Source organism: Aegilops tauschii, chromosome 6 (assembly GCF_002575655.3).
Source record: "Aegilops tauschii subsp. strangulata cultivar AL8/78 chromosome 6, Aet v6.0, whole genome shotgun sequence".
NCBI classification, from domain to species: Eukaryota; Viridiplantae; Streptophyta; class Magnoliopsida; order Poales; family Poaceae; genus Aegilops; species Aegilops tauschii.
The window spans coordinates 188,324,479-188,396,284 of record NC_053040.3 but is presented as its reverse complement, the minus strand read 5'-3'; the positions used below and the strand labels follow the sequence as shown (position 1 = coordinate 188,396,284).

The 71,806-nt window shown below is 46.6% G+C and overlaps 3 protein-coding genes and 2 long non-coding RNA genes across 10 annotated transcripts; 2 read left to right on the top strand and 3 right to left on the bottom strand.

Annotated features, from left to right (window-relative positions):
- Positions 1 to 32,377: 32,377 nt before the first annotated feature.
- Positions 32,378 to 32,791, bottom strand: LOC109757046 (uncharacterized). Its single transcript, XM_020315864.1, has one exon. The coding sequence runs from the start codon at positions 32,789 to 32,791 to the stop codon at positions 32,378 to 32,380; it is 414 nt and encodes a 137-aa protein (XP_020171453.1).
- Positions 32,792 to 44,877: 12,086 nt separating this feature from the next.
- Positions 44,878 to 55,855, top strand: LOC109740081 (uncharacterized). 5 transcript variants are annotated; one of them, XR_012187523.1, is made up of 6 exons: positions 44,878 to 45,075; positions 54,334 to 54,427; positions 54,505 to 54,982; positions 55,090 to 55,148; positions 55,257 to 55,429; positions 55,533 to 55,855. It is a non-coding gene; the product is annotated as an uncharacterized lncRNA (long non-coding RNA). The 5 variants fall into 5 exon arrangements; XR_005759866.3 differs by lacking the exon at positions 55,090 to 55,148 and having other exon boundaries at positions 44,891 to 45,075; positions 54,241 to 54,427; XR_012187524.1 differs by lacking the exon at positions 55,090 to 55,148 and having other exon boundaries at positions 44,893 to 45,075; positions 54,343 to 54,427.
- On the bottom strand, positions 46,615 to 51,153 carry LOC123494349 (uncharacterized). Its single transcript, XM_045229839.2, has 2 exons — positions 47,742 to 51,153; positions 46,615 to 47,661 (listed from the first exon to the last, which is right to left on the bottom strand). Exons 1-2 carry the CDS (start codon positions 50,434 to 50,436, stop codon positions 47,291 to 47,293), a joined length of 3,066 nt encoding a protein of 1,021 aa, XP_045085774.1. The 5' UTR covers positions 50,437 to 51,153; the 3' UTR covers positions 46,615 to 47,290.
- On the bottom strand, positions 51,334 to 55,109 carry LOC109740080 (cysteine synthase). 2 transcript variants are annotated; one of them, XM_020299115.4, is made up of 6 exons: positions 54,933 to 55,109; positions 54,717 to 54,844; positions 54,403 to 54,605; positions 54,208 to 54,336; positions 52,258 to 52,451; positions 51,695 to 52,145 (listed from the first exon to the last, which is right to left on the bottom strand). In XM_020299115.4, the coding sequence occupies exons 1-6, from the start codon at positions 55,011 to 55,013 to the stop codon at positions 52,014 to 52,016; spliced, it is 867 nt and encodes a 288-aa protein (XP_020154704.1). In that variant the 5' UTR covers positions 55,014 to 55,109; the 3' UTR covers positions 51,695 to 52,013. The 2 variants fall into 2 exon arrangements, with proteins under 2 accessions (XP_040248276.1, XP_020154704.1); XM_040392342.3 differs by having other exon boundaries at positions 51,334 to 52,145; positions 54,208 to 54,605.
- A 1,335-nt stretch (positions 55,856 to 57,190) lies between the features above and the next one.
- Positions 57,191 to 59,690, top strand: LOC141025593 (uncharacterized). Its single transcript, XR_012187525.1, has 2 exons — positions 57,191 to 58,703; positions 58,785 to 59,690. It is a non-coding gene; the product is annotated as an uncharacterized lncRNA (long non-coding RNA).
- The last annotated feature ends 12,116 nt before the right edge of the window (positions 59,691 to 71,806 follow it).

Genomic DNA, 71,806 nt, shown 5'->3' with positions numbered 1-71,806 from the left:
CCTCCCAAAAAAATCACCAACCATCTCAAGCACGAGTTCTAGCTCATCTTGCTGCGATTTTCGATCTCCTTGCTCAAAGCTCCACTCACAAAACTGCTCTGGGGGATTGTTCTTCGGTATGTGACTCCTCCAATGGTCCAATTAGTTTTTGTTCTAGTGCTTCATTCATTGCAAATTTCTGCTGCCTAGGTGACCCTGTTCTTGAGCTTGCATGTCAAATTTATATGGTCCCAAGTAGTTCTATTGCATGATATAGTCTCTAGACACTTGTGGGAGTAGTTGCTATCAATTTTGTTGAGTTTTGTTCACTTTTATTTTAAGTTACTAAAAATTTCAGAAATTTTCAAAAAATGATGAAGAGATTATTGAGGGGCTCTTCGAGCCGAAGCTCGAAGGACAAGCCAAGTGAAGAGGATAAGAAGCCCAAATATAATCTCCCTCGCACCATGGAGGTTCGGCCGTGTGAATGGCCCTGTGATGATTTCTTGAGGGCAGCCGGGATTCATGATGATTTTTATTATTTAGCTGAGAATGCAGGCCTCACCGACTTCCTCCGTGACTAGTGCGAACAGTATCTCCTGCTCACTAATATTTTTGTGCAAAATTTTCATTTCCATGCTAGGAGATCACCACCTTCGGTGGATTTTTATTTATATGATGAGTATAAGGAGATGTCCCTTTATGATTTTTGTGAGGTTTGCAAGTTACCCTTTGCGGGCAGCATAGAGGAACCACATCATAACGATGTGGAAGGGTTTATTGATATGATCGCTGTAGGGGAGACGAGGAAGGTTTCCGATGCAAGAATTACTAGCATACACTTTCTTGTTCTACATTACTTTGCAATATTTGCTAGTAGATGTTTAATTGGTCGCGGGAACTGTGGAAACCTTAGTGCCCCTGATATTGTTATTTTGTGCCATGCCTTGTTTCGTGATAACACCTTTAGTCTAGGCGCTATTGTTGCCAAGCGGTTAAATCTGAACCGTACGAAGGGTCCCATCTTGGGAGGTATCTTTGCCTCGCGCCTCGCTACACACTTTAACATACCTATTAGGCATTATGAGACAGAAGAAAAGTTGCTGCCACCTGTTTTTCTAGACTATAAGAGTATGGTAGCACATGATTTTATTTTTAAGAATAAGAAAAAGATGCTCAACTATAGACTGATATTTGATAAAAATTACTTTGAGACTATTACTTTGCCTGCTCCTTCTTTGTTCAACTTATCTTCAGGAAAGTAACTTGTTCTACCGGAGGCCATTCATGCCTACCGGAACCTAACACCAGCTCCAGAGCCCGAGCCCGAGCCACCACTTGATCCTCACCATTAGTCTGTTTATCGGTGGGATCCGGAGGAGATCGCCAAGCAGTGGCACCCCGAGGATTCTTCTCAGTACACCGGAGAGAGTAGCTTTGATCCATGGGCATAAACCAACTTAGGCCAAAAGCCTAAGCTTGGGGGAGTACGTATTTCTCACCGACATTACATTCATGTTCACACACTCATGCTAGTTGTCGGTGCTCATACTTTTTCATTGTAATATCCATGCTAGTTTATTTTCTTTTTCTCGCTTTCTTCTTGTGTGTTTGAATAACCTTAAGAAAAACCAAAAAAATTAGTTGTAGCTTTTATCTAGTTTACTTTCCGTGCCTGTAGTAGTAATAATTAAAAGAAAACCCAAAAAGATCTCTTGTTCTTCTTTTGCTTGTTGGGAGCTTTCCCGTGTAAATAGTTTTATTTCTTTTTTCTTTTCTTTGGGGGTTGAGAGGAGAAGACCATGATGAAAATGTTGAAGTGGCTCTTATATGCATTATTGTTGATTTAACAAAGAGCCCATGCTATCTTGTCTTCTCCTGTGTATTGAATGCTTACAGATTCTAGCTTAGTCCAATGCACGTGCACTATTATTATTATCCACACCGTTCGGTCGTGCAATTGAAAGGCAATAATGGCGATATATGATGGACTGATTGAGATGAGAAAAGCTGGTATGAACTCGACCTCTCTTGTTTTTGTAAATATGATGAGTTCATCATTCCTGATTCAGCCTATTATGAATGAAACATGTTTGCAATGACAATTAGAGGTTATAGTTTCTTATGCCATGCTTAATTAGCTAGGAGTTTATAATGGTTTACCTTGCGTGCCAACATGCTATTAAAATGGTTGTGATGAGGTATGATAGGGTGGTATCCTCCTTTGAATGATTCGAGTGACTTGACTTGGCACATGTTCACGCATGTAGTTGAAACAAAATCAACATAGCCTCCACAATATTTATGTTCCTGGTGGATTATATCCTACTCATGCTTGCACTCAATGTTTATTAATTTTAATGCATGTTCATGACTGCTGTCGCTCTCTAGTTGGTCGCTTCCCAGTCTTTTTCTAGCCTTCACTTATACTAAGCGGGAATACTGCTTGTGCATCCACTTCCATAAACCCCAAAGTTATTCCATATGAGTCCACCATACCTTCCTATTTACGCGGTATCTACCTGCCGTTCCAAGTAAATTTGTATGTGCCAAACTTTAAACCTTCAAATGAAATTCTGTTTTGTATGCTCGAATAGCTCATGTATCAACTAGGGTTGTCTGTATCTTCCATGCTAGGCGGGTTATTCTCAAGAGGAGTGGACTCTGCTTAGGGATGTCAATGGGTACCCATTACCCACGTACCCTGCGGGTAAAAACCCTATTAGGGTAAGGGTATGAAACAAAACGTTACCCATGGGTATATAAATAGGAAAATCTCAAACCCATCGGGTAGAGCAGGTATGGGTACGGGATCACATAACCCATACCCGCGTACCCATGTACCCTTATAAGATCTAACAAATATGGATAAATTACCTCTACACTTTGTCGTGAGTTTGTCAACTTAAAACTTATGACTGTGTGCTACTATTTATGACTATGTGTTGATGTTTTGACGTGTCGTTGTTTACAAGAAAGTGTTGTTGTTTAGGATGTGTTGTTGTTTATAAGTATGTATTGATGTCATTATGTGTTGTTATTTATAAAATAAGATTGTATGTTGTTGTTTATAATAATGTAATGCTCAAATTAATGTTATTCAAACATGGGTATTTTTATCCGCGGGTACCCATTTACCCTGTCGGGTGACGGGTATGGGAAAAAAATTATACCCACTAATGGGTATGGGTACGGATGATGGGTAAGCTTAAATGAGATGGGTAAGGGTATGGAGTGGTTCCACCCGTACCCAAACCCTACGGGTGCCATCCCTAACTCCGCTCCTCACTCATGAGAAAATGGCAGGTCACCGGGATGCCCAGTCCCATGCTCAAATCAAATCAAAATAATTGCAAACAAAACTCCCCCAGGACTGTTGCTAGTTGGAGGCACCCGTTGTTTCGGGCCAGCCATGGATTGATGCTTGTTGGTGGTGGGGGAGTATAAACTTTACCATTCTGTTTGGGAACCGCCTATAATGTGTGTATCATGGAAGATATCAAGATTTCTCGGTTGTTATGTTGACAATGAAAGTATGCCGCTCAAAATATTATTTATCCCTATTTCAAAATCGAGCTCTGGCACCTCTACATATCCCTGCTTCCCTCTGCGAAGGGCTTACCTACTTACTTTCATGTTGAGTCATCATCCTCTTACTAAAAAGCACCAGTTGGAGAGCACAGCTGTCATTTGCATCCATTATTATTAATTTATATTGAGTATGACTATGATTGGATCTCTTTTACCATGAATTACAATGTTTAGTCAGTCCTTGATCTTCAGAGGTGCTCTGCATTTATGTTTTGCTGTCTCAGAATGAGCTAGCGAGATACCATCTTGTTATATCATATTATGATTGTTTAAAGAAAGTGTTGTCATCCGAGATTTACTATTATCGCTCGCTAGTTGTTCATGCCATTGATATGAGTAAACATGATACCTAAATGTTATTGTGGATATGGTTAGTTCATAATCTTTGCTGAAAACTTGAATGCTGGCTTTACATATTTACAACAACAAGAGCAAACAGAGTTTGTAAAAGTTTTTCTTTATCACTTTCAGTTTGTCAACTGAATTGCTTGAGGACAAGCAAAGGTTTAAGCTTGGGGGAGTTGATACGTCTCCATCATATCTACTTTTCCAAACACCTTTGCCCTTGTTTTGGACTCTAACTTGCATGATTTGAATGGAACTAACCCGGACTGACGCTGTTTTCAGCAGAATTGCCATGGTGTTATTTTTGTGCAGAAATAAAAGTTCTCGAAATGACCTGAAACTTCACGGAGAATATTTTTGGAATTAATAAAAAATACTGGTGAAAGAATCAAGGCCAGGGGGCCCACACCCTGTCCACGAGGGTGGGGGGTGCGCCTACCCCCCTGGGCGCGCCCCCTGCCTCATGGGCCCCCTGGTGCTCCACCGACCTCAACTCCAACTCTATATATTCACGTTCGGCGAGAAAAAAATCAGGGAGAAGGATTCATCGCGTTTTACGATACGGAGCCGCCGCCAAGCCCTAATCTCTCTCGGGAGGGCTGATCTGGAGTCCGTTCGGGGCTCCAGAGAGGGGAATCCGTCGCCATCGTCATCATCAACCTTCCTCCATCACCAATTTCATGATGCTCACTGCCGTGCGTGAGTAATTCCATCGTAGGGTTGCTGGACGGTGATGGGTTGGATGAGATTTACCATGTAATCGAGTTAGTTTTGTTAGGGTTTGATCCCTAGTATCCACTATGTTCTGAGATTGATGTTGCTATGACTTTGCTATGCTTAGTGCTTGTCACTAGGGCCCGAGTGCCATGATTTCAGATTTGAACCTATTATGTTTTCATGAATATATGTGAGTTCTTGATCCTATCTTGCAAGTCTATAGTCACCTATTATGTGTTATGACCCGTTAACCCCGAAGTGACAATAATCGGGATACTTACCGGTGATGACCGTAGTTTGAGGAGTTCATGTATTCACTAAGTGTTAATGCTTCGGTCCGATACTCTATTAAAAGGAGGCCTTAATATCCCTTAGTTTCCAATAGGACCCCGCTGCCACGGGAGGGTAGGACAAAAGATGTCATGCAAGTTCTTTTCCATAAGCACGTATGACTATATTCGGAATACATGCCTACATTACATTGATGAACTGGAGCTAGTTCTATGTCACCCTATGTTATAACTATTGCATGAGGAATCGCATCCGACATAATTCTCCATCACCGATCCAATGCCTATGAGATTTTCACATATTGCTCTTTGCTTAGTTACTTTTCCGTTGCCACTGTTACAATTACTACAAAACTGCTACCGTTACTTTTGCCACCGTTATCGTTACTTCCATACTACTTTGCTACTAAATACTTTGTTGCAGATATTAAGTTATCCAGGTGTGGTTGAATTGACAACTCAGCTACTAATACTTGAGAATATTCTTTGGCTCCCCTTGTGTCGAATCAATAAATTTGGGTTGAATACTCTACCCTCGAAAACTGTTGCGATCCCCTATACTTGTGGGTTATCAAGGGCTAGCGAGATACCACTATTGTCATATTATGTCATGGTTGTTTTGACAACGTGTTGGCATTTGAGATATCTTATTATTGCTCGCTAGCTGATTATGTCATTGATATGAGTTAATATAATCTTTAATGGTTATTGTCGGCATGGTTAGTTATAATGTTGGCTGAAAACCTGGGTGTTGTTTAAGCTTATTTATGCAAACAAGAGCAAAAGAGTTCGTAAAAGTTTTCTTTTTCACTTTCAGTTTATCAACTGAATTGCTTGAGGACAAGCAAAGGTTTAAGCTTGGGGATTTGATACGTCTCCAACGTATCTACTTTTCCTAACGCTTTTCCTCTTGTTTTGGACTCTAATTTGCATGATTTGAATGAAACTAACCCCGGACTGACGCTGTTTTCAGCAGAACTACCATGGTGTTGATTTTGTGCAGAAACAAAAGTTCTCAGAATGGAACGAAACTTTACGAGGATTTTTTATATAATAAATAAGAATTTCTGGAGCCAAGACCTACCGGAGAGGTGCCTCTGGGTGGGCACAACCCACCAGGGCGCGCCCCCCTCTCCTGGCGCGCCCAGGTGGGTTATCCCCACCTGGTGGCCCCGCGGACCCTGAAACCGACACTATAAAATCACATTATTCCAGAAAAAATTAGGGAGAAAGAATTATCGCGATCCACGAGACGGAGCTGCCGTCACCTCCTGTTCTTCATCGGGAGGCCAGATCCGGAGTCCGTTTGGGGCTCCGGAGATGGGGATCTTCGTTCTTCATCATCACCAACCCTTCTCCATCGCCAATTCCATGATGCTCCCCACCGGGAGTGAGTAATTCCTTCGTATGCTCGCTGGTCGGAGAGGAGTTGGATGAGATTCTTCATATAATTGAGTTAGTTTTGTTAGGGCTTGATCCCTACTATCCACTATGTTCTAAGAAGATGTTGCTATGACTTTGCCATGCTTAATGCTTGTCACTTTGGGCCCGGGTGCCATGATTTCAGACCTGAACCGTTTATGTTATCACCATTATATCCATGTTCTAGATCTTATCTTGCAAGTTGTAGTCACCTACTACATGTTATGCTCCAGCAACCCCGGAGTGACAGCAACCAGGACCACTCCCGGTGATGACCGTAGTTTGAGGAGTCCATGTATTCACTATGTGTTAGTGCTTTGTTCCGGTTCTCTATTAAAAGGAGGCCTTAATATCCCTTAGTTTCCAATAGGACCCCACTGCCACGGGAGGGTAGGACAAAAGATATCATGCAAGTTCTTTCCGTAAGCACGTATGACTATTTACGGAATACATGCCTACATTATATTGATGAACTAGAGCTAGTGCCGTATCGCCCTAGGTTATAACTGTCTCATGATGAATATCATCCAACAAGTCATCGATCCAATGCCTGCGAATTTATCCTATATTGTTCTTGCTAAGTTACTACTGCTGCTATCACTGTTACACTTGCTACAAAATTACTGCTATCACTGTTACTGTTACCGTTGTTGCTGCTACTATTGTCAAAACTATCATATTACTGTGCTACTGATCACTTTGCTGCAGATAAGTAATCTCCAGGTGTGGTTGAATTGACAACTCAGCTGCTAATACCTTCAAATATTCTTTGCCTCCCCTTGTGTCGAATCTATGAATTTGGGTTGAATAATCTACCCTCAAAAATTGTTGCGATCCCCTATACTTGTGGGTTATCAGCTTGCCGGAGGGAACGCCAAACACACACTTCTCTGGATTTAGCTTCAAGTTGATCAAGCACAGATTAGCAAATGTTTCCTCCAAATCTTGGATAAGGGTTGATCTGTCCTTGGTCTTGACCACAATATCATCCATATAAGCTTCAATGTTTCTGTGCAATTGTGGTTCAAAACCAATTTGGACTACTCTTGTAAAAGTGGACCCAACACTCTTTAACCCGAAAGGCATGCGCACAAAGCATGTAGCGATCCGACCTCAGACGGTCAAATCTCTATGTATAAGTGTCATCCCTGGATCGGTAATGCTGACACACACAGTACTCGAGGATTTATAACAGAGTTCAATCACACACTTATTACATCGAATGTCTCAAAAGAGAACCCATTACAATTATATGGCTGAAGGCCATCTAAATAAGATAATAGCGGAAGCTTCGAAGGTAAATGAGTCCATCAACTCCAACGGCATAGTTGAGTGCATGACAATGACCTAGCGCACCTTACTCCTCGTCTGGAAACTCTGCAACATAATACGTTGCAGCCTGTGTAGGTCAACACATGGAATATGCTGGCAAAATAACACTGTAGAGCAATGAACATGTAACAGCTATAACTATATGCATATTTGGCTGGTGGAGGCTCTATGGTTAACATTTGCAGAAAGCTAGTTTTTCCCTACAACAAAGGAATGTATTTTATTTAACTACAAAGTTGGTTGGTAAACATTGAGAATGGTAACCCCATCTCAATCCCAAAATAATAATTCATAACCAACAAATTAATTAGAGTAAAGCGATGAGATCAACATAATAATTCAAGCACCAGATATTCAAGATGTCCATAACCGGGGACACGACTAACCATGATTAGTTTGTACACTCTGCAGAGGTTTGCGCACTTTTCCCCGCAAGACTCGATCTCCTCCGTTTCATTTCTCGCACTGCATGATGTTTGAGAATCGGATGACCGACACACAGTCTTTCCGAAGAGGTCCCCTTAACCGATATATAGGCCGGTACACCTACAATCCCCTACATCTGCTAGCCCATCCTGGAAAGGTTTCCCACAACTTACTCAACTATGCCAGAGCCCATAATGGCTTGTGGCTGCACACAGAAGTTCTAGCATGAACAATCTTATGATCCCTTTGAGCCTGGGTGGCAAACCATAGGATAAATCACACGGATACCCCGGGATTATCCTTTGGACAGCACTGGATTCCCCAGGTGCCCACAAACCAATCCACCCAGATGTGTGTTAAAGTAGCCACCTTAAATAAACCCTTAGTTCATAATAATCCTCACAACTGTCATGAATCTCTCAAACCAAACTGAGGGAGTCCTGGATTAGGGGGTCCTCGGACAGCCGAACTATATACTTTAGCCGGACTATTGGACTATGAAGATACAAGATTGAAGACTTCGTCCCGTGTCCGGATGGGACTCTCCTTGGCGTGGAAGGCAAGCTTGGCAATATGGATATGTAGATCTCCTCCCTTGTAACCGACTCTGTGTAACCCTAGCCCCCTCCGGTGTCTATATAAACCGGAGGGTTTAGTCCGTAGGACAATAACAATCATACCATAGGCTAGCTTCTAGGGTTTAGCCTCTACGATCTCGTGGTAGATCAACTCTTGTAATACTCATATCATCAAGATCAATCAAGCAGGAAGTAGGGTATTACCTCCATCGAGAGGGCCCGAACCTAGGTAAACATCGTGTCCCCCTCCTCCTGTTACCATCCGCCTTAGACGCACAGTTCGGGACCCCCTACCCGAGATCCGCCGGTTTTGACACCGACATTGGTGCTTTCATTGAGAGTTCCACTGTGCCGTCACCATAAGGCTAGATGGCCCCTTCGATCATCGGCAACGATGCGATCCAGGGTGAGGTTTTCCTCCCCGGACAGATCTTCGTATTCAGCGGCTTCGTACTGCGGGCCAACTCGCTTGGCCATCTGGAGCAGATCGAAAGCTACGCCCCTGGCCATCAGGTCAGATTTGGAAACTTGAACTATACTGCCTACATCCGCGGAGACTTGATCTTTGACGGATTCGAGCCCATGTCAGGTGCGCCACATAGTCACGACGAGCACGACTTAGCTCTGCCGTCGGACAGTGCTCGGGAGATCACACCTGTGACTACTCCGGCCCTCAAACCGGAGCAGATCGCGTCATCCGAGGACGGGTGGATGGACCCCGCCTCGGAGGCCGCACACTCAGTGGCGATAGGGCCGAATACTGACTTCACCTCCTATGAGACCCGTGTTGCCGAACCGTTGGATTCGTCCCCGGCCACGGGCCCCGAGCCGCCTGCGTCCGTGCCTATCGAATCCGATTGGGCACCGATCATGGAGTTTACCTCCGCGGATATCTTTCAGCACTCGCCCTTTGGCGATGTGTTAAACTCGATGAGGTCTCTCTCCCTGTCAGGAGACCCTTGGCCGAACTATGTCCGGCTAGATTGGGATATGGACGACAAAGAAATTCGCTCCCCACCCACCACCCACTTGGTAGCCACTGTCGACGATTTAACCGACATGCTCGACTTTGGCTCCGAAGACATCGACGGAATGGACGACGATGCAGGAGACGAACAGGAGCCATCGCCCACAGGGCGCTGGACAGCCACTTCATCACATGATATATACATGGTGGATACACCCAAAGAAGACAGTGATGAGGAACGGGAGGAGGCAGCGAAGGATAACCCCCTCGAGAAGCAACCAAAGCGACGACACAGACGCCGCTCCAAATCCCGCCTCGGCAAAAACAGCGATAACAGCGCAAGAAAGAATGAGACCCCGGCCGATTCCAAGGCAACAGAGCAGGACGAGCTCGCGGACGGCGAACACAGTACGGAGCCACTGTCCGACCACAGCGACGCTGAGGGTAGAAATCATCAACCTGTCTCCGGAGAGGAGAATAGTCCGGATGACGATATACATATCATCCCAGAAAGGAACTTGGAACAAGAGAACCTCCACAGAAGGCTTATTGCCACCGCGAGGAGTCTCAAGAAGCAGAAACAAAGGCTTAAGGCCGCGCAAAATACACTCATCAGTAGATGGAACAAAGTGCTGGACACTGCTAAAAAGTACGGTGGCAGTCGCCACACAAAGAGTTACCCAAAGCGCAAGCTACTGCCTGAATTCGATGACGAGGCCTTAGAGCCTACACAACCGAAGAATAAAACGGCCGACCGGTCGGATCGACCACCTCGTGGCCTCGATAGAGCAGCTAACGAGGCCGCACATAAGTCAGCACACGATTCACGTGAGGACTTGCATAAAAAAGCCGGCATGACCAGATCCATCTACGGATCTAGGAAACGTGCTCCAGCGCAGAATCAAAACCAAACACTACAACCATCAGAATGCCACGACATATCCAAATACAGGGGTGCCGCACACCCCCTATGCTTCACCGATGAGGTACTGGATCATGAATTCCCAGAGGGATTCAAACCCGTGAACATAGAGGCGTACGATAGAACAACAGACCCTGGGGTCTGGATTGAGGACTTTATCCTTCACATCCATATGGCTCGTGGAGACGACCTCCACGCCATCAAATATTTGCCCCTCAAGTTGAAAGGACCAGCTCGGCACTGGCTGAAGAGCCTCCCCGAAAATTCAATTGGAAGTTGGGAGGAGCTTGAGGATGCTTTTAGGGCTAGCTTTCAAGGGACCTATGTCCGACCTCCGGACGCAGACGATTTAAGTCATATAATTCAACAGCCCGGAGAGTCAGCCCGAAAGCTTTGGAACAGATTTCTTACTAAGAATAATCAAATCATCGATTTCCCGGACGCTGAAGCCTTAGCAGCTTTCAAACACAGCATCCGAGACGAATGGCTCGCCAGACACCTCGGCCAAGAAAAGCCAAGGACAATGGCAGCCCTAACAAGCCTCATGACCCGCTTTTGCGCGGGCGAAGATAGATGGCTGGCCCGTAGTAGCACCAGCGACCCAGGCACATCTGAAGTCAGGGACAGCAATGGAAAACCACGACGCAGTAAAAGCAAGTGTCGAAATAACGAAGACAACCCAGACAACACGGCGGTAAACGCCGGATTTAGGGGCTCTCGACCCGGTCAGTGGAAAAAGCCTTTCAAAGGCAACAGAGATGGACCGTCCAGCCTAAACAAGATTCTAGACAAATTATGTCAGATTCATCGCACCTCCGATAAACCTGCAAATCACACCCACAAAGAATGTTGGGTCTTCAAGCAGGCCGGCAAGCTAAACGCCGAACACAAGGGGAGGGATACACCAAGTGAAGACGAGGATGAGCCTCGCCAGCAAAACACTGGGGGACAGAAAAAATTTCCCACCAGAGGTCAAAACAGTGAACATGATTCACGTAACAAAAAGAAGGAGCAAACATGCACTCCGAGACATATGCGCCATAGAGCCCGTCACCCCTAAGTTCAACCCTTGGTCGGCCTGCCCGATCACTTTTGATCGCATGGATGACCTGAGAAGTATCCGACATGGAGGATTGGTTGCCTTGGTGCTAGACCCAATTATCGACGGATACCATCTCACCCAAGTCCTCATGGACGGCGGCAGTGGTCTTAATCTGATATATCAGGACACGGTCCGCAAAATGGGGATAGACCCGACAAGAATCAGCCAAAGCAATACTACCTTTAAAGGAGTAATACCAGGCACAGAGGCCCGCTGTACGGGCTCTCTAGTACTAGAGGTTGTATTCGGTTCTCCCAACAACTTCCGAAGTGAAAAGTTAACCTTCGACATTGCTCCATTCCGAAGCGGCTATCAAGCACTACTCGGAAGAGCAGCGTTTGCTCGTTTTAACGCAGTACCGCATTACGCTTCTCTTAAGCTTAAGATGCCCGGTCCACATGGCATCATCACAGTTAGCGGAAATGTTGAGCGTTCCTTACGTGCGGAAGAACGTGTGGCGGCTTTAGCAGCCGAACACTAAACGACATCTCCAACTAGAATAAATGATCGGTCGTCAAGACCGCGGACACGGCTACACGAGTCCGGTGCATCACTAGCTGTAATAGCTTAGATAAACCTGAGATTGGTTCGATGGATATACCCCCATAGGCGGTACCAGGGGCTTCCCGCATGTAAAAAGGACTAGTTCGGCCCGACCTTACTTATCTTGAATTTTAATGGATTATTGAGAATAACCAATTTTTCGCACGACAACTTTCACCTAAGTTCTTCTCTTTTATAGATGATAATCGTGCTACACCCTTCCAGGATACGGCACAATGGAGACACAGACGCAGACGTGCAGCAGGGCCTCGCTCAAAGGTTTCTTTTTAGATTAAGACCCTGTGTAAACCTTTTTTACTGTCTTTTGTTGCTTCACATCCTCCGGATACTCACTATAACCGAGAAGGATGCTGACGTTATTGGCATTTCGCCACGTCAGAATAATGCACGTACCTGGACACTCGGGGTTCATTATCAAGGGCGTTACTCAGCCCAGTATATGTTACAAAGACCGAATACCTTCGGGAGTGTTCGGCATCGCGAGTTTGGCCTTATATGCGTCAGCTCCGAATCATGTCTTTGGTCAAATGTTGGGTTTTCCCGGCTCCCGCGTTTTGCTACCTTACGTTCCGCTCTATCGGCTAAGGTGGCACCGGGAGAACTACTGCGATTGTGCACTGGTTCATCCGGATGAGCACCTCAGTAGAGAAAGCCGAAAACTGACTGTCATGATAAAGCGCGAGACTGGTCAACCACTCGATGACTTAGCGGAATCTTCGGGATTCCTCCGCATTAACGAAGGGCCGGTTTTCCCGGTCATGTACGTACGCGCCCCGTACTCGGATGAGCGCGGAAGTACCAGGGGCTATATAGTAGCCCCACTGTCAAACTCCTATGGTTAAGTGAAAGTGTTAAAGCAATATAGTCTGATTGCCTCGTTCGCCACGCTACCACCTCCTTAATGGACCAAGACGTTGGATCAAGTGTGAACACGCGCTCTTGCGAACACCCCCGCATTATATGCGTGGGGGCTGAAGCCGACGACTGCAAACTTTCAGGTTATATACATATATACATAAACGGCCGCAAAGGAGGCACTATAATACTTTCAGGCAAAAGTATAAACACAGCCTTTATAATTCAAATAGCATTGTTATTACAATCGAGATACATGTCACTCGAACATGACACTCTTCGAGCACTGAGCCTCTATCAAACGAGCACCTTCCAGGACTTCTTCAAAATAGTGCTCGATAGAAACCTGGCCTACGGCCGGATTCTGGGTTGCAATCGTGGTGGCCTCCATCTCCGCCCAGTATGTCTTGACACGGGCAAGAGCCATCCGTGCACCCTCTATGCACGCCAACCTCTTTACAGCGTCAATATGCGGCACAGCACCAAGGAATTGTTGCACAAGACCAAAATAACTATTCAGCCTTGGTCCTTCCGGCCAGAGACGATCCACAACAGACCTCATGGCAAGCCCGGACAACCTATGGAGCTCGGTCCACTCGGCCATTTGCTCATGTAACAGCAGCGGACGCGCTGGAGCATGGAACTGTGACCAGAATAACTTTTCCACTTCGTGATCTTTTTTATCTTCGAAAAACTTGGTCGCATCAGCAGCACTCGCTGCCAAATCCAGGTACGCGTCCGCAGAACTCCATAATTGATCCAGAAGGGCATACTTAGGATCTCCGAACTTCGTCCGCAACAAAAAGGGCTTCCCAGCCGTGATATTTCCGGCTTGGCGTAGCTCCTCCTTCGCCGCTCTGATTTTAGAGCGGGTTTCCTTAGCTGCTACCATGGCTTTCTCCGGGTCCACCATCTTCGTTTGACTTTCCCTTTCGAGAAGCTCATAACGGTTGGCGGCGTCTTTCAGCTCAACAGCCATCTTGACTATTTTCTCTTTGCTCTCGCAATGCGCAGCCTGTTCGGCTTTTAACTCTTCGACCGCCTTTAGGGCGGCCGCATCACTCCTCCTAGCTTGTTCCTTGGCTTGGGCAAGTTTCGCCCGGAGGGTCTCCACGGCGGCAGCTCCATCTGCAGTCACAGCATATTATAGATACTAGCATTATGCTCCTCTTAATAAATGTTGACCATCGGAGAATACATACACTGTGCCTCGTCAAGCCGCCTGTTTACAAGCACGATGTCGGCATCTGCCGCATCAAGTTGCCGCTTCAGTTCGGCAAACTCACCAGTCCGGCTAGCCACCGGACCTTCAGCCACCTGCACATGAAGGCGGCATGATTATTACTTGGGACTATGATCCTCTGTTTGCCGCCGTTTTCGACAGCAACTAGAGTCTCAGGGGCTACTATCTACATAGGGCACACCTGGCATGTGCGGTACCGTCAAAAATATACATATTACTTTGCGTACCTCAAAGCCTCTCAGCAGGCTCATAAAAGCTTCATGCAACCCGCTTTCGGCAGATGAAATCTTCTCAACTACCATACCCATTAACGTACGGTGTGCTTCTGAGATAGCCGCTTGCTCCAGAAGATTCTGCAGTGAGTCTGGTCGTGCACCGGATAGTCCCGGACTCTTTTTATCGCTCCCCTTAGGAGCCGAATACTCCGGACTCCGGGTGGCCGAAGGGTTACCTTCTGGCCTTGGCGGATCAGGAGAAACCCTTCGTGATGACACCTCAGGGTCGCCCGCCTCATGAGGCGGGGAGGCATGGGGAGGTGTTTCTCTCTCCATCATCTCTGGAAGAAGATCCCCCGATGACGAACTCTATCGAGAAGGGCTACAATCCGAACTACAGGACATACGTCTCGGTTATTGTCCTCGGAAATAAAGTAGGATATGTTTACTATAAAGTACTTTTGTCTACTTACAGCTCGGTGGGGGCTGATCCCCTTGTGGGCACCGTGCGGTAAGGATACCGTCCGGGGTAGGACCCTCTGGCGGAGATTTCTTCCCTTGTTTGGAAACCATTGTTTCCAAGTCTTCAGAGGCGGTCCTCTTCCTTCCCTGGGGAGAGGGAATTTTAGATTCCTCTCCCCGGTTATCCTCCTTCGCGGAGGCACTAATTCCCCCGGTCTGGATGAGTAATGAGTGAGGCCCGCTTTCGGCTTCTTTATTCCCCCCTTTATCTTCCCCTGAGGGCGCTTGATAAGGCGCGAGCTCAAGCATTCTGGCCAGTACTGGATCTGTTGAGCCTTCGGGAAGGGGGGGCCGAACACCTGATCATCTTCACCTTTTTTACCCAGTCCTGGTCAAAGAGCGACTTTTCATAATGATGTTGTGATAAATAAAGAGACAGCATGTTCGGCCGAAGGACCACTTACTTGGGTATCTGGACGCTTGCAGCTCAGACCCGCATCCTCGGTGTTGTCCGGACACTTTATTCGTGATCCGAAGTACAATCCATACATCTCTTCGTGCGTCATGCCGAAGAATTGCTGAATAGTTCGCGGTCCTTCCGGTTTGAACTCCCACATACGGAGAGGTCGACGTTTGCAGGGCAGGACTCGACGAACTAGCATGACTTGCATTACCTTGACAAGGCTGACATCTCTCTCGAGGAGATCTCGGATGCGACTCTGCAATGTCGGCACATCATTTACTGGCCCCCAATCCAGCCCCTTATTGACCCATGACGCCAGTTGTGGCGGGGGGCCCGAGCGGAAGGCAGGGGCGGCTACCCACTTAGTACCTCGGGGAGTTGTGGTGTAAAACCACTCCCGTTGCCACAAGCTGGACACCTCCGGGAAGGAACCCTTTGGCCATGGAACATCGGCGCCTTTGCTTATTATGGCACCTCAGCACTCTACGTGTCACCCATTAATCATCTTCGGCTTCACATTAAAGGTCTTGAGCCATAAGCCAAAGTGTGGGGTGACGTGGAGGAAGGCCTCACACACGACAATGAACGACGAGATGTGAAGGATGGAATCCGGGGCCAGATCATGGAAATCAAGCCTGTAATAGAACATGAGCCCTCTAACAAAGGGATCTAGACTAAAGCCTAGCCCTCGGAGGAAGTGGGAGACGAATACGACACTCTCGTTGGGCTCGGGAGTGGGGACGACCTGCCCTCGAGCAGGCAGCCTGTGCGAGATTTCGGCGGTCAGATACCTGGCTTCTCTTAGCTTCTTGATGTCCTCCTCTGTAACGGAGGAGGGCATCCACCGACCTTGAAGGTTGGATCCGGACATGATTGAAGGTCCGAAGCGCCTAGCCCGAGCCTTGGGTGTTGGAGCTCAAGGTGGGGGAAGGATTCGATTGAGTGCGAGAAGAAGAGGGCATGCCTTGGCCTCTTTATAAAGAGGGTGAATATCAAGCGTCCTCCGCATGGCCGTTTGGAACTTGCCTAAAATTGCGGAGTCATACCAACAGGCACGATTGGGTTACCCATACCCGTATTGATGAGAATCCCGTGATAAGGGGGACACGATCTTTGCTTCGACAAGACATGCCAATAAAATCGCCTCGCGAAACGTGAAGTGGCAGGCTGGGAGAAACGGTTTGGATAATGACCAGACCGTGGTGTGATGTCACGTTATGAAAAGTTGTCACCAGATTAGATTTGTGGAAATATTATTCTCTCTACGGTGGTATGTGGAATTTGTTTTGCAGAGCCAGACACTATCTTTGTGTTCAAAATCTTCTACGGAATATTCGGAGGAGGAACCCGCCTTGCAATGCCGAAGACAATCTGCACGCCGGAATCATCGTCATTGAAGCCTGGTTCAGGGTCTACTGAGGGAGTCCTGGATTAGGGGGTCCTCGGACAGCCGGACTATATACTTTAGCCGGACTATTGGACTATGAAGATACAAGATTGAAGACTTCGTCCCGTGTCTAGATGGGACTCTCCTTGGCGTGGAAGGAAAGCTTGGCAATACGGATATGTAGATCTCCTCCCTTGTAACCGACTCTGTGTAACCCTAGCCCCCTCCGGTGTCTATATAAACCGGAGGGTTTAGTCCGCAGGACAACAACAATCATACCATAGGCTAGCTTCTAGGGTTTAGCCTCTACGATCTCGTGGTAGATCAACTCTTGTAATACTCATATCATCAAGATCAATCAAGTAGGAAGTAGGGTATTACCTCCATCGAGAGGGCCCGAACCTGGGTAAACATCGTCTCCCCCGCCTCCTGTTACAATCCGCCTTAGACGCACAGTTCGGGACCCCCTACCCGAGATCCGCCGGTTTTGACACCGACACAAACCACGTCTAGGAGCATAACATAGCAAAGTAGAGCATAGCATAGCAAAGTATAATAAGCGTAATGTAGTAACTCCCGAGGTTTGAATATAAGGGCAATAGGTACTACCTCAACAACTACTTCCCAAATTCCCACATGTTATACAGATCCTACTCATGCAATGTTTGAGGATTGAGACTAATGCATAAAAAAACTGGGTATTAAGGGATATGATCAAAGTGTTACTTGCCTTGCTGACGATTTGAAAACCCTAGTGACTCGTAGTAGCACGCTTCACACTCCGGAAACTCTATCATAAAGAAAAAATAACATACATAAGCACTCAACCATAAGATGCAAGGGTAAAACTCAAGAGAAAGGATCCAAACTGAAAGTACAAGAGAAGAGCTTCGATTTGCAAAAAGAATCAATCGAATCGGAGCTATGAAACTCAAACTGCGGTCAAAAGAAGTTCAAATTCAAATCTGCTTGTCAAAATCATGTTGAAGTTGGTTAACTGGAAAGAAGGGAACAAGACGAAGATATTGGCATTGGTTTCACTGGATTTGGACGAACGAGCAAAAAGTTGCAAGGGTTTGAAGATCAGGGACTAATCTGTGATAAAAGAAATCATGAATAGGTCCCTGGCCAAAAAATAAAATAAAAAGAAAAACCTAACGAACGAACGTTAGCTAACAGAACCAAACGAACGAACATGTTCATTAAAACAAACTAAACAGAGAGCGTTCGCTATTTAGAATAGATCGAAAATAAACCAAGAAAAACCCTAACCCTAAAAATAAATCGATCTAAACCGAAGAACCGAAAATATACCGGCGAACCGGGACGGTTTTATACCGGTCAACGACGGCGACGGGTCCGGCAGCTCCGGCGAGGCAAAACGGCGGTCGCGGTGTGGGACGGCGATGGCGAACGGCGGCGGCGGCGCGGGCGAGGCGGCGGAGCGGCGGAGAACGGCGGTGGTGTGGCGCGCAAACAGCGGCAGCAGCAGCGGCGAGTGGCGCGGAGGCGGGCGGCGCGGCGGCTTGCGGCGACTCGGCGAGGTGGCGGGCTGTGGCGGCGGCGGTGGTTGAGGAGAAGAGGGGGGCTCCAGTATTTAAAGGGCCAGGGGGCGGTGCCTTGGGCGAGGGGGCGCGGCGGCACGTGTCCGAGCCGGACACGGCGGCGACGGCGAAGCTCGGGACTCATGTCCCGAGTCAGAGAGGGAGGCGGCGGGCGACGCGGGCCGGCATGCTCGGCTGGGCATTCGGCCCAGTCGGGCGGGAAGAAGTTTTTTTTAAATAAAATTTCGCCCGAAGAAAAATCCTAATAAAATATAAAAAAATTCTAAAAATACCGGAAACAATTTTCACCGTCTAAAGCTAGATGTCCTACTACTCTGGTAAAAATATCCTGTGTGAACCTTGCTGTCTTATGAGCAGCCGGAGGCCGCGTAGCTAGTGAGTTTGGCAGGTCCCCCTCCCCCTCCCACCCCCGCCGAGCGCCACTCCGGTGCCGGCGTCCACCGCGCCCTGCGCTCACGCCATGGGTCACTCCGACCGCGGCGGCCACCTCTCCTCTCCTTCCTCTGTGCCCGCTCTCACGCCGCTCCCACGCCATGGCCTCGAGCCCGAGATCTGTGACCTCCACCTTCAGGCCACCTGGTGAGAGACCGGTGGTCTCGGGGTTGGGGATCTCCTCGGATTCGGAGGGCTCGGAGGTCCGTGGCCCGCGAGCGGAGGCGGAGACGCAGCCTGTTCCCGTGCCGCCTTCGGCGCCATGGGTGCATCCGCCCCCCTCAAAGAAGGAGCTTTGGAGGAAGCGCCATGCCATGGGTGAGCAGAGCAGAGATCCGGGACACGCGTCGGGCAGGCCGGCGGTGTCGCCGGAGATGAGGGACAAGTGTTTCCGTTGCTTGGAGAAGGGCAACTTCCGGGTCGACTGCATCAATGAGATCGTCTGCTTCCGCTGCGGGCTTCCCGACCATGGCTCCAAGGACTGCAAGAGGCCCTGTAGCCCGTCTTCGATGGATGAGCTGAGGCGCGACGTGGTGGCCAAGGTGGCTCGTCGTGCCAGCCCCGTGCCCCCCGCGGCGTCGCGCGGCGCGCCGCCGGTTGCACCGCCGCCCCCTCCCCCCCAGCAGCGCACGAGCCAGGATGCGTGCCTGGTTTGGCCACCGCTGGCACCGCCGCGGTTGCAAACACTCATCAACGTCGAGGAAGACCCCACAGAGATCTGCATCGTCCGTCATTCGCAGGCGGTGGAGGATCTTGAGCGCCGCCTCCAGTTCGCCATGGTGGCGTACGTTGAAGGGGCGAGGCGGGTGATCCCTGCGGCGCGCGTTCTTGAGGTGCTAGCCGGCAAGCTGGACATCCCGCCTGACCTGGTGTCCGTCCATCGTCATCGACCAGAAGATTTCTTGGTAGTTTTTGCTTCTGCGGAGTTGAGGAACAGGGTTTCTGCATGTCCGATAGTGGAGTTTGAAGGAGACAGGCTGTTTTTCCGGCCGTGGAACCGCCAGTCACAAGCGGTGCACGCCAGTTCGGGTTCAAGGTATGGCTTGAGATTGAGGACATCCCTCCCCACGCTTGGGACATATCAGTTGTGGAGGAGCCGTTGGGTTCGTCTTGCAAAGTGGATTCGGTCGCGCCGGAAACCTCCTCTCGCGCGGACTTGTCCTCGTTCAAGCTGTCGGCATGGACAGCTCACCCCCAGGGAATCCCCACGCTGCGGTGGCTCGCCGTGCCAGAGCCTGGAGAGGAGGCGCCTCCTACGTTGCTGCAATATAAGACGCTGATTCATCTCGATGCTGTCAAGGATTTGCGCGAAGCGGGGGAGCCATGGTTTCTTGGTGGCTCGTCGGCAGCGGCAGAGTGGTATCCCTGACGACGATTTTGGTGGCCCGGATCACAGCAGCACTCGGCTGCCGTGGAGATTTGGTGTGCGCGACAACCGTGCCGGCGATTCTGGCTTCGCCGCCGGTGGCTCCGGTGCCGGTGGCCGTGCCCCTAACGGTCAGGGTGCGCGGGCGGCGGGCGCTGATTGGAGGTTGCCACCGATGGGCCATGCTGATCCTGTCATGGATGGGGCCTCGCGCGTGACGATCAGGGACAGGATCACCAGAAGACTGTCAGCTTTTGACCGTTTGACCACTTCGGCGGGGCCCATGGAAGCATCTCAGGCCATCCTGAGGCAAGTTTCAAATCCCTTGGGCGGTAACTTGGCGGTGCAATTGGTCCCGGAGGCCGTGGTTTTGCAATCCCCAATCACAAGGCAGGAAAACTCGGCAATGATTGTTGTGCCTGAAAGTGCGCGAGTGGCGACAAGCGCGACAAGCGCGACAAGAGAGGACCCACCTGTCCCAGTTACAACCGGAACCGCTGCAACACAGGCGGGGACGGTTTCTAGGACTGCAGTGGAGAGGACAAACATGGCGACCAAGATGGCTTTGGTGATCGTGTCGTCTACTAGTGTGAGGGAACAGGAGTTCGAGTCACCAATCAGTGACAAGGCAGAGGTGGAAGCCACGGGAAATGAGACACCTACTACAGACAAAACTATTGAGGCTGCGGGGATCGAGGGGCCAATGATTGCCCCCACTACTGATTTGGCGCGCAACGAGGCGGGCAGTGGGTGCGTGGGCGTCCAGCCATGTGCCGCTACTTGCACGAAGGCGGCACAAGGCGACTCGGTGGGAGAGCTGCTGGCACCGGATGTGGTGGGGCCTGGCGGGATGGTCTGCCCCAATGAGAGGGTGCTGCATGAATGCCCGCATGCACAGACGGGACTGATTGATGGGTACCATGCAGATCGCGACAATGGACAGCGCACGTCCCCTCCCCTCGGGGCTACTGTTGCTAAGGAGCAGTTTTCTGCGTCCGTGCAGCAGGCGGTGGAGCCGGACAGGCAGGTTGCGATAGTGGCTACAGAGTTAAGCAGTGAGAGAGGAGGCACAACGGAGGGCTTAACTGGCCAAGATGCAGTGGCATTCGACAGGCTGAAGACTTTTTGTGCCAACATAGTGAAGAAGCTCGCGCCGCCACTGCTGAAAGAGGTTCAGGCGTCGACGCTCCGACCTGAAGCTGAACCATTCACCCCAAAGCGCACGACTCGCACAGCAAAGTGCGGTACAGCTAGCAGCGGTCCGGCCAAGCCTAAACCTGCAGAAAATGTGCTCCTAAAGATGCTGGGTCTAGTTCCCGAGGATATGGTGCCGGATGAGGAGGCAGTTCAAGAGCTCAGGATGTTGTTCGACTCCCCGCTCAGAGAGCAACACGTTCGGGTGATTGATGTGCTGTTTGGCAAGACCTTGCCGTCGGCTGCAGAGTTGGAAGGTAGAGAGGGCAGAGCAATCGCTGCGGTCTAAGCAGTGGACGTTCGGTGCTGGTGTTGGTGGTGGACACACTTTAGATGGAATACAACCCCGAAATCCTCAGTTGGAACGTGCGCGGCCTAAACAACCCGACCAAGAGAAAGGCGGTGAAGGACTTTGTTGCCACGGTGAAAGTTAACCTAGTGTGCTTTCAGGAGACTAAATTAGATGTAATCGATCACTTTATGTTAATTGGATGCCTAGGCCGGTCATTTGACGCCTTCGTGTATTTGCCGGCGATGGAAACTCGTGGAGGGATTCTTCTGGCGTGGGATACCACCATCCTTTCGGTGGACAATGTGCAGTATGACACTAACTTTCTGACGGCACTCGTGCATGCTAAGGATGGTTCCACATGGTGGATCACTGCGGTGTATGCCCCTCAAGGTGATGGGCCTAAAACTCAGTTCTTGCAGGAGCTGGCCAATCGGCGATCACTTTGCCCTGGCCCGTGGCTCATTATGGGTGATTTTAACATGATATTGCGCGCGTGTGAGAAGAACAATGCCAACATCAACAAGGCGATGATGTCCAAGTTCAGGAGTTTTGTCGACGACCATGAACTAAAGGAGCTCTACATGCATGGCCGCATGTACACTTGGTCGAATGAGAGAGATACACCGACTATGACTAAGATAGACAGAATTCTTGTGTCGGTTGATTGGGATCTGGGTCACCCGGACAAGTTGCTTCAAGCACTTTCTTCAAATGTCTCCGATCACGCGCCTTTGCACCTAACAACCAGCATGCATTTTTGCCCTAAGAAGAGATTCAGATTCGAGCTTTATTGGACAAAGTTAGAGGGCTTTGATGAAGCGATCAAGGATGCTTGGGTGTGCGATGAGACGATCATTGATCCATTCAAGAGGCTGGATGCTCTGTTTCGTAATGCGGTTGTTTACCTCCAAGCCTGGGGCCAGCGCCGTACTGGGAACATTAAGGTTTTGATGTCTGTTGCAAACTGGGTAATCTTCAGACTAGATCAGGTGTAGGAATTCAGGAGGTTATCCTTGGCCGAGCTATGGCTGCGCAGAACGCTCAAGCTAGCGCTGCTGGGTTTAGCCTCGTTGGAAAGGACCATCGAGAGGCAACGATCTAGAATCAGGTGACTACGGGAAGGAGATGCCAACACCAAACTTTTTCAGCTGGCAGCAAATGGTAGGCGCTCTAAGAACTTCATCCCGTGCATTGAGCATGAGTCTGTGATTGAAACGGACCAGCAGAGGAAGGAACAGATCTTCTTCGATACCTTCCAAAGTTTGCTGGGTGTGGCACATCATAGGGAGCATTCCTTAGATATGGAAGCCCTAGATATGGAAGCTGCTGATCTTACGCAACTAGAGGAGATTTTCACTGAGGAGGAAGTTTGGAAGGTCATTAAGGACATCCCCCTGGATCGTGCACCGGGACCTGACGACTTTATTGGCGCATTTTACCAGAAGGCATGGGCGGTGATCAAGCCGGATATCATGGCGGCGATGCTCAAGCTCTATGTTGGTGATAGCAGGGGATTTGGCAAGCTCAACAAGGCACACATAGTGCTCATTCCCAAAAAGGCTGATGCCAAAACGGTTGGAGATTTTCGCCCCATCAGTCTACCTCACAGCTTCTCCAAGCTATTCACCAAAGTGCTTGCTACTAGAGCTCGAGCAAGGATGCCTGAGATTGTCAGCGTTAACCAGTCGGCGTTCATCAAAGGTCGATGCAACATCCATGATAACTACCTGTTAGTGCGGCAGGTGGCACGCAAAGTTTTCAAAAGCAAGGAGCATGGACTGTTTCTCAAACTCGACATCTCTCGCGCGTTTGACTCGCTCTCTTGGCCTTTCCTCTTCGAAGTCATGAGAGCAAAAGGTTTTGGACCTCGCTGGCTACATTGGGTAGCCACAATCCTTGCCACTTCCAGCACCAAGGTCATAGTCAACGGCGTACCTGGATGCACCATCTATCACGCTCAGGGGCTGAGACAAGGAGACCCAATCTCTCCGCTGCTATTTGTGGTGGCCATGGATGCACTCTCGAGACTTTTTGCCAAAGCTTCTGAGCTAGGAGTCATCAGCAACTTGCGTGGAATATCACCTACCCAGAGGCTCTCTCTTTACGCGGATGATGTGGTCTTATTCATTAAGCCTTCGGTGCAAGATTTGAACTTTGTGCGGACTGCACTCGAGCTATTTGGGGAAGCCGCTGGGCTACGCATTAACTACAACAAGACCATGGTTGTGCTTATCAGAGGAACGGATGAAGAAAGACAACGTGTGACGGATCTGCTACACTGCGAGATGGGACACTTCCCATGCAAGTACCCGGGCATCCATTTGGCGATCCGGAAACTGACTCGGGCTGATTGGCAACCGTTGCTCGACCAAACGAAAAAATGCTACCAACTTGGCAACGCGGCCTCATGCAGAAACCCGGGCGGCTTGTCTTGGTGAAGTCCGTGCTCGCGGCGTGTCCGATCCATCAGCTAATGGTACTTCATGCACCAGATTGGGTTTTCGAGGAAATTGATAAGTGCTTGAGATCTTTCTTCTGGGCCGGAAAAGAAAAGTCTAACGGTGGCCAGTGTCTAGTTGCCTGGGACACGGTTTGCCGCCCGACGATCTTTGGGGGCCTCGGGATCAAGAACATCAGGAAACAAGCACTAGCTTTGAGAGTGAGATGGGAATGGCTGAGGCGCGTCGATCGCGAGAGACCATGGCAAGGTATTGGGATGACGAAAGATAACGAGGCCAGTTTAGTATTCAATAGCATGATCAAAATAGTGGTGGGCAATGGTGAAAATGTCTACTTCTGGAAGGATAGATGGATACATGGATTCACGATAAGCGAGATTGCTCCGCTGATCAGCGCCATGGTTCGGACCTGAGAGAAGAACGTGAGGACAGTGCAACAGGCTATTGTGGATAATGCGTGGATCCACGACGTTCAGGGCGACCTCTCCTTCATGGCCCATATGCAGGTGGCCAACCTCTGCCAAGCGGTGGCCACAGTCCCGATCATTGCAACTGCACCAGATCAGTTCATTTGGCTGGTGGACGCTTCCGGTTGCTATACTGCCAAATCTGTTTACAACCGGTTGTGCCTAGGGCTCCTAGCTTCCCCCACCGCAAGATGCATTTGGAAAAGTTGGGCCCCTTGCGCTGCAAGATTTTTGCCTGGCTCATGGTGCAGTATCGGCTGTGGACAAGTGATAGACGCGCGCGTCATGGTCTCCAAGATGAGCCTTCCTCCTGCTTCACCTGTCTTCAGGAGATTGATTGTGTGGACCACATTCTTGCCCACTGTGCCTATGCCAGAGAGGTCTGACATTGATGCTTCGATGCTCTACAGGTTAACGTGCAGGTGCCGAACACGGAGGAGAAGTTCACTAACTGGTGGCTGCGGCAAAGAGGAAGATTTTCGAGGAAAGTTCTTCGTGGATTTGACTCCTTCATCATAGCTACTGTGTCACGCCCAATATGCGATAATATCCTAAAGAGACTCGAAGGTCCCACCAAGGATATAATCGCATATTGACACGCTTTTGCAAGGTGGATATCATTACATCAACATTACATAGCATATGGGGATACATACAAGGCATACAAATGCCGCAATAATACATCAATACATCATACATAAGATCAACATCCGACTACGGATGAAACACAAACAGAAACTCAAACGACATCCACCCTGCTAGCCCAGGCTGCCGACCTGGAACCTATCCCCTGATCGAAGAAGAAGCAGAAGAAGAACTCCAAAACAAGCAACATCGCTCTCGCGTCATGATCATCGCAAAACCTGTACCTGCAACTGGTGTTGTAGTAATCTGTGAGCCACGAGGACTCAGCAATCCCATTACCATGGGTATCAAGACTAGCAAAGCTTAATGGGTAAGGAAGGGGTAAAGTGGTGAGGTTGCAGCAGCGACTAAGCATGTATGGTGGCTAACATACGCAAATAAGAGCGAGAAGAGAAGCAACGGAACGTCGTGAAGCTAGCAATGATCAAGAAGTGATCCTGAACTCCTACTTACGTCAAACATAACCCAGAAACCGTATTCACTTCCCGGACTCCGCCGAAAAGAGACCATCACGGTTACACACGCGGTTGATGTGTTTTAATTAAGTCAAGTGTCAAGTTCTCTACAACCGGATATTAACAAATTCCCATCTGCCACATAACCGCGGGCACGGCTTTCGAAAGATAAAACCCTGCAGGGGTGTCCCAACTTAGCCCATTATAAGCTCTCACGGTCAACGAAGGATATTCCTTCTCCCGGGAAGACCCGATCAGTCTCGGAATCCCGGCTACAAGACATTTCGACAATGGTAAAACAAGACCAGCAAAGCCGCCCGAATGTGCCGACAAATCCCGATAGGAGCTGCACATATCTCGTTCTCGGGGCACACCGGATGAGCAGTCCGTATAACTAAAACCAGCCCTCAAGTTTCCCCGAGGTGGCGCTGCAAAGGGCTCTAGTTTGGACCAACACTCGGAGGAGCACTGGCCCGGGGGGTAAATAAAGATGACCCTCGGGCTCCGGAAACCCAAGGGAAAAAGGCTAGGTGAGGCAAATGTAAAACCAAGGTTGGGCCTTGCTGGAGGAGTTTTATTCAAAGCGAACTGTCAAGGGGGTCCCATAAATCACCCAACCGCGTAAGGGACGCAAGATCAAGGAACATAACACCGGTATGACGGAAACTAGGGCGGCAAGAGTGGAACAAAACACCAGGCATAAGGCCGAGCCTTCCACCCTTTACCAAGAATATAGATGCATTAATAATATAAGAGATATTGTGATATCCCAACTTAAACATAAACCAACATGGAGCAAACTTCATCTTCACCTGCAACTAGCAACGCTATAAGAGGGGCTGAGCAAAGCGGTGACATAGCCAAACAACGGTTTGCTAGGAAGGGTGACAAAGGTTAGAGGTTCATGGCAATTTGGGAGGCTTGAAGAGCAAGTGATAGGTAGCGCAGCAAAGCAATAGAACGAAATAGCTAGCATAGCAATGATAGTAATGAGATCCAAGGTGGCGGTCATCTTGCCTGAAATCCCGCTAGGAAGAAGAACGAGTCCATGAAGAAGATGAAGCCACGAAGACGAACGAATCCTCACGATCGCAACGACACAGGAACTATCGAGAAGAAGCACACAACATGGTAAACACACCACACATGAACAAGGCACGATGCTCAATCAAGTATGATGCATGACAAGGCTACATGAAGCTACACACGGCAAGAGAGGATGCATACAAGATCAACACATCAAAGCAAGTTTAAATGAGGCCGGAACCAACATATAACAATTCCGGTAAGTCCTCATATACAAATTTCGAAATTGGTCCAGATCTGAATAAACCTTATGTTCAAGTTGTTAAACATAAAGTTAAGATGCACCAAGATGATCTACACGAAATTCTAGTCAAGTTACATATAAAGTTCATTAGATTCGGAGCTACGGCCTAGAAGATATGAGCAAAACAAGTTAAACATGGCATTGATGCAAAATGCATTCAATCATCAAGCAAACACTCTAAAAACAAGGATGCAACAAGGTAACTTGAAACTACATGCAAAACTAAGCAAGTTTCATATAGATCATGCTCAAAACGGAGCAACGGTGCAACACATACACTCCAACCAAGATATAACAATAATCTGTCCAAAACAGCAACTAGGCATATTCCAAGCAACAAAACAATATGCTACAGCACCTCAACATGAAAACAAAAGGCATGGACATGATGTACAGGTAAAGCATGACAAAACATGAACACTGAGCTATCTCCAGAAATCAATAGAACATGCTCAAAAGGACATGGCAAGATTGCAAATAATAACAGTTTTACAGACTTGGCAGAAAATACTGGACATGGCAGAAGTAACATCAGGTTGCAAAGTTTAGAGCTAACAAACAACATGCTACAGGAACATATCATAGCAAATAAAGGCATGGCTTGAATCTACTAATTGCATAGAACAAAAGTCCCTTACTGATCACGAGCCAAAAAGGCACAGAAGATATGATGGCACCCATGTAAACATAGCAAGTTATATGACAGATTCAGACTTAGTGAAAATAACAGGACATGGCAGAAACAACGATAAGTAGGTATGTTGGTGAGCTTGAACCACTCACCACAGAGCAATACATGGCATGACAAGGTAGCCAACAGTAATATGGCATAAATATGAAGCTAAGAATGGCAATAGCATAGTCATAAGGTACATGGGTCACTAGTAACAACCATGGCAAAATTGATTAACATGTAAACAATCTGCCAGGAATATTTTATAGCAAAAGTAGAGCAAGCTAACAACAAGCTACAGCAGGCCATAAATGCAAAAAAGGGCATGCATGGATAGAGCATAACATGTATAACAAAACACCCTTAGTGAACATCTCCAGATCATGCATAGAATGACTTGTAGCAGCAGGTTTACATGGCATCACAACATAACAGACTCAGACTTAGCAGAAATCACTAAGTCACAGAAATCAGCAACATCATGGAGGCTACTTTGCATGCTTGTGCTAATCACCACACAGATCCTAAAAATACAAGACAAGCACCCCTATAAAGATGGTATGAAGTAGTCCAAAACACATGTAGAGCTCATGCTCATAGGATGCACACACAAAATGCAATGAAAAAGACAAATCACCAAGTTATGATAACAGACAGCAGTTAATATCATATAGCACTCTTGCAACGATGATTAGGGCATCAAGATCATCTCAAACAAGCATGTCACAATGGAACAAAATGAAGAGCATCTCGCAATGAACATTTTGACATATCATATATGCAAAACGGATGTACGGACAGAGAGTTATGGCATGATAAACAGAGCAACATAATGCAATTTTCCAGGGACTTGGTCGTTTTTCAAAAAACAGGATGAGCGTCATATAGTTATCTCGCGCACAGGGCGGGGTTTAGGCGGGCTCGCTCACCATGGGCTTTGGCCCAGCTTGGAGAGGACGCAGCAGGCCGGCGAGACTTGGGCCGGAGCTGGGCCTGGGCCGCGGGAAGGCCGGGGCTGCGCCAGACACGGGGCCCACGCGGAGACCACGCGCGGTCAACGCGCCGGCGGATCGGGGCTCCTCCCGATCGGCCATGGCAGCGCCAGCGACGGAGCTCGGCGGAGGCGACGGAGGAGGACAGATCCGGCGAGGGGAGGCCGGATCCGGGCGTCGGGAGCCCATTCCCGGCGGCGGCGGGGTCTGGCAGGCGGGGAAGGCCGGCGGCGAGGACCTCCTGCGGGAGAGAGAAAGTGAGGCAGCGAGATGGAGAGAAGGAGGAGAAAGGGGAAGGGGCGACGGCGACTTGCCTGAGGGACGGTGACGGCGGAGCCAGCCGGCGGCGGGGCCCGGTCGCCGGAGACGGGCGGCAAGGAGCTGGACGGCGCGGAGGGAGGCGCAGGGCGAGGCGCTGGATCGGGGCGCGGCTGCAGGGGAGCGGGCGCGCCGGGCCCAGATGCGGCCCGGGGCGGGCCGGTTGCGGGCCTCGGCGGCGGGGAGGACGCGTGGCGGCTTCCGGTTGGTCCGGCAGCGCGCAGGTGGCGACGTGGAGGTTGGGGATTGGCCTGGGCGATGTGGCGGCGGTTTCTGGTGGCGACAAGTGGCGGGCGCGGGTGGCGGCGCCAGATCCGAGGAAGGAGAGGGATTTGCTGCGGCTGGGAGGTAGGGGAAGGGTAGGGTTAGCCAAATTTGGCATGGGGTGTATATATATGGAAGAGGCTAGGGTTAGGAGGGTTTCGGAGCCCTCGGATCGCAATCGAACGGTTTCGGTCGGAGGGGGGTTTAATGGGCTGGACTTGGGCTGTGTAGAAGGCCTCGGGCAATGGGGAGAGAAGAGAAGGGCAACCCAGCGGCAGTTTCGGAGACCGAAACGTCCGACGATTAAACCGGCAACGGTGCCGCTACGGATGACGGTTGGGCTATCAAACGGACTCCGAATGCGATGAAATTTGGCAGGCGGCCTACCTACACTATAATAAGACCGCACGCCAATTTTCAACCCATTCCGAGAACATTTTTATGCCACTTATAAAATAATATTTCGGAGGTGCCGCGGGCGCGTGCGAGTGTGGTTGGGCTCAGAACGGACAACGGAGAGAACCGGGGGAACCCGAACGGACGCAAGTTTTGAAAGACATGCAGATGAAATGCAGATGATGACATGGCAAAATGCAACACGCAAGCAAATGACATGGCAACAACGACGAATAACTGGAAGACACCTGGCGCATCGGATCTGGGCCGTTACATACTGCCTGGGCGTTGTGGAAACAAAGAAACGCGAGAGTTTTCAACAGAATTCACCAGCAAAGAACCCCACCAGAGTTAGTTCACATTGTGTTGGCCGAGATCAAAGAATGGAAGCTTGCAGGCATTGGAGCTGGAGGATTAGATCCTTTCGTGAGAGAGTAGTCTAGTGGTTACTGGTGTTGCGTGGGTGCCGACCTATAATGTTCGCATTGGTGGTTGGCTTCTTGTAATTATACTCTCTGCCTTCTATAAAAATATGGTACGCTATTGGCGTACTCTCGAAAAAAAGCTAGATGTCCTTTGATTTGAGACCCTTGGATAAATACCCCCAACTTGCACTGGATGTGACGATTTGGTCCTAGGCCTATCACAGCACGACAAATGGCAGCCAGGTGGCCGGACTGGTCGTTGCCTGCACTTTTGCAAGAAACACCCTGTTGTTTTATGTAATTAACCCGCAGTACATGGCACCTGCATTAAATCTGTCTGAAATCCTGAGAAAAAACACACTGTCTGAAATCTGTTTGAAAGATACAATGACAGAACAACGTGAGAAGAAGCTTACTCACAGAATTCATCAAAAGGGAGCAAAAGGTATCTAGCTAAAATAGCAACGGTACCCAAATAACAAAGCATCCATTTAACATGATATGAGTAGTTGACCTTGCATTTTTGGCCTTTGTAGTTTTAGAAGTGCAAACGTTACTGCAAACCGTATGCATCTCTCCGATGCAGAGGCCGGGGGATGACCTCCTTTTCAAAAAAAAATATCGCATGAAGCTAAGTGTGACGCATCTCAGGTTGTTACAAGAGGCCAGAGAGCGTATTCAGGTGAGTTGTGTTGAGACAAGTTTGTTGGGTCTACCTTTTTTATTAGAGTATTATGTTGTTGCTCATGATTTTTTTTGGCCTTTCCTAGAGTAAAACACCGTCAGGACCATGATCCTCTAATCAAAGGTAGGCTTTTTTCCCACTTAAAATATTATTTATGGATATTTTCTCTGTATCATGTTTAACTGACATTCCACATTTTATGTTTGGATATTTTTACCTAAACCGTAGTAAAATAACCAGTCATTGACAACAATGCTACAGTTTGATTTCAAGCTTTCTATTTTATCATGTAGATACTTCACTTTTTCAGATAGGGTATCAGAACTTGGCGTTGCTGCTGCAGTTGTTTGTTTCGGCATCTAAATTTGTATGCTTAAATTTGATGAGTTGGTATGCTGCTTTAATCATGATTTCGCTGACTTTCCCCTGTCCTGTTATTTGTTGATGTCTTTTCACAGCAGCTCCCATTTTGGAGATACTGATGATTTTGATCCTTTTGGAGATAACTATGACAATGACAGAACAGAGAATCATGCGCTAGAAAATGCTACTAAACTGAATTACCATTCGTATATGGACAAAAAAACACGAGCCAAATGGAGAAAATGTGACACTGACTTATTTTACCAGGTATTTGGAAATCAACTACTCACTACTATTTTGATGTTGAATCTACCTCTTTTTGTGCTGACGTTTTCTCCTGCAGTCTTAGCAGACCTGTAGAATCAGAAACATTTTCATGTGTGCAAGGATGGTTGTTATATGTTAGTTTTACAGAGAGTTGATGTAAATATGAGAATTCATTCAGGTTTTTTCTTAAAGCACCACATTATTTGTTGATCACACTCAAGCAGTTGACTGTTTATCACACTCGAGTACTCAGACGAACATCAACTGTTTGCATCTACTTGGGACTGGGAAGACAGTGTATGTCTAGTGAAGCATCATGTATCCATTTTTTCTTTTCTTTTGGTAACTAAAATATCATGACTGGTCTCACCAGGATAACATGTGAATGTCAATGGCCATCAAACAGTAATACCCCTCAGCGTTAGTAGACTTACATCTACTATTACCTGTTGATAGATTATTTATGCTGCAACAATCACTTGTAACTGTACCACTGTTGTTGGTGTATTTACATAAGAACAGTCAGTAGTGAAGGTAAGTGGCAACAAGCAGAAACTATTGCCCCCATATCTACACCACCTCATCATTCAACACAGAAGGATCCAAAGTAAGATTTCATCTTTCAACACAGAAGGATCTAAAGTATGATTTCACCATTCAACACAGAAGGATCCAAACTATTGCACACTTTTTTGTTGTTGTTCTGTACTTGCACACATCACAAGTTATGATTCGGAGAAGAGTAAAATCAACTAGCAAGGGAGATGATATTTGCATACACTACACACTCACATCAATGTATATCACCTGTTATGTTCATGATCATGTTGCTTGTAAACTTATCCCTTCGACTTCAGTGAAACAAGCAGTTTGCTTAATTCGATGAAGTTCGCCATCTTCTCATTTGAATAGAGTAGCTACATGTATGATCAATGGGCAGGGGCAAATGATAGCCCATCAGTGCGGGACTGGAAGGCCTGGAGGACGAGCGAGAACCCCGGCACGGCGGTGGCGACCTCCTCCTCCTCTAGCCACAGCCGGCTCTGCAGCGCGCTGCGCGCCCGGAGCATGACCATGGCGCTGCCGTACGGAGGCTCCCGGAACCACCAGCCGTGCAGGTCCCGCATGACGTCCACCGGCGCTCCGTCCACGAACATGGTCTGGTTCCCCCTGAAGTTCAGCCGCGGCCAACGCGCCTGCACCGCGCGCTTCCCGTCGACGCTCACCCACAATTCTTCTTCTTCCGCGCTGCCGCCGACGCCACCACTGGAGCACCCTATGCTTACCTCGTCATCCGGGCCGCCCTCGGCGAACCGGACGCGCTGCACGGTGTGCATGATCATGTTGGAGGCAGATTTAATTAAGGTGGAATGTACTGCGGGTTGATTATGAAAAATGGCAGGGTGTTTTTTGCAAAAGTGCGGGCAACGACCTGTCCGACCAGCTGGCTGCCACTTGTCATGCTGTGATAGGCCGGGGACTCAATCATCACATCCAATGCAAGTTGAGGCATGATGGGGTTGCATTTTGCAAGTTTGGGACTAAATCATCACATTTCATGCAAGTTGGGGTATCTGGGGTGCTTTTACCTCTAAATACGCCTATATCTCTCTCGCCCGTCATCATCTTGGAAACCTCACGTTTTGTTGCATAGAAGACTAGTTATATAATCTTTGTTATTATAGTCTTGACGTTCAACCATCAATTGAGACACCACTTTTCTAGAGCAGATAGTCCTGATATGTCTCGTATAAATCCAGTTTGAAAAGATTTGTGGCAGCTAAGGATTCTTGGAAAATAAAAACACTTTGGATGGAAGGTTTTGAAGGGTGTGTTACCATGTCTGGCTGTCTTAGCTGAACGACACATCTTTGTTATACCTCAATGCCAATTGTGTAAGACTGGATTGGAGGATATCCAACATTGTATATTGACTTGTGCTCGAGCGAACGAGGGTATTGACTGAACTAAATCTAGTCGATGCAATCCATCATGCAGTGGCCTAGGACCACTCGGGCTCTATCAACCTGGAAGCTCTTCTCTGGCTACGTTCGGTGGTGCATGAACTACCGGTAGTGGAGTTGATTCTTGTAGCTATGTGGTATATTTGATGGCAAAGACACCAAGGAGCAAAAGGTGAAACCGTCCAGAAGAACCCAGAGAGAACAATGATAACCATCTGAGTTCTAGCTATAATTTTTATTTAGAGCTATACACACCAGACCAGTCTATTGATAGAAAATTTGAGCATATGTGGAAGAAACCAAATGCAGGGTATGTTAAAATCAACGTTGGCGCGTCATTTATGCAGAAACATTGGCAGGAGCATGTGCTGCTACGGCTAGGGACGATCACGGTAACTTCATGGCAGCGGCAACACAGACCTTACCTCATGTATCTATTGGGGAACGTAGTGATTCCAAAAATTTCCTACGCACACGCAAGATCATGGTGATGCATAGCAACGAGAGGGGAGAGTATGTCCACGTACCCTCGTCGACCGAAAGCGGAAGCGTTAGCACAACGCGGTTGATGTAGTCGTACGTCTTCACGATCCGACCGATCAAGTACCGAACGCACGGCACCTCCGAGTTCAGCACACGTTCAGCCCGATGACGTCCCTCGAACTCCGGTCCAGCCGAGTGTTGAGGGAGAGTTTCGTCAGCACGACGGCGTGGTGACGATGATGATGTTCTACCGACGCAGGGCTTCGCCTAAGCACCGCTACAGTATTATCGAGGTGGACTATGATGGAGGGGGGGCACCGCACACGGCTAAAAGATCAAACGATCAATTGTTGTGTGTCTGGGGTGCCCCCCTGCCCCCGTATATAAAGGAGCAAGGGGGGAGGTGCGGCCGGCCAGGAGGGGGCGCGCCAGGAGGAGTCCTACTCCCACCGGGAGTAGGACTCCCTCCCTTTTCCCTGTTGGATTAGGAGAAGAGGGGGAAAGAGGTGGAGGAGAAGAAGGAAAGGGGGCGCCGCCCCCCTCTCCTTGTCCTATTCGGACTAGGGGGAGGGGCGCGCGGCCCTGGCCCTGGCCGCCTCTCCTCTTCTCCACTAAGGCCCACTATGGCCCATTAACCCCCCCCCCCCCGGGGGGGTTCCGGTAACCCCTCCAGTACTCCGGTAAAATCCCGATTTCACCCGGAACACTTTCGATATCCAAATATAGGCTTACAATATATCAACCTTCATGTCTCGACCATTTCAAGACTCCTCATCATGTCTGTGATCACATTCGGGACTCCGAACAATCTTCGGTACATCAAAACATATAAACTCATAATATAATTGTCATCGAAACGTTAAGCGTGCGGACCCTACGGGTTCGAGAACTATGTAGACATGACCGAGACACGTCTCCGGTCAATAACCAATAGCGGAACCTGGATGCTCATATTGGCTCCCACATATTCTACGAAGATCTTTATCGGTCAGACCGCATAACAACATACGTTGTTCCCTTTGTCATCGGTATGTTACTTGCCCGAGATTCGATCGTCGGTATCTCAATACCTAGTTCAATCTCGTTACCGGCAAGTCTCTTTACTCGTTCCGTAATACATCATCCTGCAACTAACTCATTAGTTGCAATGCTTGCAAGGCTTAAGTGATGTGCATTACCGAGTGGGCCTAGAGATACCTCTCCGACAATCGGAGTGACAAATCCTAATCTCGAAATACGCCAACCCGACAAGTACCTTCGGAGACACCTGTAGAGCACCTTTATAATCACCCAGTTACGTTGTGACGTTTGGTAGCACACAAAGTGTTCCTCCGGTAAACGGGAGTTGCATAATCTCATAGTCATAGGAACATGTATAAGTCATGAAGAAAGCAATAACAACATACTAAACGATCAAGTGCTAAGCTAACGGAATGGGTCAAGTCAATCACATCATAATCCTAATGATGTGATCCCGTTAATCAAACAACTCTTTGTCCATGGCTAGGAAACATAATCATCTTTGATCAACGAGCTAGTCAAGTAGAGGCATACTAGTGACACTCTGTTTGTCTATGTATTCACACACGTATCATGTTTCCGGTTAATACAATTCTAGCATGAATAATAAACATTTATCATGAAATAAGGAAATAAATAATAATTTTATTATTGCCTCTAGGGCATATTTCCTTCAGTATCAACTGTGGTCTCAGCAGAGATCAACGCCATTCGCAACGGACTAATCCTAGCGGCTAACATCAGTTGCACTAAAGTTGTCATCAAATCAGACAGTAGGAGTGCCTTGGATGCAATTCCGAATCCGGGGGGATATATGGGTCCGGACACGCTAATCATTACAAATGCTACTCTCCTATCGTTTGAGTTTTCAAGCGCTGATTATGTTCATTTATGTAGGGAAGCAAATCTAGTTGTTGATAGTCTAGCAAAACATTGCTTTAGAGTTAGCTTATCTGAATCTTGGGACTATAATGCACCCAACTTTATTTTGGCTCAAATTGTAAATGATATGGCCATTGTTTGAGGACTAAAGATTTGATGATAAAAAAGGACAACTACAACGCCTTGGCCCGCATATCTAAGGGCATGTCCAATGCTAGACTCTTCAGGAGGCGCTTTATAAAAGGAAATAAATAAATATCATGAATAGAAAATGTTTAAACGCCCTAGCTCCCATGTCAGGCACTAACTCTCATAGGAAAAGAGGCCGTGTGTTCCAATGGAAAAAAATAAGTCCTTCAAAATTTGAAAAAAAATTATGTCAGGCGCAACAGGGACTTTTAGATTTTGATTTTGATTCCGACCAAGTTCTCGTCGTGCGTGGTGACGGACAACAACTGGTCGAGCAAAGTAGGCATTTGCGAATAACTCTCTCTGCCCCCCCCCCCCCATTTTCAGGTGGGCCCCCTTCTCAAATCAGAATTGTCCATGTGGCAAGTTACGCAAAACACGTAAAATTCTTTACGTGGATGTAGCATTACTCAAAATATTTTCCCCCATAACCCCGCTTAAATTAGAGTCAGTCAACCATATATGTTCCACACATCACCCTGTTTATCTTAATTCTTTCCTTTCCTTTGAAAGGGCTTGTTGATTGTCTATCGACGGACATATATAAATTGGTGAGATCCGAGGTAAAACAGCGAGGTGGGGCTATTGATTAATAAGTGAAGCATGTCTTTTATCACAATAAAAAGCTAGTTGAACTCACTGGATCCTGCACGCTAGCAATTTTTTTCGTTTTGGCCCAGCGTGGCCCAGTTCGATGACACCCAAAAAAGGCCCAGCAGAGCTGCTACGTAGTGTAGGAAAAGGCCGAGGAGTGCATGCGCGGCGCGGACGGGACGGGAGTTGCGCACGGAAGTCCCAACGCGAGCGACAGATTTACAACATCGATACGTGGCTTCTAAGTTTTTTTTAAACTGACTTAACCAATAAAAGAGTGCCTCCCTTTATTTCTCAAGCAAAGTTGGCTAGATGACTTCATGCATGCAGGCTCTTTCAACGCGGTCATGGTTCAAGTCCTTGTTCTGCTATTTCTTTTTTGAGGCCAAACGTTGAGTGCAATGAAACCTACGAAACAAAGGGTTATTTTCGTCACTTATGGGTGGTCTGGTGGGTAATTAATATCAACTTCCAGATAGATCAAAAAATCGGAGAAATGCGCAGTTCTTTATCATTAGGTATAGAAGCAACCAGGGGTGCTTGGTGCAGCGAAGAAAAGGGCCAAGCGTCGGATGCCAGCCTTTGCGTTGATGCCACGATTGGCACAGCCCAGCCGCTAATTAGCTGGGAAATCGATCAAAAATTGATCCTGACGCATGTCAAAGCATATGGCATTGGAGATCTCCTAATGCTCAATATGTCCTTATCAAGAAGAAAAGTATACATTCAACTAAAAAAGAGTATTCAATGCAATTTCTTTTTTGCATGAAGTATTCATGAGAACTTCATGTTGAAGGACCTTGTCGACGCCTTCACAAGGGCAAAACATCCTCCGGTGAAGTGACCGGAGCGCCTCCATGGGGCGCACGGAGGAGGAACAAGATGACCTCGCGGGCCAAAAGTCGTGGCATGTTTGAAATCCAATCCAAGGGCAATTGAATCATGGACCGCCAGGAAGATCGAGATGAAGGATCCCAACTAGGTTTTTTGGAACATGTAATTTTTTCTCTCTAAAATACTAGAAATTGTTCTCAAATCGGTTACGTATTATTCAACTTCTGCTAAAAACTGTTCTCACCGCTCATGCATTTTAAAAAATGTTCCCTTGTGAAAAAATTGTTCATGTGTTGCAACAAAAATGTGCGCGCATACTGTAATAAATGTTCATGTATTGCAAAAATAATTTGTCCACACGCATAACAAAAACTTCATGTATTTTCAAAAGTGTTTTCTTCTGAAAACATTGTTCATGTGTTGCAACAAAAATGTTTACGCATATTGTAATAAATGTTATTGATTTGCAGCAAAATGTTTTTTATTTTCCTTTTTAGTTATTTCAGTTCTTTTATCACATGTATTAAAAAATTCATAGTGTTTTTCAAAAATGTGTGTCGTGCATATTGAAAATTTTAATCACATACTTTTACAAAATGTTCATTTTGTTGTTGAGGAATGTTTATCATGTTTTGAGAAATTGTTCAACATGTATTTTAAAAACTGTTCATTGTGAATATTTCAAAAAAGGTTAAACATGTACTTTTTAAAAATCATTTATTTAGAAAAATATTAATGATGTACTTATAAAAATGGTCTGATTGTATACGCGAACATTTCTGTTCTTGCAATACTTGATTAGATTTTTACCTTTTTTTCTTAATGGTGCGTGCGTGCGTGCGTGCGTGCGTGCGTGCGTGCGTGTGTGTTGGTACAAGTTTCTTTATCACAACGTGTGCTAGTACTAGTTATTAGGCACTGGCAGTGCAACGCGAGCAGGTGACTAAGGCTGGCCATGGTGGGGATAATATAAGCAGTATCATGCATTTGGGACTCACAAACATATTTATGTCGCAAATAATTAAAGAAAAGAGAGAGGGTTCTAAGAACATAGGTAGATACTGTATCATAATTAATGTTATGTTACCATGTGTCTTGCATGGCAATAAATAAGATCACATATGATATTAATTTATGATACTATACACCATAGATGAAGTATCATACATTACTATTATACTCCCCACTATGACCAGCCTAATGGGCCGGTGTGGTACGGAGACGTAAAGCGTGTGCTGACGCTGGTACTGGGGAAAAATCCTATTTACCGCTTGCTGCGTCAAACTGCCGACGCTTCGCAAAGGCGAGCGACCGAGCAGCGACGCAACGGGCCAGCCCGTTTAACCGTTCCAACGCTTCCGGTTTCGGGAAACTTCTAGAAGGTTCTTTGAATTGGTTTTTTCTTTTTTCTGTTTTTTTCTATTTTCTATTTTTTTCTTTTTCTTTATTTTTTCCTTTTTCTGTTTTTTTCATTTGTTTCTATTTTCATAATGTTCACGGTTTAACGAAAAATGTTCATAATTTTACAATTTTGTTCATGAATTTGAAATTTGTTCGTGTTCCAAAATTTGTTCACAATTCAAAAATGTTCACACTTTTCAAAATTTATTCTCAGATTTGAAAAATGTTCACCATTTTATAATTTTGTTCACGAATTTGAAATTTATTCATGTTCTAAAATTTGTTCACAATTAGAAAAAAAACTGCAGTTTCAAAATTTGTTCAGAATTCGAAAAATGTTCACAACATTATAATTTTGTTTACGAATTTGAAATTTGTTCATGTTTCCAAATTTGTTCACAATTAGAAAAATGTTCGCAGTTTCAAAATTTGTTCGCAGATTTAAAAAATACTTGCCGTTCTATAATTTTGTTCACGAATTTGAAATTTATTCGTGTGTTAAAATTTGTTCACAATTCAAAAAATGTTTATGGTTTCAAAATTTGTTCATAGTTCAAAAAATATTTCACAATTTCTGGTTGCGAATTTGGTATTTGTTCATGTTTCAAAATTTGTTCATAATTCGAAAAATGTGCGGTTTAAATATTTATTCACATTTCAGAAATGTTCACGGTTTCATAATTTTTTACCTTTACAAATTTTGTTCTGGGATTACAAAATTGTTCACATATCAAAATATTGTTCATGATTTTCAAGAATGTGGCAGTTTTTGAAAAAAATTGTTCACGTTATTCAAAAGTAGTTGCGTTTCACAAAACATTCAGGCTTTTTTTTCTTTCAAAAAATGCGTTTGAAATTTCGAAAAAAAAAATTGGATTTGCGCTCAGTAGTTCGTTCTTAAAGGTTTGTGCTGTATTCTGAGCATTAAAGCTTGCTAGGTCCACTCATAGTAGCGTATTGACGCTAGTATGAGATCCTCGGTTCGATACCCGCTCGGTGCTTTTATTTTGTGCTACAGTTCTTGATCAGGCCTTTATTTTCAAGCTACAGTTCTCAATCGAGCCGGCCCAGGTGTAGACCCCCTGTGCGTGCGAGCGACAACCTGCCGCAGAGAGCGGCGGGTAGGAGCTACCGGTACCGGGTGCGGCTATGCGCCGCTCGAAGCGAGCTGTACGCGAGCATCACCTGCAGCTAGCCGGTAGTAGGCCGGCCCAGTTATGACATGCTCTCGTCATGCCTGCCATCACACATTTTTTCCCTTTTGTTTAGAGCAACTTCAACGGGCCGACTCAAACGGACGGCGATTTCGTCCGCTTTTTGTCCGTTTGGGTCAGCCGCCCGCCCTGCGTCCGCTCTCTTTTAGATTTGGGTCGGCAGCGCGCCCAACGCGCCGACCCATATGTGCCGGCTTGGCCGGCTGGCCGCCCAATATTTACATTGATTTGCATTCAAACATATTGTCAAATAACATAGTTTTACCGAATAAAAATATTATAGTTTTACAAGCCGGATACAAATAAAAATGTTTCACATAGTTTTGCAAACGCATAAAAGAAGATACATCTATTGGTTGCCAACATGAGCCCACATATGCTCAATCAAATCATTCTGTAGCTACACGTGAGTTTCCCAATCACGCACGTCTTCATGAAATTGGGTGAACTGTTCAAATGTTGCCGCTACTCCATGCTCAGGCACAACATTCTCACCCTGAAACTGAAACCCTTGATCGTACAGATGTTCCGGGCACTTGTCTTCTACGATCATATTGTGCACGATCACACAAGCAGTCATCACCTCCCACAGTTTTTGCGTGCTCCAGATATTAGCAGGATACCGAACGATGCGCCATCGAGATTGCAAAACACCAAAGGCACGCTCGACATCCTTCCTGGCACCCTCTTGCTCCTGGGCAAATCTTTTCCTCTTCTCTCCGATAGGGTTGGGTATTGTCTTGACAATAGTGGTCCACTGAGGATAGATACCATCACCCAGGTAGTATCCTTTGTCGTAGTTGTGTCCGTTGACAGTAAACTTCACCAGTGGGCTGTTGCCTTCTGAAGGAAATATGCCCTAGAGGCAATAATAAAGTTATTATTTATTTCCTTATATCATGATAAATGTTTATTATTCATGCTAGAATTGTATTAACCGGAAACATAATACATGTGTGAATACATAGACAAACAGAGTGTCACTAGTATGCCTCTACTTGACTAGCTCGTTGATCAAAGATGGTTAAATTTCCTAGCCATTGACATGGGTTGTCATTTGATTAACGAGATCACATCATTAGGAGAATGATGTGATTGACTTGACCCATTCCGTTAGCTTAGCACTCGATCGTTTAGTATGTTGCTGTTGCTTTCTTCATGACTTATACATGTTCCTATGACTATGAGATTATGCAACTCCCGTTTACCGGAGGAACACTTTGTGTGCTACCAAACGTCACAACGTAACTGGGTGATTATAAAGGTGCTCTACAGGTGTCTCCAAAGGTACTTGTTGGGTTGGCGTATTTCGAGATTAGGATTTGTCACTCCGATTGTCGGAGAGGTATCTCTGGGCCCACTCGGTAATGCACATCACTATAAGCCTTGCAAGCATTGTAACTAATGAGTTAGTTGCGGGATGATGTATTACGGAACGAGTAAAGAGACTTGCCGGTAACGAGATTGAACTAGGTATTGAGATACCGACGATCGAATCTCGGGCAAGTAACATACCGATGACAAAGGGAACAACGTATGTTGTTATGCGGTTTGACCGATAAAGATCTTCGTAGAATATGTGGGAGCCAATATGAGCATCCAGGTTCCGCTATTGGTTATTGACCGGAGAGGTGCCTCGGTCATGTCTACATAGTTCTCGAACCCGTAGGGTCCGCACGCTTAACGTTACGATGACAGTTATATTATGAGTTTATATATTTTGATGTACCGAAGGAGTTCGGAGTCCCTGATGAGATCGGGGACATGACGAGGAGTCTCGAAATGGCCGAGACGTAAAGATCAATATATTGGACGACTATATTCGGACATCGGAAAGGTTCCGAGTGATTCGGGTATTTTTCGGAGTACCGGAGAGTTACGGGAATTTGTATTGGGCCTTAATGGGCCATACGGGAAAGGAGAGAAAGGCCCCAAAGGGTGGCCGCACCCCTCCCCATGGACTAGTCCGAATTGGACTAGGGAGGGGGGGCGCCCCCTTCCTTCTTTCTCCTTCTCCCTTCCCTTTTCCTACTCCAACAAGGAAAGGAGGAGTCCTACTCCCGGTGGGAGTAGGACTCCCCCCTTGGCGCGCCCTCCTCCTAGGCCGGCCGCCTCCCCCCTTGCTCCTTTATATACAGGGGCAAGGGGGCACCCCATAGACACAACAATTGATCTATTGATCTCTTAGCCGTGTGCGGTGCCCCCTCCACCATATTACACCTCGATAATATCGTAGCGGTACTTAGGCGAAGCCCTGCGTCGGTAGAACATCATCATCATCACCATGCCGTCGTGCTGACGAAACTCTCCCTCAACACTCGGCTGGATCGGAGTTCGAGGGACGTCATCGAGTTGAACGTGTGCTGAACTCGGAGGTGCCGTACGTTCGGTACTTGATCGGTCGGATCATGAAGACGTACGACTACATCAACCGCGTAGTGTTAACGCTTCCGCTATCGGTCTACGAGGGTACATGGACAACACTCTCCCCTCTCGTTGCTATGCATCACCATGATCTTGCGTGTGCGTAGGAAATTTTTGAAATTACTACGTTCCCCAACACCTTCGGCAAGCCTAGCAAACACCGACGAGCGTTGAAGCACGTTGATATCATTGTGTGATCCAGCCATGCCAAAGAAAGAGTGCCAGATTTAGAGATCTTGAGACGCCACGGCCTCTAATATGAGAGTGCAAGCCCTGACATGTCCCTTATACTGCCCTTGCCAAGCAGAAGGATAGTTCTTCCACACCTAGTGCATGCAGTCTATGCTGCCAAGCATCCCTGGGAAGCCCCTTCTGGCATTCATCGCCAACAAACGGGCTGTATCTTCAGCCGTCGGCTCTCTCAAGTACTCAGGGCCAAACCCAGCAATAACACCTTGCAGAACTTATACAGGGACTCTAGGCATGTAGACTCACTCATACGGACGTACTCGTCAATGAGATCACCAGGCACTCCGTATGCAAGCATTCGGATGGCGGCAGTGCATTTCTGATAAGAGGAGAAACCGATCTTGCCGACAGCATCCTCTTTGCACTCGAAATAGTCATCATAGCCGACCACCCCCTCTCTAATACGGTTGAAAAGATGCCTACTCATACAGAAACGGCGGCGGAATTTTTGATGTTTGAACAACGGATTTGTTGTATCAAAGTAGTCCTTCCAAAGAAGGAAATGCCCGCTCTCTCGGTTGCGATTCAACGCCGGAAGGTGGCCCGGAATGGAGCCACGAAACAACGGCCGATGGCTGTTGAGGTGGTGATGGACCAACACGGCAGCCAATAGTTCCTCCTCCTCGTCGGACGACGAATCGTCGGAGTCGCAAAGGAAATTATGGAAAAAGAACTCATCGGCGGAGTCCATTTTCGTACCTTGGCAAACCGTCGAACAGCTTGCGGGCGTCGAAGAAGGAGACGACCGGCGAGGGGAGTCGCGACGCGCATGGACCAGCTAGCTGCCCTGCCGACGTCCGACAAGTGGGCCGGCGTCCGACGAGCGTGCCGGTGAGGATCTGGCCGGGGCGGCGAGGCGGCCTCTTGGTCGCGGGCGGCTGTGCGGTTGGGGGGGGGGGGGGCGGCGGCGGTGGGAAACAATTTGCTCCCTGGCGGCAAGACGGCGGTGGAGGGGGCGACGGGGGGAGTGAGCGGCGTTGCTGGGCGGATGTGGAGGCGGCGGCAGCTGGCAGAGTCCCCAGCAAAAAAGGGCGGCGGCGTCGGCGACGAAGGAGGCGGGCGAGGATTGCTGTTGGCTGGGGGTGGGGGGAGGCCAATGAGCCACTGACCAGTGGGCCCGGGGAGAGGAGAAGGCGAGCGTGCGCGTGTCCGTTGCGTGTCCGCGCCGACGCAAATTCGGCTAAAAAATGGGCCGGGAATGGGTCGCCCGCGGACGAAAAGCGGATGCGCGGCCGTTTGGGTCGGCGCGTTGGGCCGACTTTTCTGTCCGCGCCGACCCAAACGGACAGCGGCGGACGAAATGGGTCGTCCCATTGGAGTTGCTCTTATATTTTAAAAAATACATATATTATGAAAAAGGTAAATGCAGTGTAAAAAATGTAAATATGGTGTAAAAACATGTTTGTCCCACTCAAAGAAAATGTTTATACCATTCAAAAAAATGTATGAACATTTCAAAAATGTAAAAATGTTCATGTGTTTCAAAAAAATATAGGTGAAATTTATTAAAATATTTTATAAACAAGTTTTTATTTAGAAAAGAGTTCTGATCCGTTGAAAAAATGTAAATTACATTTAGGAAAGTGTTCACGCGTTTCAAACAATTTTTTCAAATTTTCAAAACGTTTTTCCAATGTAAAAAAATATTCGCATAGTTAAAAAATATTTCATATTTTTTTAACATGTATTTGACAAAAAATGTTCAAAAAGTATTGAAGAAAATGTGAAATCATGTGGATGTACATGAAAAAGGTACTTCCTCTGTCCCAAATTTTTTGTCTTAGATTTGTTTAAATACGGATGTATCAAGTCACGTTTTAGTATTAGATACATCCGTATCTAGACTAATCTAAAACAAGAACTTTGGGACGGAGGGAGTACAATGTATACAAAAAGATAGACATGAAAACATAAATTTTGTAAAAAAATTAATTATGTATATCCGAAATGTGTATAAAAAGTAGACATGTGTTTTAAAAAACAATGAAAACCGAGTAAATAAACAAAAAATGATTAAACCGTAGAAAGAAACAAAGAAAGAAAGAGAAAACCAAAGAAAATCCTAGAAAATCGTACTACTACGTACATTGGAAAACTGAACAAAAAACAGAAAAGACTCACGCTTGCTACAGTGTTGGACCGGCCTGATAGTCGCCGATGCTTCGGGCAACATATAGGCCTGGCGGTTGGTACCAGCGCGCAGAGCACCCGGATTTGCCATCCGTGCGTCCATCTCCTGATTCTCCTCCGACTCATTCGTCGCTGGCGACGGCAGTTTCTAGCGCTTCCAAGTTCCAACGCCGCACCGAGAAGGGATTTCCTCCGTCTCCCCAGCTGCGCCCCTCGCTTCTATAGCCTGTACGAGATCAGCAAGTAAGCCCCTGTAACTCTCCGCTTGTTGAGCTGCAATGCTGTCCAATTATCAAACACTTGTGTTGGATGCATACCCTGGGGGTCACCCTCCTTTTCAGAAAAAATAAATGTCCCGATGCATACCGAGGTTCAGTTTTTAGTAGTCTATATACTGAATACTCTTTTTTATTATTGTGATGTGTGAAATTCGAAGACAATTTTCCTCACACAAGAAAGTTCAGAGTCAATTCAGACTCGTTGTTGTGATCTAGAGCGATAGTTTTATGTGCAAACACCCTAGCTAAAATGTTATGTAGATATTTTTTCAAAAGGCAGCTAGAATTTTAGATGCTTTCCTTTTTCTTTGTGTTTACTATATGTATATCATCTATATAGATGGTCAAGATCCGGCAAATCTGAGTGTCGTGGGCCGTCCAATTTAACATTAGGCCAACTCCAACCGTCGACCCCAAACGGACAGCGGCGGCCGACCGTTTTCCTGGATGTGCTGGTCGTGCGTCCAACGCGCGGACGCATCTGGTCCGGCCGCCTAAATTCTTTTGCAAATGAATTTTTTGTCCACCGCGGCCGTAGTTCATGCCAGCGGCCATACTTCATGCCAGCAGCCAGAGTTCATACCGGCAACAAAGCCCGTGGCTGGCAAACATATGCCAACCTTCAAAATGGTCAAGCCCCAAGTTTTCACGCCGGCAACAAAGCCAGCGGCCGGCACACTAGCCAGCCTTCAAAATGAACAAGTTTTCTCGTTGGCAACATAGCCAGCGGCCAGCACACTTGCCAACCTTAAAAAAAACGGCCATAGCCCACGGCCGAGGCCTCCCTAGTTCAGGCCCTCTTGGTCGAACATCTCCTTTTGCTGGTTCGCAAACCAAATTCTTCTCTTCAGGGACATGTTGGTCAAGTTCACGCTCATGATTGCTAGTGCCACCTCTTTTGCTTTGGTGTCGGCATTGGTGGCCTCGATCGCGAGCTTCATCGATTGGATGGCCTCCTTCATGTCGAGCTTCCTCCTCTTGGCGGCCTCCTCCATGTCAAGCTTCTTCGTTTGGAGCTCCAAGTATATCTTCGTTTGGAGCTCCTTTCCTTGGCACTTCCTCTCCTCCCTCACTTCCTTTTGAGTCATCATGCAGTGCAAAGTTTCTTGCAAGGCGATAGATGCCGCATCGCGCTTCTTGTCAAGCTTCGAGTTGGTCTTGCCCCTCGGCCTCTTGAGCACATCTCCATTCGCAGCCACGGCCGCCGTCCCTCCCTTCTTCTTTAGAGCGGCATATTGATCTTTGAACTTGGGACAATCTTTGATGAGCGACCAAAAATGTTGTTCTTATGCCGGGCCTTGAAGGCTTCCAAAGATTGTTTGCTCCCGCGTGTTGGGCCGTGATTTGTGTCCGTTTACCCCCAAACGGATGCGGCTGGACCATTTGGGGTCGTGCATTGGAGTTGGCCTTAACTACATCAGAAACAGATCCTGCCATGTGTAGTATCTAGAAGATTTCATGATTAAACTTAGTTCACCTCTTCTACTGGAGAATATAATTACTATGTTTTTTTTGAAACAGATTTACATTACATTCACACACTTCTACTCTATTCTAGACTCTTCCATACATGCTCTTGTTCCAGTTATGTTTCTCTCTTGAAGAAAGAGTTGCAATTTATGTTTACCTTGTGAATTTTGATATTTTTTTCAAGAGGCAGCCAGAAGTTCAGATGTTTTGTTGTGTTTTTTACCAGTAGTTCTGCGTAAGCAAGCGTCGTGGCTAAACATTACCCTGTAAATGCCAAGTGTTCCTTTAGCACATCAGAGCATAACCTATCTATTCTTCTCACGATAATATGCTAATTTCCCACCCACTTTGGTCAGTACCAGCCTTCTAAAGAGCTAAATGCGCCACACACACACACGCAGGCCAAAAAAACAAGTAATTTTGTAGTCCAACATCCATATCATTTATGTACATTTTCAGCTAATATTTGGTCTGCATATAGAATAATAACTGCATGCATTTTCAGCATTTAGCCCGGAATTCGTCTTTCAGCAGTTTGTGGCTGCAATACTTATACACTTCACAAGCTTTATGTCGACACAAAAAGGATAAGGTAAACTAGCATGTGAAAGAGGATGAAACTGAAAATCACACATCATTTGCACCCGGAAATTCTATAGATAATACTCCATCAACTGGAACATCGTTATTCCTCTACGGCTTCAGTTAGTCTAGGATTCTAGAAGTGACGTTTCTTCAGAGACAACATGCTGCGGGCTTCTTTCCCTGGATTTATGTTCAAACCGGAGAAGAGCGTACAGCACATCCTTCATTGATGGCCGCACTGAAGGCTGCCCACCTGTACAGATCACACCTAGCGTAAACACTGCGAATGCATCTTCAATGTTGGCTGGATCTCGAATGTCTTCATCAAGAAGATCAATTGACAGGCCATACTCTTGATACTGTCTCCATGCCCATTCTGCCAAGCAGTACTCCAAGCCTCCATCATTTGCCACCCTCCCCGTTGTGAGCTCCAACAGGACCACTCCGAAGCTGTAGACATCGACCTTCCCATTCACCTTAAGCCGGTATCCGTACTCTGCAAAAAAGCTAGTCTCCGATTAGCACATGGTACATCCTAAATATATACTAGTTTGAGTTTGCATTTCTATTTCTTACCTGGTGCCATGTAGCCAAAGGTACCACCTATGCCAGAAATTGACTCAGGATCTCCGGTTTTGAGAAGAATCCGAGGAAGGCCGAAGTCAGCTATCTTTGCTCTGAACTCGGGGTCCAGAAGGATATTGGCAGACTTGACATCACAGTGCACTATGGCGGGTGAACTATCATGGTGCATATAGCAGAGACCTCTTGCTGAGTCGATGGCAATTTGCAATCTGGTGGGCCAATCCAAAGGTGCCAGTGAACCAACTCTATCCCTCTGATGCAGCCACCTGTCTAAGCTACCATTTTCCATGTACTCATAGACAAGAAGCTTTGCCTCTGAGCTTGAGATGCAGCAGAGCAGCTTGACAATGTTTGTGTGCCAGATCTCACCCAATATCTGGACCTCTGCAAGGAAGTCCTTCTCGAGCTTGTTACCAAGGTTCTGGGCGTTCCATATCTTTTTAACAGCCACCATTCTACTACCACCTTCTCCATCCACAACACAAATTCGGCACACCTTGCCAGACCTGCCACTTCCAATCCAGTTCTGCTCACAGAGCCCAGAAAGAACATCATATTCTGTGAAATGCAGTGCATGAAACTGGGTCAGCTTCCATGATAGAGGATCTTGGGTATTCTTTTGCCTCTTTAGTAGCAAGAAACCACCAACTATCAAACCCACAAGCATGATACTGGCAAGAACAAAAAAGAGGGCTATAAGCCTCCTGGAGGTATCATTGTTGTTGTTTGCTCTTGCACTGCAAATTGGGAAATTAGGGATGGAATTATTCGATGAGACACAGAGGCCTGGATTGAAGAGGAAGCTTCGCTCATATGCTTCGTTTTGCAATGATGTTGGTATTTCCCCCGTGAGTTGATTCATGGAGAGGTTTAGAAAGTTCAGTTTCAACTTATTGATCGCTCTTGGGATCTCGCCAGATAGCTCATTTGAGGAGAGGTCAAGGATGGTTAACCCTGACATAAATCCAAACGCTGCAGGTATAGTACCAGATATCTGATTTCCACTTAGATTAAGTGCGTTGAGCTTTAGCACTCCAATTGTCATGGGTATTGATCCATTAATTTGATTTCCAGAAAGGTCAAGTTCACCTACCTGTGAAATACCCATCAAATCCCAGGGAATTTCGCCACAAAGAGAGTTGTTTGCTGCCCTGAATACTTTCATTTTGCCTGCTAAAGTTGGAATGGGACCAGAGAATCTATTGTTACTTATGTCAAGGCGCGTGAAGTTCCATGGTAGCTGGGTAGGAAATGTGCCAGAGAAATTGTTATTTTGGATCATAACCACCGTTAGCTCATTTGTCACCACTGACCAGAGGCTCTTGGGGAACTCTCCAGTAAAATGATTGTTGTACAGCATTAAATTGTTCAACCGGTAGCAGTCGTCTAACGATTGTGGAAGCTTTCCAGAAAAGTTATTATTGAACACAACGATGTCATATAACTTCCTGTTGGAGCAAAGATCAGCTGGCAACTCGCCCGAGAGGTTATTGTTGCAGACCTCAAGATTACCTAGTGGTGAGTGCTTACCAAGCTCTGGTGGAAGGGAACCAGATAACATGTTCTCAAATAGCCGGATGTCTCTGAGATTCGGCAGCAACCCGATGCTTGGCGATATTGACCCATGAAGTTGATTTGTGTAGAGAAACAACAAGGTAAGGTTGATGAGCCTACCAAAGTCATCTGGTATTGTCCCTGTTAGATTGTTTGAGGATACATCAAGCTCCACCAAGTTTACGGCGCTGACACAGGATGAAATCTCGCCTGTGAAATGGTTGGTATACATGTACAAGCGCCGAAGCTTCTTATGCTGCCATACCCATGTAGGAATTGTGCCTTGCAGCATATTATTTGATACACTCAAGAGACTGAGCTCAGGGATCTCACCTGTCATGTTCATACCTGACAGCCACAAGTATGTGAGGCGTGTCAACTTGCCAAACTCAACTGGAAATGGAGCTGGCAGAAATGGATTTCCCGCTAGTGTCAGCACCTCGAGGTTGGCTAGATTGCTGATGTCCTTTGCTGGATAACTTCCGTCAAACTGATTCGTGTCGAGGAGCAGTGACTTGAGCTTTGGAAACCATCCAATCGATGGTGGAATTTCCCCCATGATACGATTGCTTGATAAGTTGAGATGCTCGAGCTTTGCTGATAAACAGTTTATGTCAGCTGCGAGTTTCCCACCAAAGACATTGTTGGAAAGGTCTAGGTACTTCAGATTGGAGCAATTGTAGAGTATGGTAGGGAATGAAGTGGAGAAGTTATTGTAGGAGAGGTCCAAGTTGGTAAGATTCTTGAGGAGGCAAAGGGACGGTGGGATTGGTTTCCTAAAGGTTTGCTGTGGAAGGGAAATGGCAGTGACCAAACCATCTGTGCATGTAATTCCTCCCCATTTACAGTGGTTAGAAGAAGTGAGGCTCCATCTTCCAAGCACAGGTGAGCTCCCCCAATATCTCTCGAGTCCCAGGAGGATTTGGTGTTCATCACCAGATTGGTTTGTGAACTGTAGGCAAGATTGCTTTGTAATACAAAGCGGGGGGAAACCCTTTTTCGGTAACTGTAGGCAAGAAGATCTGGGCAGCAGAGAAATCAGTATTGTGAATAACAGGAAGAAGCTGGAGCATTTTGGTTGAAAGCAAGAGGAATCCATGGATTTTTGGTCCCAGTAGGATTTGGAGTTCATAACCAGAATGGTTTGCGCACTGTATAGGTAAGATTTGGGCAGCAGAGATACCAGTATTGTTGTAAAGAACAGGAAGAAGCCGGAGCTTTTTGGTTGGAAGAGGAACTCATGGGGCTTTGGTTAGAGAGGGACTCGGGCTCCATGTTGTATACCCAATCTCTACTCTGTTTTTGTAATTGGCTGGTGATTAATTACTATATGTTCAGGCCGGTGTAAGCCCAGCGTTGACCGCGTCAAAAAAAAGAAAGAGGGGCCACGGTGGGGTGGGGTGGGGGTGTGGCATCCACACATTTTGGAGTACTCGCTTGACCAGCAAGTCTCCTGGCCACACTACTCAAGGTTTCCTCCTCTGTTCATAAGACTAGCCGAGATTCCTTTCAAACAGGATATAAAAGCTTTCTTGTTATTCCTGGACTTTTTTTTTGAGAGATGCTGTTATTCCTGGTCTCATCCGGCATCTTCCTTCAAACAGTAGGGGCCCTGCTGAAGCTGAATGTTTGGTTTAACCTCCTTTCAAACAGTAGGGGCCCTGCTGGAGCCAATTTTTTGGCCTTAGCCCCCCAAAACTGTTTGGGGGCTGTGTTTAGAGGGCCTGATGGAGTTGCTCTTAGAGAATGACATTAGCAATAATGATGCCCTTTATTCTTTCATGGATATCCGTCGACCTCGCCTGGTATTATTTCCTCTATTCCCAGTTGACAATTGCAGCAACTAGGTGGAAGAAACTGTGTAATCAAATGCCAGAAGGATGCCGCTTTTCAAGTAAAAATTAGTTTAGTACTCCCTCTGAAAACGTCTTATATTTGTTTACAGAGGGAGTAATTATTAAGGGTTCGGAGAGTTGCCTTTTGGCAAGATATAATTCTTGCATAAAATTGTGTTACTAGCATGATAAATATTTTTTCTCTGTTTCCCGAAAAGGAGGTTTAATCCCTGCATCATTGCGATGCACACAGCTACAACTACCTTTTCCATACTTAGGGCCTAATTGCAGATTCGCGCAGGGCCCCTGATTTTTGAGGACGGCCCTGCTTCAAGTGATCCCAGCCATGGAAGTTGGAACTATGTAACCATGTTAGGTCCTATGACAGTTAGGGTCACCCTCGTTGTTACATGTTGGGCAGAATACCAGAAGGTTAACCGGATGTCTCAGTAAATTTGATTTGTTTTATACTAGAAAAAAGATGTTTCTTTATATGAACAGTATGGTGATGGACAAGTATGGGTGTTTGGTTTTAGTAATTAATACCGAATGGACCATCAGATTCTAGCTCTGAACTTAACTCACTTCGAGGAATGCAATGGGTTGGTCTATATCACCATGTCATCCTTCATACAAGCGTAAGGCTAGTACAAAATGAGGGCTCTTGATGGATCAACCATAGTGTGTTTGAGGTGATTCCTCAAACCAAACACCCAATAAAATACCGCTATCCTCTGTAACCTGCAACCATATGGTTTGTACTTATGACACTAGTGTGTTTTGTTTCATCTCTTAATTATTAAACAGTATCTGGTATTATGATAAGACTACACTTCTGGATCATCCCTAAGCTGTCATTGCCTCGAGCTGAACATCAGAAGGTCATGTTGATGTTGACGCACTCTTCCTTCACCTGCGCAAAGAGCTCTGAATTCAGATACCTCTCTGCACCACTGGAAAACATTGTCACAATCATCTTTCCCCTGTTCTCCTCTCTTGATGCAACCTATGAGGAAGTACCCTAATCAGAGGACTGCATAATAAGCGGATTTATATAGCATTCACTGTAGCATGTGCAAATGAAAAAAGATCCTAGACTGTTGAAAAAGAGAGCTTGCCTTTAAGCAGGCGGCTGCATTTGCGCCTGAAGATATGCCAACAAGCAACCCTTCTTCCCTTGCCAACCTTCTAGCCATGTCCATAGCTTCTTGAGTAGTTACTGTTACAATTTCATCTATCTGGGATCTATCCAGTATTTCTGGGACAAAACCTGGCCCTATTCCTAGGATGTTGTGGAAGGCTGGCTCGCCATCTACAGATCATAGGCAGGGAAGATCTTACTATAATTTACAAGCCAAGGTAGCCAGGTTATTGATGAGCATAACCAAACATGTCTAGTATCATTTATTCAATATATTTATCATAGTAGTAGTAGTTTCTTGCCTGAAATCACTGGACTTTCAGCTGGTTCAACGCATATTAATTTTATAGATGGTGTCGGTGTACAAAAGAAGGGGCGCACCTTTGTACCCCTTTACCTGTGCACGGACAGTCGGAGCCGCGCCCGCGGCCACACCAAGCAGAGCAGGGGAGGTGAACCGAGGTAAAATGAAAGCTCAAGACGGCCAGAGCAACGCCAAGATCAAGACCGCAAAGAAGCAGAGAGGCGAAGCAGGTTCCCCCGGCAAGATCCTTGCTGGGGCAGCCTCAGCGGCCCCGGCAAGACCCTTGCCGGGGCGGCTCGCCCACACCAGCGGAGTGAGCCACCCTCGAGCCCACGGGTTCCAACTCAGCCAACCATGTTGGGCCAGGGCTCGGGAGGCACCTCTGTGGTGGCATGCAGATCTTTGTGAAGACAAGGAATATTCAAGATCAGATGAGGATTAGAAGGCGGCGATCCTCGGCAAGACCCTTGCCAAGGGGAACCACAAGACCCCCGGCAAGATCCTTGCCGGGGACGACAGCGCGCCACGGCAAGGCCCTCGCCAAGGGCGCCAGCAGGGCCACTGCCAGGCCCGCACCAACCTAGTCTCCGCCGCCGTTCGCATGCAGCTGCCAGCTCAACCAGCTGAGCAGGCACCTGCGTGGCAACATGCAGCTCCCAGGCCAACTCATCAAGCGCCTGCGTGGCGGCATGCAGATCTTCGTGAAGGCTCCACCACCGCGCCACCTCAGCTGCCTGCCTGCCTACATGGCGCCGCACGCATCGCTGGCCAGGGCGCGTGTCGAAGCGAGGAGGAGCGACGACGGACGGGACGGGCCTCGCCCCCGTCCCCGATAAAGCTAGGGGACACCTCAGCGGCGCATTAAATGCGTCTTGTCCTGTAATACGAGCGATAAGCTCGCAATACTGTACGCCTTTCCACCTCCTGTATGCCACTGTGGCAGCCCCTTTCGACTATAAAAGGAGGCCCATGGCATACTGGAGAAGGATTCGGCTCTTTGGAACCACGCACCCCACCATAGCTAGTTCGAGAGCTCAAGAACTCTCTGAAATACACCCACCAAAGCAGGACTAGGGTTTTACGCATCTTCGCGGCCCGAACCTGGGTAAACGATCCTTGTGCTGACTACTAATCCTGCTCTTCTCGCAACCCTGCGCCCCGGCAACCGTAGTAGGGATTCTTGTGATCCCATAGGTGTCGTTCCACACCGACAGATGGGTTCTTCGTCTTGAGATACCTCCCCACGCCTGTGATGGTGCCTCCTGAACCTGAAGCAGCTATAAATATGTCCACTTTGCCTGCTGTATCTTTCCATATCTCAGGTCCTAAGGACATATTTAGTTCGATGCATTAGTGCTGAGGTTCATTTTTTAGTCAGGAATCTCAAAAATAAAATAAAAATAAAGAGTAAAAACGTTGCATGGAAGTGTGATCCTGCAGAGGCCAACATCACATAGCAACATTTATTGCATATCATCCATCAATTTATTTCAACATCTTATAAGTTAGTCAGTTCATAGTCTTCGACTGAGTTTTGGGCCTTATAGTCAAACAATCTAAAGTTACTCAAACGCTACTGCTACTGCATCCAGTTTAGTTCAAATAGACTGTGTTACCACTTACCTGTCCATCTGAAGTGGGCATCGGGATTTGCAGGATTGGTGAATTGATCTAGAACATACACATCTTCCACATCCTTCTTCATCTGTTCTACCCTATCAAGTAAAGCTTTGAATCCATGCTGTACAGCATCTGCAGGAGACAAGCATGTTACCATCTGGCACGTGATATGAGGGTCATGGTACCTCAGGTCCTTACCAACTAATACCACTTCTACGCCAAGGTATCGCATCAGTATCTGCTTATCAAGCGAGAGTTTAGCAGGCATGAGGGCGATGAACTTGTATCCTTTCTGAGCAGCAATGAACGCCACGCCGATGCCGAGATTACCACTCGTGACCCCCAGCAGCGTTGTGATGCCAGGTGTGATCAAGCCTTTCTCCTCTGCATCTTCAATCAATCTGCAAATTTGTTCATCCATTCATATTGTTGTCGAGACTCATGACGTTACGTATGGTACATTTGAGGTGAAGAATTTCTTCCTGGGAAGGAAACTAAAAAAGACCAGCCACCTGAGAGCACTCCGGTCCTTCACAGAGGAAAGGGGTTGGTATGGCTCAATCTTCCCAATCAGCCGAGCACCTATGCCATCTTTCTCAGCGATGTTTCTCAGTTCTATCAGTGGTGTCCAACCAATGAGCTGGAAGGCATAGAATAAACTTGCAAATTAAAGATAACAAGCTTTTTACAGTAAAGGAATAGTGACTATATACAAAGAAAGTAGGCACCTGCGTGATGTTGGTGGCGATGCACTCCCCCTGTGAGGACAGCAGAGATGGTATTCCTTTCCTTCCTTCCTGCGGTTCCATTTCTCTGTTACTTATTCTACAACAAATAAAGGTAGAACTTAACAAGCTCGTACGTCTTGAACAAATGGATGCACAGAAGTAGGAGGTGCTCCAGCGTTCAATGATGTTATATAGCTGAGAAGTCCCATTCTGATGGTATACCACATGGATAAATTAATACTGAATTTGGATGTAGTGTCCCTGAAACTTCCATCCACAGACACTTTTTTAATTAAAGCTTGTTGACATATGACACTACATCAGTGCAGCATGCCAATGAGATATTAAGTTCAGAAAACCACCGATTGGTTGGAAGCCTAGAACTTGGAACACAAGTTTCCCTGCATGCCAAGAAACCACCGATGGGTTGGAAGCCTGGAACTTGGACCCCAAGTTTCCCTGCTTATAGAACAAGACAATCAACCATTATGCAGAGGGTAAGTAAATAATTTTAATCTGAGCTGAACCATCGACCATCCTGCTGTATATATATGTTATTAAATACTCAAGGCAGTGATGGATTATTTCGCAATTTAGCAGGTCACAAAGTGCCAAATGTAGCCGTTGTTAGACTCGTGGTCTGTGACTTCGCTGCAAGTTGAGACGACTGGGTACGTATTCATGAACTGAAGATGCTGGGGTAATAACACAGATTTGGCAAAGCTTCCCTGCTCTCTGAAAAGATAATTAGTTAAGGTGTGCGCTATAAAACAACTCGCAGTTGTTTTGTTCATGGCCTTGCTATCAAACCTCCACTGTTTTAGTCAGTCGTCTTTAAGAAACGTCTGTTTCTCACGTTCATGGTGTATCGGATTATTACAAGGAAACAGAACATTCATCAGAGTTTTTCTGTTTTTCATCTACATTGTTGTGCTTACAAGGAGGCTGATGCTTGGATTCTACGTACGTACTGCACATAAAGTTATAATTTCTAGTAAATAAAAAATCAAAGATGACCAACCATTGTAGTCAATTAAATCATTTGAATCTGTTTATCAAAGTATCATAAGAGTGACAATTGCATCGTGAGATCGTAGCCTAAAAAAAGCATTGTGAGATCATAAGCATTTTTTTTACCCAGTGGGCGACTACTCCTGTGTCACTTAATGCCTGTGGCACCCAAGCTTGATGATGTGCCTTGACCTCGCGCCAACACAGATCAAGTAATTCGGTGGGCTCACCAAGCCACCCGCTAGCTAGTCGGGAGCACCAACCGGTCTAGCAGACCCACAACGCGCACCACATGTGCACGCTCTATACTCTACCGTTGTCATCTTCCGCCGTTCCATCTTCAGGAGTGACCCATGCACTGACCTTGCCAAACCCTTCTGTTGTCTATGCTACCACGACGCCAGACAGCGCTACCCTCCCGCGCGCGCCCATCAACACGCGTCCAACACCGAGACCCCATTGTGCTATGTCGCCGAGACCGCCTGCCGTCAATGTTGAAGATGCAACACTGCTCCACCTATTGTTCCCTCCAGCCAGCACTTGCTCCAAAACGATGCCCCCAAGAGGGAGCACCGTACCAAAGATGTCGTCATCATCTAATCCGGGAGACCCAGATCTATGGTTTCCCCGGAACATCCCGAGCGTGGTGACGCAACATGCGACGATGATGCTTTAACAAGGAAACGACGTCGGAGACGTCGTCATCGTCCGCCATGACCTAAGTCAGCACGGTTTTCACCAGAAGTCGCTGCACTCCGATCTCATCGCTGACTGGATCCGCACGCAGCCTTGCCATGTAGATGTACGCCCTGGCGTCGCCCTGGTGTGGCGACGCGAAGGGGTACATACGTGATAATTAGAAGTATATCATTATGATTTTTTGTGGCACCCAAGTAACTGGAATAATTAGGCCAAGGAAAATTCAAAGACAAAAGGGAGTGAGGCGTTTTGGCTCCCAGGAGCATCTGCACCTGCGCTGAATAAAAAAATCAAAACAAATACTAGAAAATTTTAAAAAATTCCATTTTTTTGGAATAATAGATAATTTGGTGCGTGATGTCCGGCCCAGATTTCAAATCATTTGGACATCTGAGTAGCTCTCGGCAAAAAAGACAAATTTGGGGTCTGTTAAATAGTGTACTGTTTATATACTGTTCTGACCCAATTTGTCTTTTTTGATGAGAGCTACTCAAATGTCCAAATTATCTGAAATTTGGAGCGCACCTCACGCACCAAATTATCTACCATGCATAAAAAATTTGGATTTTTTTGATTTTTTTATGAATTATTTCTTGACCGGGTGCAGATGAGCCCGGTCTCGGAATATTTGAATTTTTTATGAATTATTTCTTGACCGGGTGCAGATGAGCCCGGGCTCAGAATTGGATATTCGATCGGGGTACTTTATCATGGCATGGGAGACCTGAGATGATCACCCGGCATGATAAGTACTGGTTTGGCAAGAAAAAGCGCTCTTTCCAGATTCAGACAGAGAAATGGTGGGACAACTTCAGGACATTTATTCACGAGGAGTCTGCAGCCTGTTCATTATTCAGTAGATTCTACACTGTCTAGGAGACTAGGAAACTTTAGATTTGTGTTCACTTTTCACTTCCGAATCCATTTAGGACATACTCGCCCATTAGGTTCTTATTAGAAGTCACATCGACAACAAAAGTCTTTTCAAACATCAACAACAAATAATTGTAAGGTAACTGTACCACAGTTTCCTTTGTCCATCCAAATTGCGAAATCACTGATCTGGTAGTTTTAGACCTCTTATAGGGAATGAATGATTTGAGTGCGGATTTTGGAGGGCTTTTTTATGTCTCCTGTGAAATTATTATGTTCCCAACAGGCCCTAGACAATCTGGCCACTTCTGATGGCACCGCGAAAATCGATAAATGAATGGAAATGGACATCAAATATCGTCCGCCAATAGAAGCCGATGCGAAATGCCATCACACTATATGATGAATGTTTCACTTTAAGTCAGCAGGCCTCGGTCCTTGGCATCCACACGAAGTTGTACGTGCCTGCCTGGCTACTTACCTGCCGAGATACATCCACTGAGCCTCCCCAGCAATCGCCTCCAAACACTGAATCAGGTTGCACGTCCAGAAATGAGGGTTTCGGCTTTCTACACATCATTTTCACAAAAGGAAGAAGTTGCAAAAGTTCAGGGTATTAATACACATCACAGATCACAAGTCACATGGCATGCAGAAAGGCAGCAGTTTGAGATTCTCTTCGTGCGATGGAGCAATAGTTGTCCGGCTATTCCTACTGTATCCATCAACCCTAATTTTGGAAGGGACGTCTATAAACTGCTACCATAGCATGCTATATAGTATTTTTTTGGTGAGACCCGATCAAAATCTTTTTCTTGAAATATTGATGCTACATTGAAACTTAACATTAGAACAGTGTCATGCAGCTCTGGTCTAGAGCTTAACATAGTAGCAGGAAAATGTTTTTTTTAAGCCCGGAACTATAGAACAATTCTTCTACCGTAATTTTCATATAGTGAGTTCACTTGTTACTCTGGTGGTAATGGAAACATAGCGCCGTCAATTATATTAACTAGCCATGAAGCACCTACTCTGCTCAGTTTTGAACTCAGTTTTAGCATCAAGACACTTGTAGACCTATTATCAAGAATCTCTGCCTAGAGAAAGGGGTAGGACCATTCTGGTGGAAAACAGTGCTGAAGCTTCTGCCTATTTATAAAACCCATGCTAGATGCAAGGCAAATAAAGGTGGTGCCACTCTTTTCTGGTCTGATAATTGGACAGGACAACCACTCAGTAGCAGATTTCCTGAGCTTTATTCTTTTGCAGTGGACAAAGACATTACACTGGTGAAATTGCAGACACAGGAGGAAATCAGCCAATTGTTCCATAGACCTCTCTCTTATCAGGCCTATACACAATTCAATATGGTACAAGAAATGATCAACAGCAGAGTGACTACAGAGGATAAAGATCAATGGCTCTATGCTTGGACTTCTCCACATTACTCCTCCAGGAAAATGTACAAGCTTCTCATGGGTAATAACTCAGCTCACATTATCTTCAAAAATCTCTGGAGCACCGCATGCAGATTCAGACGTAAGATTTTCTATTGGCTGCTACTGCAAGACAGACTCAACACCAGGAATCTTTTGCACAGGAAAAGCATGTTCTTACAAGACTATAACTGTGCTCTATGCTCTGAGGAAACTCTTGTCCACCTCTTTTGGAACTGTCCTTTCTCTCTTCTATGCTGGGATCATCTGACGTCCAATAAACACAGAGGCATTTCAGCTTGTGATGAAACTTTGATGACTGTCAGTCCCTTCCGGAAGAAATTGCTTTGGACATTGTTGGGATGGGCTGTTGGGGTATATGGTCAGTTAGGAATGACAAGATTTTCAGATCAGCTGCTCCACACCTGAACACTTGGAAACACTACCTTAAAGGACTCTGGACAGTTCAACTCAGGGCAAAACAGAGGGAAGCAAAGCAACTGATTAGTTGGATACAACAGCACCTATAATTTGAACATGAGTTTATTTCCTAGAACTGGAGTGGGTTAATGCTGTAATATTTGTACTTTTGTAAAAAAAATGAAATTACCATGGAACAATTGTTTTACGGTCTCGGTTTCAAAAAAGACACTTGTAGACTTGTAGCACACAATCAAGAGATTGTTCACAAGAGACTGCTCCAGTTGGGATTTATCTAACTGTGATGATCATTGATCAATTCAGTGTGGTACTACTGTGCATCAGGTCAAAAGGTGGCATGTTTTTATGTCACCTCTGGTGGTTCGTGTATCGCCTCATCGGAATTTCTAACGAAGAATAATGTGCAGTAGGGGTATGTTCCCGCCTCTTGTGGGTGCGCAAGAATATTTGAAGTTCTTGGTAGAGCCTATTAACCTATAAAATATCTTCAGGCGTGCTTTCTGTTAACTATCCTAATTTGATGTTTGTGCAGGGGCAAGTCGACCTTTGCACAGCGCTTATGATCGAGTTAATCAGGGTAAGAGTGGCATGTGAGGCTTACGCTCCCACCCTTATTAGCGTTTTCAACCTATTTGGAATACCATCCAACCAATGATCAAAAATATTGGCGACACTTGTGGGCGGATACAAGATTGACGCTATTTGGATAACTGACCACATAGAACGTGCAAACTTGCATTGGAAAAAGAGGTGTTTGATTGTCTCTTCATGAGTGCAAAAACAACACTTCTTACTCCCTGGCCAGTTGCGCCATGCGAGGTTGTCTTTGGTTAGAACAACTCCCCTACGAAGATACCACATGAAGATTTTAACTTTTAGTGGAATCTTTGACTTTCAGATTTTCTTGTTATTACTCACTGGTACCTCAGAATGCATGAGCGCACGGTACATAGAGTCTACTATGAAAGACCCCGATGCAGTAAGGTTCCAGCGAAACACATCCCAACCTTGTGTCAAATTGATCAAATCCAGACGGGATAAAAAATTATGCGATGACGTAAGACGGGGGCCAATCAAATCCTGCCTAAACGAAATATTGGGCGGGAATGAACTGAGCACCTGCGCAATAGTTTTATTCTTATCGCGAGCGATGTTGTACAAGGCTGGATATTATTCTCGGAGACTGGCATTGCCTAGCTAGATGTCTTCCCAAAAACGAATCTCCGACCCGTCCTTTATCGCGAAAGACCCAAAGCGAAAGAGATGTTTCTTTGCTGCCATTAGGCCAGCCCAAAAGTGCGAGTCACCAGGTTTTCAATATGCCTGAGACACTGCCTTTTGACCTAGATACTTGTTGCGCAGCATGGTTTGCCAAACACCATCCTCAGTAAGAAGTTTAAACAACCACTTACTAAGTAGGGCCTCATTCTTGACTTCCAGGTCATGAATTCCAAGGCCACCTTGGTCTTTTGGCCTACAAACCACACTCCATTTGGCCAACCTGTATTTTTTCTTCTCACCATCTCCTTGCTAAAAGAATCTGGATCTAAAATAGTCCAGTCTTACTATGGTCGCTTTGGCTATGTAGAAATGATTTGGTTTTCAATAACAAAAATGCTTCTCCTTTGCATGTTATTTTCCGTTGTACGCACTCGCTTCATACGTGGTCTACGCTACAACGAGTGGAGTACCAACCGCTGTTTAAGGCGGTGTGTACGCGGTTGGAGCAGGTGGCTACGGAGGTTTTTACCCAACATGGGTGGCAGCATAATCTCCGAATCGGTCCACCACCCCTTTCGACATAGGCATAGTGTCGGTCTATATGACTCTACTGTTGCCCATTTGTCGTCTTTTTTTCTTTCTTTTTATCAGACTTTAGGTGATTGGTTGTGTGCATCTTAGTTATGCAGAGGCCGGGTGTTACTCATAATGCTTTGTATCTTCTTGATGCTACTTTTTGAGATAATAAAAGCGCCCTTTATCGAAAAAAGAGTGGCATGTGAACTGGTGTGCTATTCTCCTCGATTCATTTCATTGGGTTCCTTTTCAAGTTCCTGGAGTTGATGATTACCTCCGGGAAGGGGAGGATGGCTAGAACAGGTCCCAAAAGATATTTCTCTCCATGATGGCTTTATCTTCAACTTCTTCTTCTTCTCCTATTCATTTTTTGTACCTTATTGCTACTCGTTAACTAGGCTAGATAGATGAAAAGAAAGCAAAGCACCGCGATATTAATAACGATAAAATAGAAGAAGCGCAATCCTGTTTGGGTGGAAAAGAACAGGCTGGGGTGGGGTCCATGTCCATTTCATCACCGCAGTAAGATGGCAGCCATGTTCCATTGGCTAACAACCTCCGGAGGAAGGTAGAAGTACCTGGTGGTAGGAGAGAATCTTTCCTCGACGGGGATGGCCACCGGAGAAAGCATGTCAACCCTTGAACCAATATCCACAGAATGTGAGCCATCCTTTTCCATTTTATTCGTTTGTGTTGGTCGATTCAGTGCCCCCAATATTGTTGTCACCATCATGGAGGTCCTAAATACGCTCATCATAGCCAAGTAACGGCCAACTAACGGTCGGGCACAACATGTCTACTCTTGCGCCATCAATTTCGAGACTTTTAATAATATGGCTGCATGCATCGTTCAGACGCAGAGACCGGAGGCACACCTCCTTTTCCAAACAAATAATAAAAAATCAAATACCTCGAATGTTTAGCGCCCGCCATACCCCACAGGTTGGCCTCGGCCTACGGTTGGCATTGATGAAACGCCTATAGAACTCTCGAATTTCTCTCATATTTTTTTTAGTTTATAAGAGGGAACCTGTTGGTGAACGACCTTCCCTCACTAGCGTATACTGTATGCATGTGGTAGCCAGTCAGTTGATGGAGATGATAGCCACTACCACTCTGACAAGTAAGTTAGCAGAAATGAGCTCAATCTGACAGGGAAGTGACAGTTGTAGTGCATGAAGCCATTCAATACAGGAGTGGAAAATACCGGCTGCCCAAGTATCCTGATGGCGATACGACCTCAACAACATCCTACTTGGAATCTTAAGATGCTTGCAAAGCTTATTTCGTTCATACCGGGGAAAATTGACAGCCATTTTACTGCCACGGACCAAGATTGTAGATTTGAAATGGATCGTTCGAGTTTATGGACCGCATTACTGCGGTGGATTTGGTGCATCGGTCTAGTCTGTTAGATTCCTCCTTCGGGTCACTTCTGTTGTCATCCTTGTCATTGTCATGTCGGTACGATACGTGCTTTAAGATTTATGTGAAGCCCACTGATACCCAGATAAAAACAATTACCAAGACCAATTTTTCATGGAAGAAGGGTGTTCGTGAAAGGAACGGTCTCTCTTTGCACTTCCCTCAGTTTGTGATGCCGTATCAATCGATGGGAGCTGCATGTGGATATGTTCCAATGGAATTGAAATTGTTTGTTTTGTTTTGGATAGGTGAATTGACACTTGTGAAAACAAGCAATGATAGATTTTGTAGCGTCTATTGAATCTAATTTGAACTAGTGCTGATTTTATTGCATCTCACAGTTCTTTTTTTCATAATTACGCTGTCATGAAAAATATGGTAAAATTGGTTGTGCGCTTCCATTTGCCATAGCATAGCGGTCATTGTACACAACATCGAGCGCCTCTGAAGATGGTGCTGCAGCTGCTTGATGGAGGTCTGCGGTCTCTCGGCTCGTCCTCAAGGTTTGGGTCGTTATTGTGGTTCTGGTGGTGCACAATGCCTTTTGTTGAGGTGTTCTCGGCAGGGTCCTCTTGCGTTGTTCAAATGTCTGACGTTACAGCTGTTGTATGTTGGAAGAGTTTGGTTGACTGCTTGTGCGAACGTGGGATTTCATGCTTTGTGAGTAATTCATGATTATATTGATTTTCGGCCGGTTTTACATAAATTAACTGGTTAAATTCTCTTCTTGATTAATCAATGAGGCATACTCGCAAAAAAGTCAATGAGGCAAAACTATTGCCCTTGTTTTGATTTTTTTCTTCAAAAAAGGAATTTTAGCGACTCCCAATTATCCGGGTGTTTGCAATGTGTGTCATACCATACACCGCGATACACCGGGCTTGGATTGCACCCCAAGCGAAAAAACAGAACAAAAACTTGCCTGGTGGAGTTTGAGGATAAGCTTCAACTAGTTTGTGTCTGTAATTTATTGAAAAAGGCTTTCGCCCAGCTTTATATATATAAAGCAATCATGATCAACAACCCGGTACAGACGCACACCACCATAACACACACACACATCCAAGGCAAGATACATAGGTGCTGAGCGCAGCAACACCACCCCTAGCACTACAAGAGCAACCGGGATACTCAACCATGAACACGCCACCGCGAAGAGATGAAGCCGCATACGACGAACCGTGGGCTCCAAGACGGCGCCTTCAGGAAGGTTACGACACCGGAGCCCCGCCACCGCCCGATCCGAGGATCAGAATTTCCCTAGGAGCAACACGACGGGCAATGAGAGCCACGGCGATGCCTTCAAGAAGGGAACGAGCTTCGCTGTCGCCGGTCCGTCCGAAGATAGAACAGGTTTTCACCCCGGCCAATACTCACTGCCACCAAATGCCATACCCCGGCTACCACGCCGCTCACACGACCATGGACACCGGGCAACACCCAAGCCACGGGCTCCGCCCAAAAGCATCGCGCTACCACCACTAAGGCCGCCGCCCCGGCATCCAGGACCCTCACACTACCGCACCGAGACACACTGCTACCCCAACCAAAGAGATGAGAGAAAGGAGCCGCCTTTCGAACCCCTAGACGCCCCCAGCGCCGAGACCCAATAGGTCGGCCAAAACTGGCCTCCATCGACCCGTCCTGCCGTACCGGTCGCAAGACGAGCTCGGTCCTGCTGCACCGAGTGCGATACGAACTCGATCCTGCTGCACCGGGCGCGAGACAAGCTCGGTCCTGCTACTCCGGACACGAGATGAGAGATGAACCGCAACTGGGAGAGGCCTAGCTCTCCGGCGCATGTATCAAGCACATGACGAGAGTGTGAAGCGAGGTTCGATACGGTCTGCCAGGAGACGAGCAGACGCCGGAGTAGAAGCCGACCGTCGCCGCGGATAGAGCCGCCGAACCACTGTGTAGCCATCGCGCCACCAGGAGGCCACCGCCCGTGTCGGGCCTCCACACGCTGCCGCCCACGGCCGGAGCAACAGCCAAGCGAGGCCGCTGCCGAACCCGCGCCGCCATGAGATCAGATCTGGTTGAGCCGCTGCGGCCGCCGTCCCCGGCCCCCGGTGCGCACCACCACCACCCACCTCCACCAGCCAGGACATGGCAGAGGTGGCCCCTGAGATCTTGCCACCGCCACCCGCCGGCGCCCCGCATCGCTCGTCAGGCAGCTCCCCGTCCCCAGCCCGATCCAGATGGGAGACAAGGAGAATCACCACCACCTGCCAGCCCCGCCACCACAGCTCTGCCCGGCACACGGCCCAGGCTCAGCCGCCGCCGAAACTGCGCCGGAGAGCTGTCGCGCCGCAACGCCCGGAGCCAGCGCCGCATCCCGCCGTGTGCCGTGGCCGCCCTGTTGAAAGGATCGAGATGGACCTAGAGGGGGGGGGGTGAATAGGTACAATTACAAATTTTAATTATTACTTAGCAATTTTAGGCAACAATGCGGAATATGAAAGTCGGCCTAACAATTGCAAGTATGATGCTAAGAGCTAAGCAAGATAAACAAGTAACACAAATATGTGAGTAAGCAAGCACAATATGATATAAGTAAGTGCTAAGAGACAAGTAACCACAAGTAGAGAGTTAGGGTTAGGAATAACTGCAACTCCGAGAGACGAGGATGTATGCTGATGTTCACTTCCTTGGAGGGAAGCTATGTCACCGTTTAGAGAGGTGGATGTTACCACGAAGGCACACCAAAGCCATGAAGGCTCACCCTATTCTCCCTTTGAGACAACACCACGAAGGCGTTTCTCAACCACTAGTGGTAGACCTTGGGGTGGTCTCCAAACCCTCACAAACTTTCCGGGGGTAATCACAATGATCGATTCCTCACCGAAAGACTCCTGCCTAGGAGTCTCCAACCTCCAAGAGTAATAATATTCGAGGGGAAAAAGCTCAAGACTTGCTCAAATCACGATTTGCTTCGGTCACAAGAAGGAGAGGGAGAAGATATTTCTTTTGATTGGAACAACTCTTTCAAACTCTCAAGAATCAAACCGGGATCCAGGATTTCGTGGATGAGCAAGAGAAAGGGAGCACAGGTGTTCTTGGGGCGTGTTGGAGTGGAGTGTTCAACCTTATCTCGAAGAGGTAAGGAGCTATTTATACCCACAACATAATAGAGCCGTTTTGAGCAGAGGTTGACTTGCCCGGATGATCTGGAGGACCATCCAGATGATCTGGACAGCGTCCAGAAGATCTGGCTAAAGACCCGGATGAAAGTGGTAGCAGCAGAGCTGCGTGGAGGCCGGACAGTCCAGAGGACAGCCTCGATGATCTGGTCACAAGCCCGGATGATCTGGATGAACGCCCGGACTATCCGGCTTCATCCACCAAACTTCTGTGATGCAAGGGGCGATATTATCCAGACGATCCGGGACAAGGTCCGGATGATCCGGGCACAACCCGGATGATCCGGGGCAGGTCCGGATGATCCGGCTATAATCAGTGCCAAACGATGCTCCCTGGATGCATTATCCGGACAATCCGGATCCAGCTCCGGACAATCCGGGGACAAGCCCAGATGATCCCGGGCCAAGTTCGGATGATCCGGCTATGGGGTCAGCTTGTGGAGAGAATGAAGAGAAAGAGTAGTAGGTTTTGGCTAAGGGGTTTTGCTAGGGATTTTGGTCTTTTGTGAAAAACTACTTGTGAGGTAGATTGTGAGCAAGCCTTGAACCTACAACTCGGATCCCCTCTTAATAGTGCGGGATCCCTATTACTCAAGAAATATATAAAAGAGCACGATGCTTCGTCTTTGTTTGCTCCTTTCCTCATTGATTATTTGCTTGAGTAATATCTCATATAATGTGACCATGATGCACATTAAAAAACCAGAGGACTGATGACCTGTGTATATACTTAGCAAACAAGGTTAGTCCCCTATATGTAAAATTGTCATCAACATCAAAAATATTCTTAAGAGCAAGATTGCACTTTCAATCTCCCCCTTTTTTGGTAGTTGATGACAAACCACATATAGCTCTCAACAAGTGAAATGTGATGCGAATATTTTTAGGAGAGTTGTCCGGTATGTGTTTTAGGAAGAGCTCCCCCTTAATGTATGCATAGGGATGTGTTTTAGGGAGAGCTCCCCCTTAATGTATGCATAGGAATAAAGTGATAAAATACAAAATGGTGCACATATGGAGTGGATACCCTCATTCAGAATATAATGTTGTGACAGCAGTGTAGACATACACCATTAAAAGCAACATAAGCAATGATAAGCAACAAATGAAGATAGCATACTTAAGCTCTTACAAGGTAGCATAGACTCATAACTCATAAGCTCATACAAGGCGTAGCATAACTCATAACTCATAATCTCATACAAGGTAGCATAACACAAGACCAAAGGTCCATTACAATAATAATAATGAGTCCAATAACTAGAGCTCAATAAACATAGCTGACACACACTCATACTCCTAAGAATTACATCTCCCCCTTGGCAGCAAGTACCGAAAAGGGGAAAATGGCAGAGGAAGGTAGGAGGATCACTCAACATCCTGATCATCATCCCCATCACCATCACTCAGATCAGCAGGGTTAAGGAAGAACTCGGGAAAGTCAGCGGCAGAAGGAAAGTCGACCTACGAAAGAGGAAGACGATCAGGAATAGGCTCATCTTGCTCGACAGGACTCCAGGGCATGCACGGGGGCGAGCCCTAAGTGCATTCGCCTCAGAGATACGGCGAACCTCCTCGGTAGCAATGTGAGTAGCAGTGTAGCGGCAAGTGTCAAAGATAGCCTTGTGGGACTTGCCAATGAAGCGAGCCAGGCGGTCAAAAGGCTTCATGAAAGGTTTAGTGTGGCGAGAAGAGCTCTCGGCACAAGGAGGAGCAGGGGCCTTCCCTCTGGAAGACTCATCACGCGGAGTCCTGTCGAGCGCGTGGATGTCTTGGCAATGGGACAAGGATAGACCGAGTCCATGACTGTCTGAATGAAAGGGGCATGGGGAAGTGTACGAACCTTCAAGCAACTAGCCATGCGAGAAATCTGCCATCACTGGTACGCATCGGTGCTATACAAACGGTTTTTAACCCCTTTCCGCGACGGCATTTGGAACCGTCGCCTAGTGAGCGACGGTGATAGGGGGTCCTTCCCACACGACCCAGAAACCGTCGGGGATATGCCCTCCGGGCACACATGCTTGGCAAAATGAGGTTGTGTGCGACCGGCGAGCGCTCAAATACGGAAATATGTACAGTAGAGCTAAAAAATCAATTATACAGGCGAAATTGTTTTCGGTCGCAAGTACATCCCACACAGTCAGTCCCCGCTAAACGTTTCCGTTCGTATGTACATCCCACACAGTCGCTCCAAGGAAAACGTTTCCGTTCACAGGTACATCACACACATTTTTTCCCGTTAAATCGTTTGTGATAGCGTTGCCATTGCACATGATATTAACAATTTTATCGTTCGCGTTATTGAATGCATCGCACACAGTCCGTAGAAGAAACTGTGTGGCAAAGGCTGTCCATCACACATAGTTTTTATGTGGTAAACGTTTGCGCAAGGTGGCCTAACGCAAACAGTTTTCCATAGAAAGTCGTGTGTGATTGTTCATTGATCCAACACGGTTTATTCCGAGAAACTGTGTGCGTTGCCTGAGGTCATCGCCCACGGTATTTTTTCAATAACCGTTTGCAATAGCAAAACCCAATTAGCAGGCTAATTCGCCATTAGCAGGCTAATTGCCCTATTATTAATAATCCATTTATTAATCTAATTGACATTCATATTAAGCACATAATATATTTCATTTCCATATTAAGGAAGAGGAATTTCATAATTGAAATACATCATAGTACAACATGATATAGCTTCAGCACTCAGCTACCACATTACACAACTGCACCAGCACCAAGTTTCACATGCAATATGTAGAACCTTTCAAAATTAGCATCATGGACGGTATATAGACAGATGCATCTCATATGGAAAACTGCTGAAGCGGAAGGCGAATATTGATCATTCATTCATGTTGAAGGTCTTTGCAACTTTAGGCCAGTGCCTGTGAATGATTGACCGTTCGTCCTTCGTCCTCTTCAGAAACACTTCAATATTGAACCGTGGGTGTTGTATGAAAACCTTCCTCGCCTCCTGACCATAGAGGTGGTTTGAGAGGTAATCATCAGTGAACTGCTTTGGAAAGGCCTGAAAACAAGGATGTGCATAAATATCTTCTCTATATTGGAAATGGGGCAAAGGAATAAAAAAAGGCAAGGTATAATAGTTAGTACCATCTTGTAGTGAACTGATGTCTTCTTCATTGTGCAGACAAAGATCTTGTTGTTTTTTGTAGCTAATTTCTTTATCCTAACAATCTTTCTGAGTTTCTTGACTTGATTGATATTCATGGACAACTCATTTCCCCATACGCAAAAAGGGTCGAACAGTGGGTCAAAACCTCTAACAGCAGGACCTACATGTGCAAGACCAAATTGTTAAAAACCTAAATATTAGAATGGTTCCTGCAATTGCAAAATAATGTGCTATTAGACAACGGACCATGCACGTGCAGTTAACTAAACACCACAACAAATGAATCAAACGTTAACTGAGCACCACATTGCACAATATAACATACTCCTAATGGAATATCAGACAGTTAACCAAACCAAGCATGCTTAACTACTTGGAAATATAGCAATTGTATTTGTTTCTCATGAATTTAGTATAGCCAAATTCGATTTATTTCTCACATGGTATACAATAACAGAATGCAGCCACAACAATTGAACATCGCATTGCAGAATTGAACCATGCAGTTAAGTAAACACCACAACAAATGAACCAAATGTTAACTGAGCACCACATTGCACAATATAACATACTCCTAATATAAGATCAGGCAGTTAACCAAACCAAGCATGCTTAACAACTTGGAAATATAGCAATTGTATTTGTTTCTCATGTGTTTAGTACAACCAAATTCGATTTATTTCTCACATGGTATACAATAACAGAATGCAGCCACAACAATTGAACATCGCATTGAGAATTGAACCAAACAGTTAACTAAACACCACAACAAATGAACCAAACATTAACTCAGCACCACATTGCACAATATAACATACTCCTAATAGAAGATCAGACAGTTAACCAAACCAAGCATGCTTAACAACTTGGAAATACAACAATTTTATTTGTTTCTCATGTATTTAGTACAGCCAGATTCGATTTATTTCTCACATGGTATACAATAACAGAATGCACCCACAACAATTGAACATCACATTGCAAAATTGAACCAAACAGTTAAGTAAACACCACAACAAATGAACCAAATGTTAACTGAGCACCACATTGCACAATATAACATACTTCTAATAGAAGATCAGACAGTTAACCAAACCAAGCTTGCTTGACAACTTAGAAAATTGCACCCTGAAGAATTGAACATCACATTTGCAGTATTGAACCAAACAGTTAACTGAACACCACATTGCACGACATATAGAACATATACTCTAGAGCAGAAGATTGCATGGTAAAATTAGATAGCACAATTCACTAGAATTTGTTAAGGAAAGGCAGTAGCTAGCAAACTGAACATGGGTCCTTATAGTGAGCTAATAAGACAAGCTACTCCTCATTGTCAGAGATATCGATGATGATTGGCTCCTTGGACATGGAAGGGGGCGAGGCCTCCGCTTCGTGGGTGCCCTCGTCGTAGTGCTGAGTTGCCTGAGCCGCTCCGGGCACCAACCTGCTGGCTCTTGAGATGAGGTAAGCACGTGCACGCTGAGAAAACACCTCGTAGTCTTCGTCGAAGGAACCGACAGTGGCCTCGAGAAAACGCCATGAGCTGTCGTTTAAAGCAGCCAACCGCGTCGCGGCGTCGGCGCGCGAGGCATCGATGGTGGTCTCGACGGCGAGGTGCTCCTCCAAGATCTGGGGGTCGTCACGAATGGCAGCCATCGTGACCTCATTCGCGCGTGCGGCCGCGATTTGCTTCTCCGCTGCCAAATGCTCCTATACTGCATGCACCAAGGCTTAGGGCAGCGCTTATTTGGTGGAGGGGTCGGTGATTTGGGTGGAAGGTGTCGCGCTCGTGCCGGCAGTCGGGGCATGTGGCATGTGGAAGGAGGAGGAGGATGGGGGTCGGGTGTGGATTACCTGCCTGGATAGGCGAGGCCGAGCAGCGTGAAGGAGGGTCACCGGCGAGGAGGCGGCGCTGCAAGCAAGGAGTGAAGGTTTCAACTTGGAAAGGAAGGCGGAAACAGGGGAAATGTGGCTTTCGGTAAGGGGAGGGGGCGGGGAGGTAGATATTTCCACGGAAGCCGAAAAATTGGAATCGCTTCAGCAAAAATACTAGCGCGCAAAGTGTCATCAGACACGGTCCCTTATTTAGAGCGGGCTGTGGACTGTAGCCATCGCACCTTCTCGCGTAAGCCGTATGCGTACTATAATCCGACGGTGCTCCAAGATATTTTGTGCTGCATCTCACACGGTTGGTGATAATAAACTGTGTGGGATCTACTTGATTTTTTGTCTTGATTTGTATTACATAATGGGGTCACAGCGGCAATGGACGGTGTTTGAATTGCTAGACCTTTTATCTGCAGTGAAGATGCAACTATATGTGTGTGGTAAAAAAATTGGAATTATTCAGGGTTCGTTTGGAAATTTTATACATTAGATTGGTTTTCTAGCCATTTCAGGTGCACAATTCAAAATTAAAGCACATGCACATGGTCCGATGCACCAACATGGGTTGTAAAATCATATATGTGTCCATGGGTTTATGCTTATGTCCCATGCAAGAAATGGGGATGAATTTGTAATTCTAGTAAATCCAAAACCCGTCTAAAATTCATGAACCTTGGCATGCTATCATGGAATGGCATCAACATGCTGGGGTAAAAAATATTGTACCATTTGGGGCAGGTTGTGGTATAAGCTTCTCACAAACCAGAGCTTCTCACAAGAAAGCCTCATGGTTCCGTTAGGGAAACGTGTCACCTTTGTGGACAAAACGATATTCGTCGCCTCTTCTTCATTTCAATTTTTGCTTGGTGTCAACATAGAACAACAGGAGTGGCATGTTAAATTTTGGATTTTTTTGGGGATCGTTTGGACATTTTTATATGTTAATTGAGTTTTCTAGGCATTTATGTGCATAATTCAAAATTGAACTACATGCACGTGCTCCATCCATAAAAA

Excerpts from the sequence above, each read along its gene's own strand:
- LOC123494349 (XM_045229839.2), bottom strand. The coding sequence starts at position 50,436 with ATGAACTCCAAATCCTACTGGGACCAAAAATCCATGGATTCCTCTTGC. Across the intron at positions 47,662-47,741 it reads CTTTGGCTACATGGCACCAG|AGTACGGATACCGGCTTAAG; the intron begins GTAAGAAATAGA and ends GCTTTTTTGCAG.
- LOC109740080 (XM_040392342.3), bottom strand. The coding sequence starts at position 55,013 with ATGGAACCGCAGGAAGGAAGGAAAGGAATACCATCTCTGCTGTCCTCA. Across the intron at positions 54,606-54,716 it reads AAGGACCGGAGTGCTCTCAG|ATTGATTGAAGATGCAGAGG; the intron begins GTGGCTGGTCTT and ends ACAAATTTGCAG. Across the intron at positions 52,146-52,257 it reads ATGCAGCCGCCTGCTTAAAG|GTTGCATCAAGAGAGGAGAA; the intron begins GCAAGCTCTCTT and ends ACTTCCTCATAG.
- LOC109757046 (XM_020315864.1), bottom strand. The coding sequence starts at position 32,791 with ATGATCATGCACACCGTGCAGCGCGTCCGGTTCGCCGAGGGCGGCCCG.